Here is a 72,089-nt window from a genome sequence, read left to right as displayed (position 1 = left end):
GTGTCCACCCCCGCTGGAAAATGGATATTTGCCTAGATATCCAAATGATGAAAGAGTCAAAAAGGCCACAAATTTACAGTGGGAGTCAGAGTCGTCGGTCAATCTTCCAGAAAGTATTGATATTGTGTTTATATCGTCTGACACTGATCAACAGTCTCAATTGATGAAGAAAGTCGTGGATCATGTGTTAGAAAACGATGAGATTGAGGAGTCAAAGTCGGAGTCCGCGTCTGAGTCTAAATCTGAGACGAGCATTCCGGGTCAAACAGAAAAACAGGGCAAATTAGTTTATGATCGAAAGTTTTTGTTTTCAAAATCTAATTTGGATGACGGATTATTTAAAGTTGCTTATACTTTGAATAATTCTGACAAATTATATTCTGATGAAGAATTTCCAATAAGAGGTGTCAAAACTGAACTGATTAAAAAGGTTTTCAAACTCACAGAAATTAATATTTCTGAAATAAAAGACTTATGTCTTAATGAAAAACCTAAGTATTACACCTCAAGAGTTCAACAAAGATTAAACAAGAAAAAGAATTACTATTCTGGTTCTGGTTTCCAAAAGAAATCAAATCATAATGGTAATTTCAAAAAGAAAGGTTTAGGATTTATTCCTACAGAAAAACAGAAAACAGAAAAATATGTTCGTGATTTTAAATCTAAAATGTCATTTGTTTCAGGTACGTCATCTGAGGAAGAAGAAAAGAAAAGTTTTTGGAAAGAATCAAACAGTGAGTTTCTGACGAAGAAGATAGCTGAGCAGAAGAGAGACTCAAGAACTTGTTTCAAATGTAACAATGTTGGACATATTGCCAAAGATTGTTCTAAAGCAATACAATCAAAACAGGGAGTATCTCGTAAACTCAAAGAGAAAGTGGTTGAGTTCGAACCACCAATTGATAGAACAAAACTGTTTAAAAATTCTACATTTGAAATTGGTGAACGTTCGAACAAGTTTTACAAGAAGAGAGCAAAATCTGACAACCAGAAATGGGTTGTTAAGAAGGTTGGCTCTAGCGATGATTCTGATGTATCAAAATCAGAGGAGCTATCTTCGGGCGATGAAACTGATTCCACAAAGTCAGTTGAGCCACAGAGTGTTTCAAAATGTGAAGCTAAAGTAAAAGTTGATAACTCAGTTCCGATTGTTAATGATGAGGAGTTTCCATTACTTCGGGCTGAGAATTATAAAAAGAAAATTGGTAAAGTTGAAATTTCTAACCAATTTTATCATGATGAACAGGAATTTGATGCTGAGAAGGTCTTTAACTCCAAGGTAAGACATATCTTTGGCAAGATGATTGATCGAAAAGTCAATGGGGTTAAAGAATTTTATGAGAAGAAAACAAAGAAAGAAAAGGTTGAACCATCCCTGGTGTGTGACTAGGATGGTACTTATTATGAACAGTAAGTCTCGGGACTTGCCGGAGCTCCCAGGTTGGTAAGCGTGGAGCATGAATCGGCATCTTTCTCAAATTCTATTCGGTAACGTCAATCATACAAACGGTAAAAAGGTTTGTTTGTGTATTTTCTACAAGTGGTATTTGACGAGTTTTACAATTGGTACAGAGGTTTCTGAACTGCAATTGGTAAATTAAGTACATTAAGTTGTACTTATATTTTCCTACAACTGGTTGAAAGACAATATGATGAACCACAACCCTGAACATTTGTTTGATAAATCTACAAGTGGTAAAATCAATCAAACTTATTTTCCAGAAAAACCTTTTTGATTAAAACAAACTTAAGTGTTTTGAAATCTAAATGGGAAAATAGTTTGTTGATAGGGGGAGTTCTGATTGTTTATGCCTAGTGAATGGCGATTTGAGGTGATTTGATATCGGTTGTCATGTTTCTGTATAGTTTGTTTTCAATTTTCGTTAATGTGTTTGCATTTTAGGGGGAGTAGAAAATTTCAGAAAATCCAAAAACATTAGAAAATTTGAAAAAGCCAAAAACATGATAAAATCAAAAATGAGTTTTTGTTGCGAAAAAGAGGAAATGATAGTACATCAGTGGACTATCACAACACGCTAAAGAAATGTACAGTAAAAATGTGATAAACAATCTTACTGCGGATGTGTCAGTAGATTTTCGCACATTTAGTAAATTGAAACGAGATATAAACCTATATTCAAACTTACTTAATTCGTGGGTAACTATTCTTGAATATATGGGTAACCCCCGAAATCTTATTTAAAAGGTCCCGTATTCTGAGATACTAGGTCTTTATACTCAGTGCTATCTGGGGTATTATCCTGGGACTTCTACTGAATGGAAATTCTGACCTAGTCCCCGGATAATACTTTCTGCAAATGCTTGAAAAAGCGCCGCCCTCAGCAAATCGATGAAACAATAAAATTGATAGTCATTGCTGTTGTAAAAAAAGATCCTCTAAAGGGGACCCACCAAAAGTCGAGTCGTCATCTCTCTGCTGAACGGAAGTTCTGACCTGAGCTCTCACGGTTTCGCATCTACCCTTTTACAGATATCAGCTGTGGTATACTCATCTGTAAGACTGAATATTTGGGATCTGGATACAGGAGTATATTCGAGTGGAGTGATACACAATTAAGTTTAAGTTTTCTAAAAGATTAATATCGTATCTCGAATCGATTGAAATTTGTGTGAAAATTTAAGTGGACAATTATACTGACAATCTAGGTAAATTGTTTAGAACTGAGAATGTTTAAAACTTAACGGTGTTGGTGATATGTCTCATATACTAATATGATCCTCTTTCACGAGCTCACAAAAATATTGTCTGTAAATAGTTTATTTCTGCATTTTATTTTTCTTTCGGAAAAATCCAAAAAGATTTTTGGTGTGTTTTAGCATAAATTTTTGAAAAATCAAAAAGATTTTCGACAACTGATATTGAAAAGCTGATTTTCAAAATTCCAAGTGCTAAACATGATGAATATTTGGTTTGGGTAATTGTGTTTATTTTAAATCAGAAAATGTCACAATTCCAAGTGGTTTATCAGTATCTGATTGGTTGATTAGTTTGTGATTAATGATGATTATGTGCTTAAATGTTTGTCATAAAATTTATGTTTGTGGTAGAGTTTATGCAGGAAAATCAACATCTGAGGGAGAATATGTAACATTTGAGGGAGAGCACATGTTGGACTTGATAAACTCAAAAGATGTCAAATTTCAAAGTGAGGGAGTCTGTTGATGATAAAAGAGAAAGAGATGAAGATAGAGAAAGAGACGAAGATAGAGAGAGAGAAGCCCAAAGACTGATCAAGACTGAAGATATGAAGACACAACAGTGTGGAGACTCGATGGCACTCCGTCAACATCTGAGGAGGAGTCTGTTGGTGCATTTCATCTGTTGACTTCGTCTTGGATCGAGTCATAGTCTTAGAGTGTTAGATCAGGGCACGATTTACGAGAAAATATGATATTGTATAGGTGTTTTAAGACAGATTCGCTTATATGGCAGTAGATTGGTTCGCTTATAGTGTTAGACACTAGGTTCGCTTATGTGTCCTTTGGAGGTTCGCTTATGCGAACATGTCCTTTGGAGCGGACCTACATCTCCTATAAATAGCCTCTTGAGCGAATCATTTTGTAACGATGGACTGAAACTCGTACCGAGGTGCTGCCGGATCGAGACTTGCCTGTAATTTGTTATATCTTAATAGAAAAGGTGTTTAAAGTGAAGTACTAGCTGTTCCTACGTTGATTGCTTGTTTTCCGCACCTGTAATTGACGAAAACTCCTCTGAATGACTCAATCGGGTCGAAACACGATCCTACAGATTCCTACTTCACACTTACCAACCTGGGAGTTCCAGCAAGTCCTGCAATCGGGTCGAAATTTTCAGCCCACAATGGTGGAAAATTTGCATCATCCATTGCAGGAACTGAGTTTTCACTTTTTGAAACAACCTGTGGCTCCTCTGACTTTGTGGAATCAGATTCATCGCCAGAAGATAGCTCCTCTAATTTTGATGAATCAGAATTATTGCTTGAACTACCCTCAGATTTCTTAACAACCCATTTCTGGTTGTTAGAGTTTGCTCTTCTTTTATAAAACCTCTTAGAACATTCACCAACCTCAAACTTTGAATTTTGAAAACAACAAACGGTTTGGTTGGTGGTTCATTATCAATCATCTTTTCTTCCAATTTATGAGAGACTCCCTGTTTTGATTGTATTGCTTTGGAACAATCCTTGGCAATATGACCAACTTCTTTGCATTGAAAACAGGTTCTCATTTCTTTCTTTTGCATAGCTTCATTCTTCATTTCATCTTGCTTTTTGTTGGAAAGGAATTCTCTATTTGTTTGCCTCCAGAAAGAACTCTTCATCTCTTCTTCTGAGCTAGCACCGGGAACAAATACTGTTTTTGGTTTATAAATTTTCTCATTTTTATGATTTTCTGGTGAAATAAAACCAAGACCTTTCTTTTTGAAATTACCAGTATGGTTTGGTTTCTTTTGAAAATTAGAACCACAACCGTAACCCTTTTTCTTGTTTAATCTTTGTTGAACTCTTGAGGTGTAAGGTTTAGGTTTTTCAGAAAGATTTATATCTTTTATTTCAGAAATATTAATTTCTGTTAGCTTGAAAACCTTTTTGATCATTTCAGGTTTAACACCTCTTATTGGAAGTTCCTCATCAGAATATAATTTGTTAGAATCATTTAAAGTATATGCCACTTTAAATGTCCCATCATCCAAATTAGATTTTGATAACAGGAATTCTTTATTGTAAACTCTTTTGTCCTGTTTATCGGTTTGACTCAGAATGCCGGACTCAGACTTTGACTTTGACTTTGACATCGACTCCGACTTTGACTCCTCGGTTTCATCATTTTCTAACACATGATCCACCACTTTCTTCATCAACTGAGATTGTTGATCAGTGTCAGACGATGTAAACGTGACATCAATGTTTTCTGGCAAGTTAACTGATGACTCCGACTCCCACTGTAAGTTTGTTGCCTTTTTGACTCTTTCTGAATTTGGATTTCTCGGAGAATATCCATTTTCAAGCGGGGGTGGACACTTGTTGTAACTGACACTTTGTTTCATACCAGATGTCTTTACTTTAGTATCCTTCTTCTTTTCTGTCTTCTTTTCAGAAGTCTTTTCTTTAGAAACCTTCTGTTCTTCAGTTACTTCATCATCTTCAAATGCCTTCAAGCCTTCAACAGTTGGATAAATCCTGTCAATGACATACGAAGTACATGAGTAACTTTTTAACAAACAATTTACTCTTTCTGTGTCAATTCTTTGAGTCTCCAGTTTCTGTTCCAGAGCAACACACTTCTCGATATAATTGTTCACAACTTTTTGTTTTATCCTGAAAGCTCCTTGAAGTGTCTTCATTGTTGTTGCCTGTTCTTCACTTGTATCATTGTACATATTCATGGCTTTGTTCAGAACATCATAGGATTCCTTTAACCTGTTCATGTTGTTAATCAATTCGCTGTTTTTCTTCTTAATGATCTTACAGGTTTCACAATTTACTGGAATCTCTCTTACATCAGCTTCTTCATCAATCTTGAAAGCTGGAACTTCTTTCACTTTTCTTCTGACCACCGGAACATCTTCATCATCACCGCTGACCGGTGTTTTTACCTTCTTCTTTTTCTTTTTAGCTTTTTCGTCTTCACTATCACTTTCAGCCATCATTTTCAAATGCTTTTCCATTCTTCATGCATAATAATCGGTACCATCATCACTATCTTCTTCAATTCGAGCAACCAAAGCTTTGTGACTTGATGTTTTGTTCGGATCATAATCATCCCAGTTGAAATTCTCCCAGCTGAAGCCTTCTGGCAACTTTTCATCATCTTGATTGATCAGGCATGCTTTGCTGTCGGCTGAAATATATTTGTCCCAACTGAAATTTTCTTGATTCACCAAACATGCTCTTTTTGAAGATTCTTCAATCACTTTTCTACCATGAGCCACTTGTGGTTCTTGTTGTTGTTGAGCAACTTGATGATATATGGTCTTCCGATAGTAATCATTGTTGTTAAACAGATTTTAAGCTCCACTTGCTTCGCGATTAGTACACTCCTTCTTGAAGTGTCCTTTTTCCCTACAACGAAAACAAGTGACTTTAGATTTATCAAAGCCTAAAGTAGAAACATTAGCTTCACGTAAATCATCTCTTCCTGTGATTTGCTTAAATTTCTCAGCTCGTCTTAACACACTCGCTAAATGCCATTTTATATCCATTAATTCCATTTCCTCAGCGTCAATCTGATCGTAATCCTCTTTTGTAAGCATTGGATTCCCGATCCGACCTGCAACAAAACTACCATATGCTTCTAACACAATCCCCAACAAAGACATATGACTGTTGGCAAGTTCTTCAGAATATTCCTGATCATTTTCAAGATTCAAAACAATGTTGCATTGTAGCTTCTTGCCATTCTTTGTTTCTGAAATGTTCGGATCAAATGATAGATATGATGAAAAACTTGTGTTACTCTTTGATCATTTGGATGAACTTCCAGATGAACTCTTGACATTGAAAGTTGTCTCAACCTTCGGTGACATGTTGGTAGATTTATCATTCAAACCTGCTTTGTAATAAAGCCCAATGTCTTGTTCACCGTCAAAATCTTTCATTCTAGAAATCTTTCTTTGTTCCATCTCCTGAGCCTCAATCTTTTCAATGAATTTGCTAAGTGTCAGATTGCTAAAACCTTTCTTGTTCCTTAGCATCATGAGACACGTGCCCCAAGTTTCATGTGGCAATGCATCAACTAGTTTTTCAATCAACTCCTTATTGTCTTTATTGATGCTCACCCTCCTCATGTTTACCAACAAATTAAAGTATCTTTCGATTATCTGCTTTGTGCTCTCATTTTTCAAACCTCGAAATAGATCAAACTCTTTTTTCAGAAGCGATTTCTTTTTCTTTATCATCTCTTGACTACCAACAAACTTTGATCTTAAAGCTTTCCAAATCGAATAAGCACTTCCATTATGTTGCAATAAGACCAAGATGTCTTCTTTCACAGCTTGTTGTAGTAGACTTAACATCATCTTTTCATTTTTGTATTTCTTTTTATCATCAGCACTCATATCTTTGATTGCAATCTCCTCTTCATCATCATTCGTCGGTCTAACATATTTCGTTTCGACACATTCCCAAGCATCCAAATAATTTGCTTGAACCCAGTTTTCAAACAGTCCTTCCCAACCTTTATATTCTTCGATGTTCATGAGCTTAGGCGGTTTTTGCATCGTCCTCGTTTCATTTTCCAACATTGTCTGCTGGGTAACTGTGATCGGGGTAGCAAAGGCATTGTAAAATTCCTCTTCTATGTTTCAGGTTTTCAAAAATTTCACAAACAGTCTGTTCAAACGGAATTATTTTTTCAAATGGAGTTCCCTTTCAAACGGGATTACACAGTTCAAACGAAATTACTTCCTCTCAAACGAAATTCCCTTCAAACAGAATTAACTTTGGAACGAAATTACCCTAATTTCGCTTAAGGTTGCACTTTTTCAAAGGGAATTATAATTCCGTGCGGAATAACCAAACGGAATTACCAATCAGAAACAGAATCACTAATTTCAAGCGAGATTACCCAAACGATATTATCACCAAAAACGGAATTAGCTAGTTTCATTAGAATTTTCAAACGGAATTAACTTTTGAAGCGGAATAACCCTCTAATTCCATGCAAAATTATGCTGATGTCATCATCTCGATGTGAAATTTGTCAAATTGATCAAGTTATAGGCCGATTTTAGTTCTGAAACTTTCTAGGGTTTGTTAATACACAAATGCACACATGATATTTGAAAATCAAGACATTTTGACCGTGAAAACAAAATTTGAAAAAGAAGGTGAAGAAATCAGAATTTGCAGCTGAATTGGTATGAACTCTTCCTCCTGTGCTCTGATACCACTTGTAGGATCCTTTTTAGACCCGAACGAGTCGACCAGAAGAGTTTATGCTCAGTACGAAAGGCGGAAACAGTCGTACTGAGATCAATTCAGCAATAATATCACTTTAAATTGTCGTTTTATTGATCAGATGACAAATTACAGCGAGACGACACTTCGGCAGCACTTCGTTGCACAAACTGGAAAAATTCCAACTAATCTCGCTTCCAGGGGTATTTATAGGGCTCAGATTCCGTTTGAAAGGTGTTCCAAACGGAATTAAGATTCCAAGTGGAACTTAATTCCGTGCGGAATTACACTCATGCACTTTCAAGCGGAATTACCCCTAGAAGCGGAATTACATGAAATCTCGAACTACGTGCCCTGATTTAACATTCTATGTACAAGACTCGATACAAGACGAAGTCGACAGATGCATGCACCAACAAATGTTCAAAGAGAGCTCTATCAAAAGCTATTGTGTAAAGATCTTCTAGGTTATCTAGTGTGTCGACTTGATGAAGTTCAATCAGTTTCTTTTTAGCACAATCCTGTACAAAATGATGACGAATGTCAATATGTTTAGTTTTACTGTGCTTTACGGGATTGTCTGTGATTGATATAGTGGCATTATTGTCTATCATAATAGGAGTACGAGTGAAATCCAAACCGTAATCGCGCATCTGCTGTTGTATCCAGAGGACCTGAGAACAGCAGCTACCCGCAACAATATATTCAGTCTCACACGTAGAGGTAGACACATAAGATTGCTTCTTGCATTGCTAAGACACAATCCTGCCTCCTAAGAACTGACAACCACATGTGGTAGACTTTCTGGTAGACTTGCATCCTCCAAAGTCTGATTTAGTGTAAGAAACAAACTTCAAATCACTATCAGCTGGATATCACAACCCAAGTTTAGGTTTCCCCTTCAAGTAATGAAGAATATGCTTCACCGCCTTCAAGTGACTCCTATGGCTTCGCCTGATATCTGGCACACATACATACGAGAAACATGATGTCTGGTCTTGAAGCAGTCAAGTACATTAGAGAACTAATCATTGCCCTATACTGAGTTGGATTAAAATCTTCAGCACTTTCATGATCTCTCTTGCACTTAAACACCCACTCAGTTCCAATCTGTTTTTGACCTTTAGGAAGGTCGACTAACTCCCAAACCTTCAACTTCGCAAACTGGGCCAATTCCTCTTGCATAGCTTCAACCCATGAATTGTCTTTCCGAGCCATATGAATGTTTTTCGGCTCCTCTTGATAAATAAAGCAGCTATACAAGCACTCATTCATAACTCCACTCGTTTCAGTCGTAGCATATAGATCTGAACTTTCAGTTATGCTTCTCCTGGTCTGAACACATGCAGTAGGATCTCCAAGTATCATGTCAACTGGATGATCTCTGTTTGCTCGTGTAGTAGCAATTGTATCAACTTCTAAATTTTCACCCAGGTTTGATCCAACCTCCCCTTGAATATTGATATGCGTGAAGTGTGTTATAATTTAGATGTATATTTTAAGCCCTTTTTACACTTTTAGCCAAGTTTTAAATTTATAAAACATGATATTTACTAACACTAAACACACATATGGGCAAGTGCACCCATCGCGGACGTAGTATAGTGTTGGTAAGATACCGAGGTCGTCCAAGGACACAAGAGCTTTTAGTACCGGTTTATCCTCAACGTCTAATCAAATCAAAAAGTTAGAAAAGAGTTTTAAACTAAGAAAATGAAAACTAACTAAATGCTGAAAAATAAAATAAAAAAAATAAAAAACAGATAGAAAAGATGAATCACTTGGATCCGAGTTATTGTAGTAGGCCCCTCTTTTGAAGGCGACGTTACCCTCAACCCAGTAGTTTGAGTCAGCAAGGATACAATCCTAAAGGGTAGGATTATTGGAAGATAATGAATTAAGTTATTAATGCAAATTATGGTAGGCCCCTCTTTTGGAGGTGACGTTACCCTCGACTAAGTAGTCTGAGTCAGCAGGGATACAGTCCTAAATAGCCGGGTTATAGTATTAATAGTAGTTAACTTATGAGGGGGTCAAAGAGTTTGGATCCCCGCCATCCAATACCTATGGGTATTGAAGGAGATCCTACTAAATTTGACCAAGGTCCCTTGCAGGACCTCTAAACACTGAACAAGGGCAAGACCCTTACCAAACCATTCCCTTAACCCCCGACCAGGTTGTCACACCCTGGCTTTGCGGAAGCGTGGTTAATTTGGTGTGACTTCTTAATACCATAGCTTAATCATAACAAAGCTATATGAATTAAAACATGCAAGATCATCCATTAAATTTAAAATACCATAACATTGTCTTAACGGGATAATACCCTAACAACCATGAACTTGTTCACCAAACATTACAAACTAAAACTTAACGTAAACATGGATTTAGGACTGTGACTTGTCCAGGAAAGAGTCACATTCCCCAAACCCTGGATGACCTCGGTGACTAATGCAGCGGAAAACATGCCATACCGTGCCAGATCTTTTAATTCCCTGAAATACATGTAAGTTGAAAAATCAACAATAATGTTGAGCGAGTTCATGTGTAAGTGAGTAAGTAAACCTTTGTATTTATCAAAAATCCTGGTATGTAGCAAATAAGGAAAAAGAGATCACCAATGGTTTGCAAGGCCATTGATATGTGTGAAATGCAAGTAGGAAGGCTCAAACCTAGCAGATTTATGCGTCGGGTACAAAGTCATCCCAAGGTCCGTTATGCTGGACCTGGGACTGGGCTCGCTACACCCAAATAGATCTACCGCTCCTGCCCCTCGGTCCTACCCTGAGGATTAATGACCTCAAGTTTCCGCCTACCCATTCACATGATCTAAAAGTAACCCTCCTTACGCTAACCATACCATGTATAAAGTAATCATAATCAAAGTAACATGTATTTCACCCCCGCAGTTTGAAAACTGAAAATAGTTAAGAGAAAAGGGGGACATGAACTCACAGTCAGTGCGTCTCTACCAAGTACTCCGAATGTCAGCTGCGCGACGACCTACATGTACTAATTCTATTAGACGGATGGCCGTGCCTTAGCTTTATAGTTTAGGTTTTCGACAAATAGTTAGACAACTATTTCGTGTTTATATCTTGCATGTACTTGGTAGTTTAATCTCCTTCCCAAGGATGGGGGATTTAATACATGTGCGTTTAATTTATATCATTAAGTCCCACTTAATATATTTTTTACTTCTAATTCCAAAATATAAATGTTTTTCTCAAAAATATTATATATTCACTTCACATAATACTTCCAAAAATAATACGTTGACAAAACACGCGTTCATGAATATTTTCGTATAATGCGTAAGTTACGTTTTAACGATTAAGTGGTAATAATACTTACCATTGTAACTTATGTGTTTGTCGTGTAAGCGTTTGTATTATTTTGGATCTGTTATCGCTCGAAATATTATTTTTACTCTAAAAATAATATTTATGTATTTTCACAAAATAATCATAAACAGTGTGGTGAAAATATACTTATCGAATAAATATTTATCACGTTTAGTATTGTGAAAATACCACCTCCGATTATTTAGTAAATAAAGTAGTGGCGAAATATATTTTGAAAACATCTCAAAAATAATTCTAACACTTGTAAATAATTCTAAGTGTTAGGGTTTTAGAAAAATTTCGCCAGAGTTTCCCCTATAACTGGAGGTGGCCACGCTTTCAAGCGTATCATTTTCTTTTACAAAATCATTTCAACAACTTCTTGATTCAATCAAACAATTTCCGACACATCAAACTAGTCGACAAGTATGTAAATCGCATGTTCACATGAACTTGTAGTTTTTCCGAAAACTATAGTGTAGATCCCGTTATATTTGGTGGATCTTTATATAAAGTAGCTTAATCTCGTAAAAACCTCGTTTTTAGAATAAATCTATCTTTACAACTTCCCGTCATCTTTCACAAAGATTGTTATTTTGTCGAAACTTTTCATTTCACAAGTGTTTATACACTTGTGGTTTGTGAAAATCATACTTGTTAGTGTGTCATCCGACTTTTATAAAACATGATTTTCTCGACACTTGGTTCTACGAAAATACCACTTGTACATACGTAGGTCCGCTAGTTTTAAATACTATTTTACAAGTAAAAATACTTTTACACAAGTTCATGTTTCTCGTGTGGTAGAGTTTCACCTTTTAACCCTTGTACCGATAGAAACAAGCTTATGTCAAGATCCATGATCTTAACAAAGTCGGGTTAAACGATGATCCGAGCTACCACTACGTAGATCGGGCCTAAATTATCACATCTTTCAAGTACTACAACTTTTACACAAGTATTAAGCTTTTAACCATCAATATTCATGTTTTAGTAGACTTTAAAGCTTCAAAAGATAAGTTTCCGCATTTTAACCGTTACAAATCTTATTAACCACCTTAGAATGATTCGAGTATGAGTTTTAAGCGTTATACCTCTAGCTCGGGGCTAGGGAAGAATCTATGCGAAAATGTGGTGGATAAAAGCAAGATAGAAAGGTCCTTCGCCTTCCGTTAACTCCAAGACTCCTCGTATGCGACCCTTAAGACTTGTATGTGCTTGGAATGAGATGTTCAAGAGCCGAAAATGGTGGTGTGATCAAGAGGGTGTTCGGCCGTAGGTATTAGAGAGGGAAAGAGAGAGAGCTTTGTGGTGTTGGGAAGTGAATGATCTTGCATGTAATCTCAAGTTACTTATAGGCAATTAGTGAGAGTTTAGTCTAAAAGTCCATGTGTCTACTAGATATGGAGCAAAGTAAATAAAATAATCAAGCTTGTACCATGTGTGTTCCCCCTTAGTTGGGGCCGGTTACATGAGGGGGGGGGGTCTAGTTCGATTCCAACAAGATAGTTAGGCATTAGTTAGGATAAACTAAGTTAGTTTAGGGTTTAACTCGGTTAGTGGTGTGATGCGTTCTAATGCGGGTGTTAGGGTAATCAGGGACCCTAACTGGCTCCGAAAAAGACCAATAATATTACTGTCAGTATTTTTATGTTCCGGGTATAGTCCGGTTGTTCGGTTGGATAGTAATCCGTTAAAGTGCTTAAATAAGCTTTAAAGTGTCGTTAATAATATTTTTAGTGACACAACTTATTCTATAAAGTGTCAGGAATATTTCCTCATGTTTTGGCACTTTATCAGTTAGCCAGAAGCTGAAACGTTAATTAAAAGTGCTGTGTTTTGTGCGTAGAGTACGTTTTAGGCACATCCAGTCATTATATCTTATTCCTAGAGACGCAGTTCTACAACCCTTGAATCCCTACACTCACCATGGGTGTAGTAAAATATTTCTGGCTCATACAGGCCCTTAGAGGCAGTGTCTGCCTGATGCTGGCTTTATCAGCATGCTCAATAGGTTATCCGTTCAAATGCTACTGTGCTTTTGTGCATCATGTTTGTCACTAAAGTTCAGTAAGTAAATAATGTAGTGACGGAAATCAAAGTATGATGCAGATATGTACAAGTATCAACAGTCAAGTAGCAGTTCATTAGTAATCTCAGTTTAAGCACAGTAATTAAGCAGAAATTAATAGTTAATTTAGTCGTACGGATACCTGGTTTAGTGAGGGTTGTCACACAGGTAGCCAACATACCTCCATATAGACCGTGGAGATACGAATGGTGAAAATCTTTTATTTTATATAGACAGTAAAATAATGCCAAGACACCATGGACAAACGATAAGGAAAGATCACCTTCAACATAAGCAACTAGTTATTAAAGTCATTAATACAAAACCAAATAAAAACTGCAAAAGATTGAAAATAAAAAGTATTATACTAAACACTTGTCTTCACCAAGTATGTAAGAGACTTAGGCAAACATGGCCTTGATTGTCAAGAACTCTTACGATCAATCTTTGATCCCGAGACGACTCACACACTCTATGATGGACAATGGATGATGGTGGTGGATGATGGTGTTGTGATGGTGGTGGGTGGTGGATGAAGTGTGAGAGAGGTGGTGTGCCAAGGGATGAGTTGCAATGAAACCAAGCACTCCTATTTATAGGCTGAACAGAAGGCTGGGCACGGCCCCGTGTCCGCTGGACACGGCCCCGTGCCTGTCTGACACTCTCTCTCTTCATTAATTGTAATTTGCAATTACAATTAATGCGCCTGCTGTACTTTCGCCACGCCCCCGTGTTCACTGGGCAACAGAAGCTTCTGTAGGTTTGTCTTTTCTGCTGCTTCTTGGGCACGGCCCCGTGCTGGCTGAGCACGGGGCGTGTTCAGTCTTCTGCCTTCTCTATTTTGCTTGGGAGCATGCTGTTGAGGGGTCGGGCAATCCACTTATGTTCCTTTTCTTGTATTTATGTTAGATTTAGCCATCTTTTTGCTTCTTTTGTGAATTTGAGCTCATTTAATCCTGAAAATACAAAAGGAAGACAAAAACACTCTTTTTCCAACATTAGTACTTAAAAAGGGTTAGTTTTATGCCTCATTTGATGTAATTTATATGTTGCATTTTACACACATCAATATTCTGATTTACAAACGGATTAGTAAAATCCTCCCCTTGAATAGGTTCAGAGTCACTATCGCTTGAATCATAAACAACATCACTTGAGGAAGTTCTCGGAGTATCTATCATTGATATACTCGATCTCGGCATGAAGTCACCCTCTTCATCTCTAAAGATCACAGTTTCGATCAACTGAGATTCATCTACATTTGAAACCTCAGGAATATTAAATGATTTAAACACACTCTCAGAATCATATAATATAGCTGGACCACTCGTTGATTGTTAAGGCTTATATGTAGTTATTTCAACATTAAACACAACCTCAATTTTACTAGTTTTTAGATTAGAAACCCTTTTATTCGGTGTTTCAGGTACGTAACCTAGAAAGTAACCTTCGTCAGCTACCTCACCAAATTTTTGTTTATCTTTGTTTCGCACAATGGTGCAGGGTAATCCAAATGGTTCAAAGCCTTTCAAGTTTTGTTTTTCGTTAAACATAAGTTCATGACAAGTTTTATTAAAACGTTTAACTGTTAAAACTTTGTTTAGGACACAGCAAGCTGTATTCATAGCTTCTCCCCAGAAAAGAATTGGAAGCTTTGAATCTGAAAGCATTGTCCTAGCGGCTTCAATCAACGTCCTATTTTCCTCTCAGCGACTCCATTCTGTTGAGGTGTATGAGGAGCAGAATATTGATGTTCTATTCCCTTGCGAAGATAATAGAGATCCAGAATCCGATTCTTGAACTCTGTGCCGTTGTCGCTCCTTATCCTCTTGATCCTCGCTTTATTGACGTTTTCCAATTTTGTAGAAAGATCTATCAGCAGCTCCGCTATCTCATCTTTTGTACCTAATAGAAAACCCATGAATATCATGAGTAATCATCTGTGACGACTAAACAATAGTACTTTCCACCTATGCTCCTCACGTTCACTATATCGAATAAATCCATGTGAAGTAATTAATAAGGGGTGTCTATGGAATTTACTGTTTTGGATTTGTGAGGTTTCTTGTGTTGTTTTCCCTTCTGACATGGAAGACATTTATCTTCCACATGAAACCTCTGCAATGGCACCCCTTTCACTACCTCATCTTTAATAATATAATTCAATTTTCGATAGTGAATATGTCTGTGCCACATTGTTGACTCTGCCTCAGATGCTTTTGATAGCAAATACGCCACCACACCAGACGGATCCTTGGCACCCATGTCCAAGACATAAGTGTCATTTCTCCTCAGTGCACACATCACTATCCAATTGTTCGGAATCCCCAAACCTGGTTTCAAAACCAATGCTTCAGTCTTGGTAAAATGGACCGCGTGACCCTTATCGCAAACTTGTGACACGCTCATCAGATTTTGTTTAAGCTGCTCTACATAGTTCACTTTGTCTAGTGTGATCTTCCCGTTGGTCACTTTTCTTCGACCTGTAATTCGACCACCTTTAGCACCAGCAAAATTCACATGTCCTGCATCAAAATTTTCAAACTCTGTCAACAATCTCGCATCCCCCGTCATGTGCCTGAAGCAAGCGCAATCAACATACCATAAGTTGATAATCCTCCTTAGCAGCTCCTACACACATCAACCAAAAAATTAGTTAGAGTGGGGGACCCAAGCCTTAATGTTCTTAGGTCATCCAAATTCACCAACTATAGGAACATCCATCCAATATCCATCACTCCTAACATGAGTCTTGGATCTAGGACCTGTTGATGGAAATGGGGTTTGATTTCCACGCGGTCTCTGGTCCTGAGGTTTCCTATGCATGTTTGGACTTTGTGACCTTGGAAATTTTGATTTTGAGACCTTGAGTTTTGACTCGCATAACCAGAGTTCGATTGAGCTCTAGTTTGACTCCAAGAAGCTTGATTGTGATAATTTCTAAAGCCATTGTTGTAAAAATTTCGACCACCATTATGTTGGTATCGACTTTGATATTGACTTTGACTTCTGAAATTAGTTGAATTTCTATTAAAATTGTTCATTCTAGGTGAAATGCTTCTAGGTCTCTCATATCTGCCTGATGTAGATTCAGGCTGTAATCTTTGTTGATTTCTTTGAAAACGAGGAACTTATTTAGTTCCTTTTTCAGCCTTATCTACACCAACAACAACACCCTCTTGTTGCTTAGGAGCAGATTTATTTGGAGAGTTAGACACTCTCTCCTCCTTATCACCACGCTTCTCTGGTGATTTCCCTCTCTGTTTCTCACTAATTTGTGCTTCATTCTTTTCATTAGGACAACAGCTTGCTACATGTCCCTTTGTTTGACACTTGAAGCACGATCTTTTTGCCAAAGACTTCTTAACTGAAGTCTTTGAACTAGATCCTTCATTTGATGATGATGCCTTAGAAGGACTTTGCTCAGTTTGCTTGATTCAGATTTTTCTATGTTTTTATTTCTTGCAAACGCTACATTTGATTCGTTTCAATAACAGTGGTTTCATTTTTCATGTCACTTCCCTGAACAAAACTAACATTTTTAATAAAAGTTTGGTTTTTATTCTTAGGAGGTGAATTTTTGTTCTTCAAAGCAGGTTCCTTGTTATTTTCCTTCTTAACATCATCATACCCAGACACATCACTTTGTTCTGATGTGGAACTACTTGGTGCAGTTGACACAAAGTCTGTTAGCTCATCTTCATTAGGCAGGAAAGAATAGTCATGACAAGTAGGTGGTGGCACTTCATTGAAACCCTAGAAGCCCACACTGGTCTTGTCATTACTTTTCTTTAAGCCTCCCATCATATGTTTTATACCAAAAGTAGAGTCTCTGAATTGACTTAATTTCTTTTCAAGTTTAACAATTTTTAGTTGTGCTTCTGACAACTCTTTGCATTTTTCAGAAATCTCTTTTGTTTTCAGGTTAAAACATCAATTTCGGTTTCATAACCCTTAATTTTCTTCAAATATAACGACTCATTTCTTTTCACGAAAAAGTTTGACTCTTTTATGCTCGAACTCTCGTTAATCAGACTTTGGTTTAGAGTTGATAACCTATCAACCTCACCCTGCAATTCCCTATATCTTAAACAAACAGAATTAACAGAACTAGAACTTACCTCTCCTGTCGGTTTGTCTAAGTTGGCCATGAGAGCAGCAACTTTAGCTGCCATCTTTTTATATTTAGCCTCCTTTTCATCATTAGACTTTAGATTTTTCTTTTCAGCTTTTGTAGTCTGAACAGCATCAGGTTTTTCAGCTTCACTCTCCTTCTCTACTTCAGCGTTTAACTTAGCTTCAGCCTCAACCTTTGCTTCAGAATCATCTTGGAATATCTTTGCCATGAACGCCTGTGTGACATTTTCATCACCTTCCAAATGAACACTCCAATCATATGAACCTTCTCGTGCTGTAGAGATCAAAGCCTTTGAGCCAGTGTTATTTGTTGCATTCCTGTTATTTGAACTCTGACCCAAAGACTCTGTTTTCGGCCTTTGACATTCCCTAGCAAAATGCCCGTAACTCTGACAGTTAAAGCACCTCACTTTGGTCTTGTCAAAACAAACACTCTTGCCAACAAACTTTCTTCCTGTTCGATTTATAAACCTCTTAACTCTCCTGGAAATCATGGCTATTTCCCATTGCAAATCCATTTCTTCTAAGTCATCAGGGTCAATCTGATCATAATCTTCATCAAAACTGGCAGGATCAGATATCTTTCCCTGAATGTAGCTCTCGTAAGAGGCAACAAATGAAGAAAGTAAGGCAAGATGTTCTTCAGAAGCCTTCACACTCATAGGTATAGACTTGGTATGCTATTCTGATTGCTAGCTGATTGTCTCTTAGCTCTTGTTGAACCTCCTGAAGTGGCAACGAAACACACATCACCATCTGCATTCGTGTTAACCTGCTCATTCTCACATGAAAGGAACGCAGTTGCTGAATTGCTAGAAGCGTTGTCTGATGATGACAATGGAAATCCTTTGTAAATCCCCAGATCTTGAACCTGATCATATCCTGCTTCCTTTTTTTTTTTTCATGTTGAGCTCGTAAGCTCTCAGCTTCCCAACAACTTCTTATAGATCTTTAGTTTCATAATTAGCTTCTCCTTTAATCATGAGAGTATAAATATCCCACTTTGTAGGTAAAGCATCAAGCAACTTATCATTTATCTCTATGTCAGTGTATCCTTCTATGTCATAGTTGTCCATTTCTGACATCAACTTCCATACTTTCAACTTCTCGAACTGGTTCAATTTGTCCTGCATCGCGTCTACCCAGCTAGGTTATTATAGAGCCATAGTGATGGATATGAAGCAGAAGCTTGAAGGAAAATTTCCAAGCAGATTCTTGAGCTTTTGTCATGTCTTTTAACACTGGTTGGACAGAAAATATCCATGTGCACTAATTGAAGTGGTGCATTGATTGAGTTCACTATTCTTGACATCTATGGTTTTTATGTCGCTTTCCTTGGGGTGCATGGTATGCATCTTTTAGTGAAAGGGAATTCCTTGCTAGGAAAACCTCAAACAAGGTTTAATTTTGAAAGCCTATTTAAATTTTAAAATTTACGTGCCCTGATCGCCTATGCCATAACAATGACTCAAATTCTTGAGATTTTGAAAGTAACAATCATGGGATCGTTTGTGACAACATTTTCATACTCACAACATATGTGTTTTTTTCTTGGTGTCGCCATCATGATCATTTTAGGTGGAAATCCTTGTTTTGAGGAAAACACATTCTTTGGCACTTAACAACATTGAAATCCCTTTATCACACACTTGTGACACACCCATGAGATTATAACATAATTTTGGAACGTGGTTGAGGTCCTGAAGAGGTATAGCATTGGTTACTCCATCTCCTTTCCCCACAATCTTTCCTTCTTTTTCATTTCGATCAAAAGATACAAAATCACATCTATTTATCTGCAGTTCTTGAGGAGATTCTTCAAACCGGTCATGTGTCTCGAACATCCACTATCTACATGCCATAAGTATTGTAACACTGCATTAAGCATTAGCTGGAGTTTATTTAGTGAATAGAAATTAGAGAGACAAAAACAAAACAAAACAAAACAACTCGATCTAACTAAAAACCTAAGTCCAAACTTGTTTTACTTTTGATCTCTCATGATCTTCCCTAATGTTGGACGTACAAAAGAAGATATGATATTCAAAAGCCGAAACATGACATCATGATTAAGAAATAAACAGTAGATGAAGCATTCTCCTCCCAATGATTGTTAATCTTGAACACTAATTAGAGCATGTGTTTGAAGACATCCTGTGACAACTCGTACTTTGGGACTATAACTTCGTATCATTTCCCTTCATGTTCCACTTTTCATTGTAATTATGTGAAATTGATAAACATGATTTATTATAATTGGTTGTTTATATATATGAATGTTGTGTGATGTTGTTACTATATGAAATTATTAATAACCAGCCGCGTAGGCACCACCTCGTACACCCCCACCCAGCCGCACAACCCCATCTTAATTATTTACTCGGCCCAAGTCCACAGTAGGCCTGTTTAGGCTGCACACCCTCAAATGATGTGGACCGCACATCTGGATCGCACAGGTGTGTGCGACACCTCTCCCTTGGGTTTTTATACCCCTTAGCTACCAAACCCTAGAGAATTTCCCCAATCATTTGACAGCAACCTTTTTCAGAAACATTCTCCCGTCTTTTTTGGAAACCATAGTACTATCCTTCCCCTTTTTGAAGATTTACGGTAGATGGCAGCAGCCTTCCCTGTGAAGCTTTCTCTTTCCTCTTAAAGATCTCTCTTCTATTCTCACACACTCTTTTGTTTCACCATTTTCGGGTTAGTATGATCCTATTGTTTTAGATTAGTACTTCATCATTTGTTTGTCACTAGTTGATTTTTATAAATAGTGGTCTTTATACTTGTTTGATGACTTACTTGAATAGCATGATTAAAATGATGAACTAGGGTTGCTTAATGATAGTGTGTTTATGATTTGGTATAGCATGATGTTCATTGATTGTTCAAAAGATAAAAGAATTTTGATAAATCCTTGTGATTCTGAATCTGTTTATGAATCATGAATAAATAGTAAGGAAATGATAAAAATATGTGTTGTATGATATGTTGTTTAATTAATTCGCATGACTTAGTGTTCATAAACCTGTTGTGCTGATTAATTTGTGTGATTGATGAACTAGGATTGCATGATGATTATGATTTCTTATAATGATGAATAAGTAGATCTGTTTGTTAATGATTAAGGATTTCTGAATCTGCTTATAATGATGAATGAGTTTTGTTAGTGAAGATTGGTTCATGATTAGGGTTCATAAAAGTCAGTGTAAAATGTTGATGAATGATTTATGTAAAAAGTTGTATTTTTTTGTTTGTGTTGATCATATGAGCATGGGTGATTTACTGTTCGATTTAATTGATGTCGCACACTCTTGCATCGTACAACCTAGGATTGCATATTGTACACTCTCATGATGACCGCACGCTACTATACCGCACATTTTTGAATGTTACAATCATTAATGCACAACGTACAGTTAAATGGTGCATGGTCACACACTACTGCGTGGTACACACTATAACTGCACATTGTACAACCGGATAATGCATGACTGCACATTACCATGTGTGGCGCACACCTGAAAATGGGCCGCACATTTCTGTACACTGTGTTAGGCCACATAACTATAGAGGGGCCGCAAACTCATGCTTTGGACCGCACACCTGCATTTACATCTCTGGGCTATTGCTATGGATCTGTGTTTGACTAGTATGAAATATGTGTTACGTTATGGCTTTTATTTGCATACAACTTGTTCAATACGTGTAGAAAAATACGTGAATCACTTGTGTACAAATCTAATAAATATTGGTAACCGTAACAGGGTGTGGTTGACCAACTTAACACAAGTAATTTATCTGCCAAGCTAAGCAAAGGTGAGTTCACACTTTTACAAATAGCATTTATTCCTGGTGGTTGGGAAGGAACCTCACTTTCCCTGGTTTGGGATCGCCTAGTATTCCTGGGAGGAATACTGTTACATGCTATTGTCACACCCCAACGATGGCGTAAACATCGGAGTGAGACGAATGAGATTGCTCGAGACTTCATAACACTAATTGCGACAATAATTAAGGCAAAACTGATTTCTTTCATTGATACAAATTGTCGAATTAAATCATAGGAAATCAAATACAACATTGTTCCGAAACACAACAACAAGACAAGAAATCAAGTACAACATTGTTCAAAATTGATACAACAACATAATCTAATGATTCTAAGTGTGTATCTAGGAATTCCTACTAAGTTTCATCTACTCGACGTCATCAACCTGCAATATGTTTAAAAATACATGGTTCAATACAAAAGTATTGACGAGTATACAAGTTTACTATATGGCATAAGTATAAAAAGATTAAACGAATCCAAATGCCAAACTTTAGTTATCAAGATTAACGTATAAACTGGCATGCGATTATTCAAGTCAATCCTCTGATTACCGAAAACATTTAATTTAACATGACCTTAAGTCTACGGGTGGTGCGTTACTCCTATAGCGTTATACATTTTAAATGGAGGCTCGTACGAAGTTAATGACAAGTTTATCACACAAAAGAATCATCCAGAGTAATGAATCAAGTATAACAAATGAGTATGCATGTATTGAATTGTTTGTGCTTTTGTATAAAAGTCTAAGTGTAACTGTGTAGGTTAATAGGTAAACATATTGCATCCAAAGTGTAAAACGGAAAAAGGGTGTTCGAGTATACTCACAGTTTTGCTAAGTCCTCTTAGTTAATCCCGCCAACGAAGTGTTGAGTGTTGATGAAGCATAGGAATGCCAAGGTTACCATATAGGGGTAAACGAAGGCGTGAGTTGTTGGAGTTGAACGAAGGATCCGGATTCAGAATAAAGTACATAATATATAGTATAAAAGTATAATAAAGCAGAAAGTATATTTTATCCAGGCACTTGTAAAAAGGAATGCGGAAACAGAATAGCGGAAAAACCAAAACATAAACTGTTAGGGCGAAAGAACAGTTGGCGCGACAGCAGCCTTTCGCGCGAAAGGGTCTGTTTGGTGAACCTAACTTTGTTTGAACGTTTTAACTATTAATCAATTATGTTTGTGAGTTCAGTTAAGTTATTTAGTCATAGTTATAGTGTAATAACAGTCCAGAATGTTCAAAGAATTCATAAAAGTCATGCATAGAGGTGATAACCTCGTTATAGTTCACCAAAGCACAAATTAGTTAACTTAGTAAACTAACCAGTTAGTCACGAATACAGAAATAGAAATAACATAATTGAAATAACCAAACAACTGAATAAGAACCCGAGTGTGCCAACTCAACATGGAAATAATTAACTAAGTGTTGGAGGCTGGACGGGGTTAGCTTATTCTAGGTCTAGGAGATTGTTTGGGTGTTCATTGTTGGAATGGGGTGAACAGAGCCTTCTGTGCGAGAGGAGGCTCCTCTCGCGTGAGAGGGTTAACCTTTCGTGCTAGAGAGCCTGTTTCTCGGGCGATAAACGTTGTTTTGAGATGAAACTAGTTCGGTTTTGGTTGATCTATTCATCTTCTAGGCTGGAATTGACTCTAACCTGAATCTACAGCTATGAACATAGCTTGTGAGCTCATAGAGTGTCTGATTCGACCAAGTTTAGTATCAGAAAGTTATATTATAAAAAGGTTTGAAAGAACATCTCAAATCCTTAGCTTGGTCCTCAACAAGTAAAGAGGTAATATCGGATTGCCACTGCAGATCTGAGGAACCAAGTTTAAGTTATTGAAGAATGTATGAAAGTTTAGAAAAGTAGAAGAAATTTAGAATAAATGAGAGTGTTAGTGAGTATCAAACTCACTTAGAAAGTTGTTGGGACAAGCTTAGCTGAAATGTGTGAAAGTAGAAGTCTAGAGAGAATTTCGGAGTTGTGGAAGTGGAAAAAAAAGAAGTGGGTTGCCAAATCAGAGGGAAGTTGATGAGAAATAAAACTGGTCTAATAAACATTTGTATTGGCATCATCTGTTCTAGGGGGAGATTGTTCGACCTACAAAAGAATAGAAGATATTCAAAAGCTAAAACATGACATCTTGATCAAGAAATAAATAGTAGATGAAACATTCTCCTCCCAAAGATAGTGAATCTTGAACACTAATCAGAGCACCCATTTGAAGACATCTAAAGATTTGTGTGAAGCCATGGAACCACTATTCAATGCCAAAGCTCTGTTGAAGCAAAACACTGATCATGAAGGCCAAACATCTGTTGTGGCCAAACGGATGTTTGAGACAAACCAATAGCAGTTTAAAGAACATAAGTTTTCTCAATGTAACAGTACTTTGCTTAGAGCATACTTTTTATGTAACAAAACATATGTCAGATCTCCGCAAATGTTTGCTAACCTTTGCGGAATCTATTCTGTTAGGAATGTTAGATATTACTATCAGGGTGACGTCAGCTGATTGCAAACATACCTTTTGTACTTAGTATAAATAGATCTCACCTATTAGAGATCTATTTACCACTTTATCTCATTCTCTTTTGTACGAACAAATTTGTGAGTGATTAGGCTGAGGGGGAGATTGTATAATCATTCTACTATAATTGTAAAATTTGGATTTCAATGTGAAACAGTTTTGATATATCTTCCTGCTTGTATGTTTGCTTTATTTAAGTTACAATTTCCAAATTGTTTGTTCTTCATCTCTTAAACTCACAGATACTATAGACTCAGATCCGACACCTAATTCTGTTTTTCTTTTGTTTTCTAAAGACAAGTTGTGTTTACAATACCTTGACAGTTTGCTTAAAGTTAAAATTATTTGTAAACATGTGAATAAAGTTAAAATTATTTGTAAACATGTTAGAAAATCTGTTTCGTTTCTATGATTAACAATTTTACTACCCCGTTTAACAACATGCCCTTCCTTCCCACTAGGACTGTAATTGAACCGACTGAACATGAACAAGGCCATGTTCGTCTTTGTTTGTTAAAAAACTAACATGTTCGTGAACTGTTCATGAACTCATACCGAACATAAGTTTCTGTTCGTGTTCGTTCATTAAGGAAATTCAGTTGTTCACTAACAGTTCGTGAACACTATATGGTATGTTTTTAGACTTGTTGTGTATTGTGGATAATACACGATTATTCGTAGGGTGGTAGATTCATTAAAACGAAGTTTCATTTTTCATTAAAACCCAAAACATTTTACCAAAACATTGTCTTGAACACAAATGAACACAAACGAATAAAAACGAACGAAAACGAACATTTAACTTACAATAAATAAAAACATTATTAACCTTAAACATTCGACATAAGTAGTTAAATACAACCATAAAATAATAAATCAAAACACAAGAAGTCTACTACAATGACCAAACGATGAATCAAGTTTAAAAAAACTTAAACATAATTACCAGAACTACTTAGACATAATTGTTCAAAGTTTAACTAACTTAGACATAATTATCCCAAAAAATGTCTTGAGAGTCCAAATTTTAGGTAACTTAGAAAAAATAAGGTTTCAAGTTTTTAATATATTTAGATAAAAGGTTTATTATTTATTATTTTTCGATATAATTAAACAAACATGAACGTAACTGAACGTATTATTGAACGTTCACAAACGCAATCAAACAAACAAGACCTTTGTTCGTGTTCGTTCGTTAAGCTAATCGAACAAACATAAACGAACTTCCCGCCGTACGGTTCATGAACTATTTGCTGAACATTCGGTTTGTTTACATCCCTACTTCCCACATCTAAAGACAACGAGAATAGTGTGAATTGTTCTTTTTAGTAGGACAAGCTTTAGGTGATGTTGGTTTTGATGATGATTCTTGGTGAGATTCTAATGATCTTGATGCTTTTAGCTTTTTGTCGAGACGACCTTCATCCCGAATGCTTTCTTTATCTTCAACTAAAAGGTCTTGTGATTCTTTAGATGCTGATCCGCTTCAGCTTTTGAATGCCTTGAAATATGAGTCTTCAAAGCTAGGTGTTTCAGCGGACGAAGGAACAAATTCTTGAATTTCCCTTGTCAGGAACATTTTAAACCTATTATGTTCTAAAGAAGGCATAAACACAAGTGGAACATATACAAGTTTATCATCATAAAATGCAGAATTTAAATCATTACATTTATCCAAATAAAAAGTATGATTACGACCGTCATTCAAAGGTAATTTAGGTCTACGGTTATTACAGTCAACCATCCTAGTAAAAATAGAGTAATTTCAGTAATCCACATTTAGAACAAAATTAGTGAACTCATTGTTCCAAACACCCCAATTAATAGGATTGTAATTGGTTCCCGATCTTCCTAACCCAATGGTCTTTCCACCACATAACTCATTAACCGCATCTCCTCCACATCAATCTTCAAATCTTGGTATTTCTACCACATAACTCATCACCCACCACCGCCTCCACATCAATCTTCAAATCTGCATTACTTTTGATGGGATTACTAACAATTTCACTTTTAATAAGATCATTTTTAGGATGCGGTGTTGGTATAGGAATGTAATTAGAGCCATTTCGTGGAGGATATAACCTTCTTTTACATCCAAATTTATGTTTATAACCTATTCCATGCATCTTTAACAAAAATAGGTCTTTGACATTTTACAATGTCAATAAGAGACTTTTTGCTTTATTCAGTTTATTGAAAATTATTAGAAGTTTGCATATTAGCAATTGTTGAATTCAACCTAGTTTGATATACAACTTAATTTAATTTCTTTGTTAACTCTTATAACATCATCTTTTCATTGATAACTACTCTATTATGTGAAATGTAATGCGTAACCGCTTTGTTGCATCTAGGTGAGCAAAGTTTTGTAACAACTTCAAGGGGAATGTGATTTGCCAAATCTTTCTTCATTGTTGCTTGTTTGCTTTCTTTCGCCTTCTCCACAACCACTGGTTCTTCTTTCTTGGGCTATTCATTGGCTGAACTACTTTCAACTTACATTGATATGCACAGGCTTTCCCAATTCTAAACCTTTTTACCAATCTTTTCTCGAAACTTCTTTGCCCTAAGCGTGATCATTGACATCTACCACTAAAGATCCATCTCTTCCATGTCATCTGGATTAACCTGATTTAATATATTATTCCACTTCAGATCTCCTGCCATCAGTGCTTCATAACTTTTTACAAACATACCAAACAAAAAAAAAACACGTTCAGTAGTCATAGTGACAACTTGCTGATTAGGAATTCAATAGCTTTCTCAGATGAAGATGTTGTTTTAACTAGACTTGCTAAATAACTGACTAGAAGTCCAACATAAGTTGAAGATGAGCTTGAACTTCCATTGTTGATTGTAGCGATAAAAGCCATGTTACTTGGAGTTGTGGTGGGGGTATAACCAAGTTGATTCATTTTTCTTTTGGTAATGTCCATTTCAAAATATATCAATGTATTGATTAGATCAAATAAAGTTGTTGGGTTTATCATGTATTATTTCTTTATCATCATACAATGGAGTCTCCATTCTTTGGAAGTGAATCCAATAGCTTTTTGATTTGAGCCCGATTAGTAACAGTGATTCCCCAATTTTTTCCATCTTCGTCAACACATTCATGAACCTTGTTATGTAATCAGGCAAACTTTCTCCACAAACATTTCCAACGGTGCCATATTCCTTTTGAATTAAATCTTGCTTATTTTAAATCATTTCCTCGTTACCTCATAGAACTCACACAATGCATTCCACAGACTTTGAGCGGTAATGTATTCTTCAAACATATTGTTAACATCAATGCTAAGTGCCATTAAAGCTACATAAGCATTGCGATCCCTTTGAAGTAACAACTTGGCATTTTCGGTAAAAGTGGATGGGTCATTATTCATTTCTTGAGTTATGCGAGTTAATTGATTTAGATCCATTTTAGACAAAAACAATAGCTAAGTACGCCGATAAATATACAAGTTAAAGACATTGGAAGTTTCATTTTCTAAGTACGCTAGCTAAATACGAAGGCCACATGCGCACAAGTACACAAACACTAAACACACAAGTGACACAGTCGCCAATTCCAAAGTTTCATTTGGTATGTACGCCAAAAACAAGTACTCCAAGACTTAATACCGACTTAAAGTCACAAGATTCTCAAAATAAAACAAATTTTTTGACAAACTAACAAGTACACCGAAAAATGAGCAAGTACTTAGAACAAAAACGATCAGCACAAGTCTGAAAACCACAAAAACTCACTAAAAACCATTCTGATCAGATCCAAAAGGCTTCAAAACGATTTGGTATACTAACCAATCAATCCTCAACACTACAAACACTAATTCAAACCATTTTATATCAATCTTTGAAGAAAAGTTTTGAAACTAATAAAAACCCAAAAACTTCAGAAATTTTGAATGAAAATCAACAAGATCACGAGCACGAAGGCTCAAATACTAGATTATATGTCCAAAATGCTAGATCTACAATGCTAGTGGTCAGTTAAAAACTTAAACACCTACTGATTAGGTGTTTGAGGATGAAATAATCAAAGAAAATAAAGAACTAGATGAAAACCGAGTCAAATACATACGGATCCATAATAATAATAATAACTTCCCAAATGATGATTGCAAGTAAGAATCCTAAAATTACCGTTTAACGCGCCCGATTCACCAAAACACCGTTTAATATACACACTTTCGAACCATTTCTAAACATTCGGTTTACCTATAAATGGGTAACCCAAATATGTGCTCTGTCGACTCTATAAAGTTGTTAACACCTATTTAAGTATGTCACCACCCATTCATGGCTATCCAACTGTGACAACCCTCACTAAACCAGGTATCCGTACGAATTAATTAACTATTAATTGCTGCTTAATTACTGTGCTTAACTGAAATTACTGATGAACTGCTACTTGACTGCTGATACTTGTACATATCTGCATCATACTTTGATTTCCGTCACTACATTATTTACATACTGAACTCTAGTGACAAACATGATGCACAAAAAGCACAGTAGCACCATGAGCGGATAACCTATTGAACATGCTGATAAAGCCAGCATCAGGCAGACACTGCCTCTAAGGCCTGTAGGAGCCAGAAATATTTTACTACACCCATAGTGAGTGTAGGAATACAAGGGTTGTAGAACTGCGTCTCTAGGAATAAGTTTCAGTGACTGGATGTGCCTAAAACGTACACTAAGCACAAAACACAGCACTTTAATTAACATTTCAGCTTCTGGCTAACTAATAAAGTGCCAAAACATGAGGAAAATATTCCTGACACTTTGGGAAATAAGTTGTGTCACTAAAAGTGTTATTAACGACACTTAAAAGCTTTGTTAAGCGCTTTAACGGATTACTATCCAACCGAACAACCGGACTATACCCGGAACATAAAAATATTGACAATAATATTATTGGTCTTTTTCTGAGCCAGTTAGGGTCCCTGAATACCCTAACACCCGCTATAGAGCACATCACACCACTAACCGAGTTAATCTCTAAACTAACTTGGTTTAACCTAACTAATACTTAACCTCTAGTTGGAATCGAACTAGCTTAACCCCCCCCCCCCCCCCTTGGGCCGATTCGGTTACCATGGGACTAATCTTGTACCATTTTTGAATTTTATATTCCATAGTGTCTCATATCAAGAGAACACTAGGACCTTTGGACCATGATCTTGATTTGTGTCTATAAGAAACAACACTTACACACATGATCTTACATTCCACACTTCATCACAAACTCACTCCCTCTTGCTCCCCACAACTCTCGGCCGAACCCCCTCCCCTTCTACATCCATTTTCGAGTTCCATCCTCTCATTCCAAGGTTATACAAGCTTCAAGGGTCACGCATTAGGAGTCTTGGAGCAAACGGAAGGCGAAGGACCTCTATACTTTGCTTTTATCCACGCATTTTTCGCATAGATTCTTCCCTAGTCTTGAGCTAGAGGTATAATACTTACAACACACTCTCGAACTATTCTAAAGTGGTTAATAAGTTATGTAACGGTTAAAATGCGGAAACTTACAATTTGAAGCACAAAAGTCTACTAAAAACATGAATATTGTTGGTTAATAGCACATAAGTTGTGTAAAAGTTGTAGTAATTGAGATTTGTGGTCATCTAGGCCCGATCTATGATGTGGTAGCTCAGATCACCATTTAACCAGGTTTGGTTAAGATCATGGATCTTGACATAAGCTTGTTTTGAAGGGGACATGGGTTAAAAGGTGAAACTCTACCACACGAGAAACATGAACATGTGTAAAAGTATTTTTACTAGTAAAATAGTGTTTGAAACTAGCGGATCTACGTATGTACAAGTGGTATTTTCAAAGAACCAAGCGTCAAGAAAATCATGTTTTCTAAAAGACGGATATTACACTAACAAGTATGATTTTATAAACCACAAGTGTGTAAACACTTGTGAAAGGAAAAGTTTCGACAAAATAACAAACCTTGTAAAAGATGACGAGAAGTTGTAAAGATGGATTTACTCTGAAAACGAGGTTTTTACGAGATTAAGCTACTTTATATAAAGATCCACAAAATATAATGGGATTTACACTATAGTTTCGGAAAAACTACAAGTTCATGCGATTATGCGATTTACATACTTGTCGACTAGTTTGATGTGTCGGAAATTGTTTGATTAAATAAAGAAGTTGTTGGAATTGATTTTGTAAAAGAAAATGATACGCTTGAAAGCGTGGCCACCTCCAGTTACAGAGGAAACTCTGGCAAAATTTTTCTAAAAACCTAACACTTAGAATTATTTACACTACAAGTGTTAGAATTATTTTGACATGTTTTCGAGATATAAATTTCGCCATGACTTTATTTATTAAACAATCGGAGGTGGGATTTTCACAAAACTAAACGTGATAAATAAATACTTAGTAAATATATTTTCACCACACTGTTTATGATTATTTTGTGAAAATACATAAATATTATTTTTAGAGTAAAAATAATATTTCGAACAATAACAGATCCAAAATAATACAAACGCTCACACGACAAACACATAAGTTACACAGGTAATTATTATTACCACTTAATCGTTAAAAAGTAACTTACGCATTATACGGAAATATTCATGAACGCGTATTTTGTCAACGTATTATTTTTGGAAGTATTGTGTGAAGTGAAAATATAATATTTTGAGAAAATATTTATATTTTGGAATTAGAAGTAAAAATATATTAAGTGAGACTTAATGATATAATTCAAACGCACATGTATTAAATCCCCCATCCTTGGGAAGGAGATTAACTACCAAGTACATACGAAAAGTAAATCCGAAATAGTTGTCTAACTATTTCCCAAAAACTTAAACTATAAAGCTAAGGCACGGCCGTCCGTCTAATAGAATTAGCACATGTAGGTCGTTGCACAGCCGCCTGATTTGGAGTACTTGGTAGAGACGCACCGACTGTGAATTCATGTCCCCCTTTTCTCTTAACTTTTTCAGTTTTCTAAACTGCAGGGGTGAAATACATGTTACTATGATTATGAGTACTTTTTACATGGTATGGTTAGCGTAAGGAGGGTTACTACTTAGATCATGTGAGTTGGTAGGCGGGAACTGGAGGCCATTAATCCTCATTGTAGGACCGAGGGACGTAAGCGGTAGATCTATCTGGGTGTAGCGAGCCCAACCCCAGGTCCAGCATAACGGACCTAGGGGTGACTTTGTGCCCCGACGCAAAATCGCAAGGTTTGAGTCTTCCTACTTGCACTTCACACATATCAATGGACTTGCAAACCATTGGTGATCTCTTTTTCCTTATTTGCTACATACCAGGGTTTTGATAAATACGAAGGTTTATTTACTCACTTACACATGAACTCGCTCAACATTATTGTTGATTTTTCAACTTACATGTATTTCAGGGAACTAAAAGATCTGGCACGGTATGGCACGTTTTCCCGCTGCACTAGTTACCAAGGTTATCCGGGGTTTCGGGAATGTGACTCTTTCCTGGACAAGTCACAGTCCTTAAACCATGTTTATGTTATGTTTGAGTTTGTAATGTTTGTTGAACAAGATTATGGTTGTTAGTGTTTTCCCGTTAAACAATGTTATGGTATTTTGGTTTTAAATGGATGATCTTGCATGTTTTTAATTCATATAGCTTTGTTATGATTAAGCTATGGTATTAAGAAGTCACACCAAATTAACCACGCTTCCGCAAAGCCAGGGTGTGACATCTTGGTATCAGAGCTCTGATCATAGCGAACTAGGATTCCTTCTCGAGTCTAGACTATGATCACTAGGGCTCTCACGAAAACATTTTACTGCATACCACTTAAGTCCAGATCCAAAACGTTTTTATAAACAAATGTTGAGCACATTTTATTTATTATTTTTAGGCTCAGTCTGGGAGGCTGAGGCTCGGTCTGGGAGACCGAGGCTCGATCTAATGGGTCGAGGTAGTTGTCTAGTGGGACTAGGGAGTCAGTCTGGGAGGCTGGGAAAATTGGCTAGTGGGACTAGGGAGTCAGTCTGGGAGGCTGGGAGAATTAGCTAGTGGGACTAGGAAGAGCAGTCTGGGAGGCTAGTGGGACTAGGAGAATTATGTGATATCTTACTTGGTAACTTATGTGATTACCTGATAGTACGACTGATTATTTGTGCATATGTGTGATTATGTTACAGACACATGGACTCGCCAGGCACCGGCGACTCGGACACCACCGGACCCCTACCTACAGTATCTGACGACCTCGTATCCTCAGAGCACGAGGTGCACACTTCCGACTACACCAGCACAGATGACGACGATTTTCAGCCCTTCGCACTACCCGATGGTGCTGATGAGCCAGCAGATGGCCCTCCCGCTGAGTACCTACCTCTAGTAGTGATTCCGGCTCCTATACCTTTAGCCGTTTATCCAGCATATGACTTACTTCTGGACGCCGAGGCTGACGGCGATATTGATCTATTTGAGGATGAGCCTATCGAGGATGAGATCCCGGACGCAGCCCTTCTTCCAGCTGGCGACCTTCTGATGATCGCTGGTGCTCCTGCCGAGGACTCACCTGCACATTCACCGGTCCCAGACTCCTTTGAGACTGTGGCATCCGCACGTTCTCACGAGGTGAGCGCACAACACTTTGCACATGATTCGGATCCTGACCAGGCATCCTCTGCCGCACCTTTTCCCAGCTTTGCGTTTGACCATGATGACATAGAGGATTCTGATCCTATCTTTCCTCCGGGATTCGACCCGGATCACGATATTGAGTTTATCCCGATGGACCAGCCCATGGAGGATCCCGCGGATCCAGTTGATCCTATTGATCCCGAGTTTGACTTCGAGATGGCTTTTGATGACCTTGAGCCTGCCTTGGCCCCTGAGCAGGCAGCCGCTCTAGACCCCATGCATGAGCATGACCCCGTGCATGCTGGCATCCCTGTTGAGCCTATTATAGCTGACCCACCTGTTGGTGATCTCCCTGTGGATGTTCCTTTGTTAGAGGGTGATCAGGTCATTGCTGCCGATCATGTTGATCCACCTCTTGTTGCTGATATACCTGTTGACCATCCTGTTGATCACATTGCACCAGTTGATCCTTTTGTTGCTCCCCCACTTGATCCCGTTCCACTTAAGCCTGAGCATGCACTGTTCACAGACCACATGGATCCACCGGATGAGCATGTACAGCACGGTTGGATACCTGCTGATGAGGATGTTCCACCTTTGCCCCCTCAGATCCCTGTTACACGATATGTTGATTTTTCTTTTCAGGTTCCTCAGTTTGTACCTCCAGCGAGGCCTGGAGAGGGTTCTTCAGCCCATCCTTTTGGGCATGTACCGATGTCCGTTCCTTTCATGCCACAGTTTCCACCTGTGTTACCTTCCGCTTCACCATTTCACGTGGCACCGTTTGACCCCACCAGTGAGCCTTTGCTCTGGTCCTCACCGCCCGTCATGCCACCTACTGATCCATATCACCCGTTCCATGTGGGACACACTATTGAGGACGTATTGATGTCTTTCGTTTTTCAGCACGAGTCACACACGCAGCGTCTCCAGGAGCTTGAGAGAGCTCAGCTGCCACCATGTCAGTGCCATGGTCAGACACACTCTCCTATGCAGCCATTTCGATCATTACCCCCAGATTATGCTGCCCGACTCTTTACACTTGAGCAGCAGGTTGCTTCTATCATTCGTACTCAGCGAGCTATGGAGGAGGACTGGCTCCAGTTACGTCGCTTGTTTTACACTCACTTTCCCCCTCCTCCACCGCCATCTGTATAGAGCTCATCAGTGCTGTTTAGGTAAACGTTGGTGAGAAGACAGCGATTGTTGACTGCACAGCATTTTTGGAGACTACATGATGATACTGACTTTTGATGACATGTATTTGATGTATTTGATGTATTGACACTGACTTGATATAGCTTTTGGACAGGGGTGATGTAGCCCCTAGTTGATTGATGATTGTATGACACAGTGATGTACTGATACACTTACTATGTGGTCTCGATATATGGCAATCGCAGTATTCTCATCATATTTGATTAGCTTGATTGCTTATTTATATTTTTATGACATGGGATGTTGTGTGTATAATACTTGTGATATGGGATGTTGTGTGATTAGTATTTGTGATATATCGATAACATGAGATGTTATGTGCTATTACTATTACTATATACGTACGCTTTACTATGGCATGACCGACGTAAACACATCTTTAGAAGATGCCGCCAAGACGTCAACAACAGCAAATGCCTACCACTCAGGATGAACTACAGCAAGTCATTGCTGCTGCCATTGCTCAATATGCTGCCTCTCAAGGAGGGATGAGTGGAAGCAACTCTGGCAACACTGGCAACAACAACAATCCACCTCATGGTAACCCTAAGTCATTAAGACATACCATGACCTAAATGGATTTCCTTAGCAGAAATGCTAATGCCAATCATATGTGTAATGTATGGGCAGGGTGCACCTACAAGCAGTTCTTAGACTGCAAGCCCGTGAACTTCGATGGCACAAGAGGTGCTGTCTCCTTTGTCCGCTGGGCTGAGAAAACTGAATCTGTACTTCGCATGAGCAAATGCGCGTTGGATCAGCAAGTCACTTATATCTCTGGGCTATTTTTGGATGGAGCCCTATCCTGGTGGAATCTGCAAGTACAGACACTTGGCGAAGTTGCTGCTTACGCGCTGACCTGGACTGAACTGAAGGAACTCATGCGCAAAAAGTACTGCTCCCGCGCTGAAATCCAGAGATTGGAGACCGAGTTCTGGCATCTGAAAATGGAAGGTCCTAAGATAGCTGAGTATGTTCAAAGGTTCCACGACTTGTCGCATGTGGTACCCTACATGGTCACTCCTGAGTTCAAGAGAATTGAACGTTTCATTTGGGGATTAGCTCCTCAAATCATAAGCATGGTGACCTCCTCCAAACCTGCGACTATCACTGAAGCCATTGATTTAAGTGTGGCTCTCACCGAGGAGGCAATTCGTTTGAACAAGTTCGATGAAGCGGAGCCCAAGAAGAAAGAGACTCATGTTGAGTCATCAGGGGGAAACAAGCGGAAGTTTTCAAACTTCAAGCAGGGCACCGGGGTGGTGGTTAAGAAAGGAGAACAAAGCGCGCCAGCTCAGGATACAGCTGGTGGTAGGAGGAAAGGTAAGGGATATATGGGTGCGCATCCCAAGTGTAACTCTTGCCAACGTCATCACTCTGGCCGATGCGGGCCAAAAGTTTGTGAATCATGTGGAAAGACTGGTCATTCGAAGGATTCTTGTTGGGCTAATGCTGGCCGGGGAGGCCAAGGAGGATTTGGGAATAGAAATAATCGTGGTGGTATTGGGAATCGGCCACAAGGAAACAATGGAGGTGATGGGAATCGGGTCAATAATGCAAACCAAGGGGGCGCCATAAACCGTAACCAGAGGAACAATCCAGTTGGAAACGGTGGTGGAAATGGGCAGAGGCCCGGATGTTTCAACTGCGGCGATACTGGGCACTACAACAGGAATTGCCCGGAGTTGAACCAAGCCCGCGGAAGGGTTTTCAACATAGAAGCAAGGGAAGCGCGCCAGGATCCCAATGTTGTCACTGGTACGTTCCCTGTAAACCAACGCTATGCATCCGTTTTATTTGATACTGGCGCCGATTATAGCTTCGTATCATTAGAATTTAAGAATATGCTTGGTTTAGCCGCTAGTAAGTTAGATGTTCTGTACTCAATCGAATTGGCGAATGGAAAGTTAGTAGAAGCTAATGAGGTGATTCGAGGCTGCGTAATCGAATTGGGAGAGCGTGAGTTTGCTCTAGATCTACTACCAGTCCAGTTGGGAAGCTTTGACGTGGTAGTAGGGATGGATTGGTTATCAGGCAACAAGGCAGAGATAGTTTGTCATGAAAAGGTCGTTCGTATCCCGACCGATGATGGTGAGACCATTGTTGTTCATGGAGAGAAGCGTGAGACGCCGTTAAGGATTATTAGCTGCTTGAAAGCAAGAAAGTGTTTGCAGAAAGGATGTGTTGCTTATCTGGCACACATTGTGGATAAAATGCTGCTGAGCCGAAGCTCGAAGACATCCCTGTCGTGAGGGAATATCCAGAAGTCTTCCCAGAAGACTTGCCTGGATTGCCGCCTCCAAGGCAAGTGGAGTTCCGCATTGACTTAGTTCCAGGCGCCGCGCCTGTGGCTAAGGCACCGTACAGACTAGCTCCGTCTGAGATGCAGGAACTGTCGACACAACTTCAAGAGTTGTTAGACAAGGGATTTATCCGACCGAGCTTCTCGCCTTGGGGAGCTCCAGTTTTGTTTGTCAAGAAGAAGGACGGTAGTTTCCGTATGTGTATCGACTACCGAGAGTTGAATAAGCTGACGGTCAAGAATAGATATCCTCTGCCAAGGATTGATGATCTGTTCGACCAACTTCAAGGTTCAAGCTTTTACTCCAAGATCGATCTTCGATCTGGATACCATCAGTTAAGGATACAGGAGGAGAGTATCCCAAAGACAGCCTTCAGAACCCGTTATGGGCACTACGATTTCCTCGTTATGCCGTTTGGGTTGACAAACGCACCTGCAGTATTCATGGATCTAATGAATCGAGTTTGTAAGCCGTACTTGGATAAGTTCGTGATTGTATTCATCGATGATATCTTGATTTATTCAAAGACGAAGGCTGAGCACGAGCAACATTTAAGAGCCATTCTGGAGCTGCTAAAGAAGGAACAGTTGTATGCCAAGTTCTCTAAGTGTGAGTTTTGGCTACGAGAAGTGCAATTCCTTGGGCACGTGGTAAATGGAGATGGAATCCACGTGGATCCAACCAAGATCGAGGCGATCAAGGATTGGGAAACGCCAAAGATGCCAACCGAGATTCGGCAATTCTTGGGTTTGGCTGGCTACTACCGGAGATTCATTTAGAATTTTTCAAAGATCGCTCAACCATTGACGCTCCTCACGCATAAGGATAAGAAGTTTGATTGGGGAATCAAATAGGATGAAGCATTTCAGATATTGAAGGATAAGCTTTGTAACGCGCCAATCTTAGCTCTACCGGAAGGTACAGATGATTTCGTGGTATACTGCGACGCTTCGCGTCAAGGATTGGCTTGTGTGTTGATGCAACGCCAAAAGGTTATTGCTTACGCATCGCGACAGCTGAAAGTGCACGAAAAGAACTACACCACGCATGATTTGGAGCTTGGCGCAGTGGTTTTTGCTTTGAAGATCTGGAGACACTACCTTTATGGTACGAAGTGTACAATCTTCACAGATCACAAGAGCCTCCAGCATATATTCAACCAGAAGGAGTTAAATATGAGGCAAAGACGATGGGTCGAACTGTTGAACGACTACGACTGCGAGATAAAGTATCATCCAGGGAAGGCGAATGTGGTCGCCGATGCCCTAAGTCGAAAAGAGAGATCAAGCCCATAAGGGTTAGGGCTTTGGAAATGATTATTCAAACCAATCTTTCCTCGCGCATTCGTACAGCGCAGAAAAAAGCTCTCAAGGAAAGAAACCTTGCAGAAGAGTATCTCCGTGGGATGGAGAAGTTATTGGTACCAAACAAAGAAGGAACGTTATGTTTTGAGAAAAGGATTTGGGTTCCTATGTTTGGTGATCTAAGGAAGGTTATCTTCGATGAAGCTCACAAGTCAAGGTACTCGATCCATCCTGGAGCGGATAAGATGTACCAAGATCTTAAAGATTATTATTGGTGGCCTAGGATGAAAGGCGATGTGGCTGTTTATGTGAGCAAATGTTTAACATGCGCCAAGGTTAAGGCGGAATACCAGAAGCCTTCAGGACTTCTGCAACAACCAGAGATTCCCAAGTGGAAGTGGGAACAAATCTCCATGGATTTTGTTACAAAATTGCCCAGAACGCCAAGAGGCCATGACACTATCTGGGTGATAGTGGATCGATTAACAAAGTCAGCACACTTCTTACCTATCCGAGAAAAGGATAATACGAGCAAATTGGCTGAAATTTACATGAGAGAGATTGTTACACGCCATGGAGTACCTCTCTCGATTATCTCCGATGGAGACGGAAGGTTCGTATCAAGGATTTGGCAATCCTTCCAGGAAGCCTTTGGCTCAAAGTTGAATATGAGCACCGCGTTTCACCCGCAGACCGACGGTCAAAGCGAGCGGACGATTCAGACATTGGAGGACATGCTGAGAGCGTGTGTTATGGATTTGGGCGGTAGCTGGGATAAGCATTTGCCCTTGGTTGAATTCTCATACAACAACAGCTACCACACCAGTATTGGTGTCGCGCCATTCGAGGCTTTATATGGGCGCAAGTGCAGATCACCGCTCTGTTGGTCTGACGCCGGTGATAGACAGTTGGTTGGTCCTGAAGTAGTCCAGGAAACCACCGACAAGATTGCACAGATCCGAGATCGCATTAGTGCGGCTCGTGACCGGCAGAAAGCCTACGCGGATCGAAGCAGGAAACCTCTAGAATTTGAGGTTGGAGATATGGTTTTGTTGAAAGTATCATCCTGGAAGGGGGTGGCACGCTTTGGGAAGCGTGGGAAGTTGAATCCGCGCTACATTGGTCCTTTCAAGATTTTGGAAAGAATTGGGACCGTAGCATACAAGTTGGACCTACCTGCCGAACTGAATGGTGTTCACGATACATTTCATGTTTCCAATCTGAAGAGAAGTCCAACGCAAGATACCGTTGCCATTCCTACCGACGAAATTCATGTTGATGACACGCTCCACTTCGTTGAAGAACCTGTTGAGGTCACGGATTGGAAAGTGAACAAGACCCGCCGGAGCAGTGTCAAGCTCGTCAAAGTTCGTTGGAATGCTAGACATGGTCCTGAATTCACCTGGGAGCGTGAGGACCGAATGAAAGAGAAATACCCCCACTTATTTCCTAAGAACCCTGCTTCTACAAGCAGAACTTAAAATTTCGGGACGAAATTTTTCTAACGGGGGGAGAATGTGACAACCCTCACTAAACCAGGTATCCGTACGACTTAATTAACTATTAATTGCTGCTTAATTACTGATGAACTGCTACTTGACTGCTGATACTTGTACATATCTGCATCATACTTTGATTTCCGTCACTACATTATTTACATACTGAACTCTAGTGACAAACATGATGCACAAAAAGCACAGTAGCACCATGAGCGGATAACCTATTGAACATGCTGATAAAGCCAGCATCAGGCAGACACTGCCTCTAAGGCCTGTAGGAGCCAGAAATATTTTACTACACCCATAGTGAGTGTAGGAATACAAGGGTTGTAGAACTGCGTCTCTAGGAATAAGTTTCAGTGACTGGATGTGCCTAAAACGTACACTAAGCACAAAACACAGCACTTTAATTAACATTTCAGCTTCTGGCTAACTAATAAAGTGCCAAAACATGAGGAAAATATTCCTGACACTTTGGGAAATAAGTTGTGTCACTAAAAGTGTTATTAACGAGACTTAAAAGCTTTGTTAAGCGCTTTAACGGATTACTATCAAACCGAACAACCGGACTATACCCGGAACATAAAAATATTGACAATAATATTATTGGTCTTTTTCTGAGCCAGTTAGGGTCCCTGAATACCCTAACACCAGCTATAGAGCACATCACACCACTAACCGAGTTAATCTCTAAACTAACTTGGTTTAACCTAACTAATACTTAACCTCTAGTTGGAATCGAACTAGCTTACCCCCCCCCCTGGGCCGATTCGGTTACCATGGGACTAATCTTGTACCATTTTTGAATTTTATATCCCATAGTGTCTCATATCAAGAGAACACTAGGACCTTTGGACCATGATCTTGATTTGTGTCTATAAGAAACAACACTTACACACATGATCTTACATTCCACACTTCACCACAAACTCACTCCCTCTTGCTCCCCACAACTCTCGGCCGAACCCCCCTCCCCTTCTACATCCATTTTCGAGTTCCATCCTCTCATTCCAAGGTTATACAAGCTTCAAGGGTCACGCATTAGGAGTCTTGGAGCAAACGGAAGGCGAAGGACCTCTCTACTTTGCTTTTATCCACACATTTTTCGCATAGATTCTTCCCTAGTCTTGAGCTAGAGGTATAATACTTACAACACACTCTCGAACTATTCTAAAGTGGTTAATAAGTTATGTAACGGTTAAAATGCGGAAACTTACAATTTGAAGCACAAAAGTCTACTAAAAACATGAATATTGTTGGTTAATAGCACATAAGTTGTGTAAAAGTTGTAGTAATTGAGATTTGTGGTTATCTAGGCCCGATCTATGATGTGGTAGCTCGGATCACCATTTAACCCGGTTTGGTTAAGATCATGGATCTTGACATAAGCTTGTTTTGAAGGGGACAAGGGTTAAAAGGTGAAACTCTACCACACGAGAAACATGAACTTGTGTAAAAGTATTTTTACTAGTAAAATAGTGTTTGAAACTAGCGGATCTACGTATGTACAAGTGGTATTTTCAAAGAACCAAGCGTCAAGAAAATCATGTTTTCTAAAAGACGGATATTACACTAACAAGTATGATAGGAAAAGTTTCGACAAAATAACAAACCTTGTAAAAGATGACGAGAAGTTGTAAAGATGGATTTACTCTAAAAACGAGGTTTTTACGAGATTAAGCTACTTTATATAAAGATCCACAAAATATAATGGGATTTACACTATAGTTTCGGAAAAACTACAAGTTCATGCGATTATGCGATTTACATACTTGTCGACTAGTTTGATGTGTCGGAAATTGTTTGATTAAATAAAGAAGTTTTTGGAATTGATTTTGTAAAAGAAAATGATACGCTTGAAAGCATGGCCACCTCCAGTTACAGAGGAAACTCTGGCGAAATTTTTCTAAAAACCTAACACTTAGAATTATTTACACTACAAGTGTTAGAATTATTTTGACATGTTTTCGAGATATAAATTTCGCCATGACTTTATATATTAAACAATCGGAGGTGGGATTTTCACAAAACTAAACGTGATAAATATATACTTAGTAAATATATTTTCACCACACTGTTTATGATTATTTTGTGAAAATACATAAATATTATTTTTAGAGTAAAAATAATATTTTGAACGATAACAGATCCAAAATAATACAAAAGCTTACACGACAAACACATAAGTTACACAGGTAATTATTATTACCACTTAATCGTTAAAACGTAACTTACGCATTATACGGAAATATTCATGAACGCGTATTTTGTCAACGTATTATTTTTGGAAGTATTGTGTGAAGTGAAAATATAATATTTTGAGAAAATATTTATATTTTGGAATTAGAAGTAAAAATATATTAAGTGAGACTTAATGATATGATTCAAACGCACATGTATTAAATCCCCATCCTTGGGAAGGAGATTAACTACCAAGTACATACGAAAAGTAAATCCGAAATAGTTGTCTAACTATTTCCCAAAAACTTAAACTATAAAGCTAAGGCACGGCCGTCCGTCTAATAGAATTAGCACATGTAGGTCATTGCACAGCCGCCTGATTTGGAGTACTTGGTAGAGACGCACCGACTGTGAGTTCATGTCGCCCTTTTCTCTTAACTTTTTCAGTTTTCTAAAATGCGGGGGTGAAATACATGTTACTATGATTATGAGTACTTTTTACATGGTATGGTTAGCGTAAGGAGGGTTACTACTTAGATCATGTGAGTGGGTAGACGTGAACTGGAGGCCATTAATCCTCATTGTAGGACCGAGGGACGTAAGCGGTAGATCTATCTGGGTGTAGCGAGCCCAACCCCAGGTCCAGCATAACGGACCTAGGGGTGACTTTGTGCCCCGACGCAAAATCGCAAGGTTTGAGTCTTCCTACTTGCACTTCACACATATCAATGGACTTGCAAACCATTGGTGATCTCTTTTTCCTTATTTGCTACATACCAGGGTTTTGATAAATACAAAGGTTTATTTACTCACTTACACATGAACTCGCTCAACATTATTGTTGATTTTTCAACTTACATGTATTTCAGGGAACTAAAAGATCTGGCACGGTATGGCACGTTTTCCCGCTGCACTAGTTACCAAGGTCATCCGGGGTTTGGGGAATGTGACTCTTTCCTGGACAAGTCACAGTCCTTAAACCATGTTTATGTTATGTTTGAGTTTGTAATGTTTGTTGAACAAGATTATGGTTGTTAGTGTTTTCTCGTTAAACAATGTTATGGTATTTTGGTTTTAAATGGATGATCTTGCATGTTTTTAATTCATATAGCTTTGTTATGATTAAGCTATGGTATTAAGAAGTCACACCAAATTAACCACGCTTCCGCAAAGCCAGGGTGTGACACCAACTATCACATATTTACACAACAACTCCCCAAATATGTTGTCTGGTATATGATGGTCTCAAAAGTTTCAACAAAATCTATACATATTGATGTAGCATGTGTTACAATAACGAAGAATGAATCACGTTGATTCTGCGAATACCCGTGATGATCTTCCCCAAACCCTCAAAATTCAATCCAAAGGGCACATAATTTGAAGTGAAAATTGAGTAAATTCAAAATTGATGTCTGATCTTTCAACTTACCAGAGAAACATATAAATAATGCTAGAAATTCGAAATGCGCCACAAAAAGGCCATGGGCCATACACAAGCCCAAAAACAAAATGCCCAAAACACCGAAAAAAACATAAAAAGACAAATAACTGATAGAAATAAGCGTTTTAGTGAAGATGGGCCATACACAAGCCCAAAAACAAAATGCCCAAAACAAAATGACCTAAACCGCCGTAGGCTATTTGCAGCAAGATGGAGCTCGTTCTCACGATCGTTTCGCCTGGTCGCACGCTCAAAACGGACCCTCGTAGCCCAAGTTAGAGCCATCTTAGTGAAGCCCATTTTGTCACACGATCGTGGGCCTCCAAATACAAGAGGGCTCGCTCCTCCACCCTTAGACCCGCATCATATATGATACACTAAAGGAAAAACAAGTAAATGCTGAGGCAATTAGTGGACAAGAAAAGTTGTACCAAGAAGAATACACATCAAAGACACTATAGGTTTAGATGTGTGAGAATTTCATCATCCCTTGAAATATGGAATAAAAGGTTTGGAGATTCTGAAAAATTACTTGTAAACTCACTTGTAAAGAGTTCTTTAAATCAATACAAAATGTTCTTTGCTCATAATTATGCACCATGCTGTAAGTTGCTTGAATCAAATGTACATTAATATTATGGGCAAGAATAAACTTAATAAAAACTATGTAAAAACATGAAAGCTTGAAAAGATAACTTCGTGAGAAGACGCTTTGACTCCATAGTAGAATCTAGAGCTTAAAGGAAAAGCAAGTGAGGTGGCTGAGAGGGCATTCCAACCTGAAGTACCACAATTCTAGATTTCGAAGGTGAAGGAGATTTCGAGTTAACCTTGTTAACTTATTTAAAATATTATGCTTTTTTGGTTTATATAATACCAATTATTTTATCTTTCTCTTTGATTATGAATTATAAAATTTCTAAATTTTTATAACATTGATTCTCATCCATATATATAAAGTACTTATTTATTTTTAAAATACAATTATTAACTATTGAATTTTCGTCTTTAAATTTTTGGTTATTTCAGTCTTAATCGACAATGTAGCCTTGTTCTTTGATGACCCACACTCCTGCTTCTTGTTTTTAACATATGATGGGATATAATTAAGATATAAGATATCGAGGTTATTTACTTTATTCTATGATATGAAATAATTGTAAATCAACAAATAAAATAAAATATGTAAACAAAGAATAACATATGTACATGAATATTAAAAAAATGAAACCCTTGTCTAGGTGTTTGGCCTCAAATTGGGTGGGTTTAATTAACGGTTCTTTCTTTTTAAGGGTTGTAGAGAGTAACCAATCAATTATGGCCATCAAATCTTGCATATATCCATTCTAATTCAGGCCTAGTATTCCTCCAATCACACTTTACTCAACAGTTTTTTACACACACACACACAGAGTCACCTCTCTACTTTTCTACCTCAAGAACACCAATCTGGGGTTTTGCTTCTTTGGTAATTAGTTCTTTTCATTTTAGACATAATCTAGCAACAAAGTTTGCACTTTTTGTTTACTTTTTCAGTTATGAGAACTTTTATTTGATTCAAGAACTGAGTAAGGTTCTAGGGTTAGTGTCATTAAAGGATCTTGAAGTGGTTTATGGATTGTTTTTTCTTGATATATTAGGCATATTTCAAGAAACTTAAGAGCTAAGATGGTGAGAGGAAAGACCCAGATGAAGAGGATAGAAAATGCTACAAGTAGACAAGTGACTTTCTCCAAAAGGAGAAATGGTTTATTGAAGAAAGCTTTTGAGCTTTCTGTGCTTTGTGATGCTGAAGTTGCTTTGATTATCTTCTCACCAAGAGGCAAGCTCTGTGAATTTGCAAGCTCAAGGTTTCATCTTTTTGACTAACTTTTGTTTCTTCTTTGATTTAAATTTGTAGGTTTTTATTTTCTTCTAATTTCTTTCATGCATATATATACATATACATATACACATATGCATACATATACATACATTCATATATACATACACATATACATATAGATTGTCCATGTATGTGGTATTTAATTTCTGTGTATTATAGTTGTATGTTATGAACCTTAGGGTTTCTTTAATCCTCCTCCTCCCCCTCCTCCTACCCTCACACAAATAGAAACATACCAAGATAACACACACTCACACATTAAGATCTGAACCTTGGTTCTTTTTTCTTTGGCAACCTTGGTTCTTTTTTCTTTGGCAAAAATAATATTTCATTGAAACGATCTTGAATAGATCCAAACACCCATCGGTTAACATTCACATAGAACCTAAATTTTCTTCGGTTTCGGTTCACCTGGGGCTCAAAACGAACCAAACCACCCCTGAACACCCATAGATCCAATCGAGTTTACAATTGAAGGAAAACGAAAAGCTCTTCCATTAAAACACAAAAATTCTTTAAAATTTGAAAATATAAAAATCTCTTCCTTTTGCTATATATGCATTACTTACCCTTAAACTTGGTTTTTGTTTTGTTTTTTAAACTTTTACCCTTTTACTATTAGGAATCTATCTGTATATTTTTGTCTTCTACAGTTCCTCGTAGTTTAGTTTGCACAATTTTTAATGTACTCAGATCAACTTCGTGTGAACAAAGATTCAAGAGTACATTGCTACACAATTTTCGATGTATTAAGATCATATTCATTTTGAAGCAAACACATGTTTTTAGAGGAGTTTTGATCAGTTTGGATAGCACAAAATATACCTCTTCTAAAATATTAATTTAGATCTGAAAAACTTACTCCTTAGACATTAGTTAATAATTTATTGAAATCTTCTGACAAAATATCACATAGTGGTGTACATTTTCATGTTTTTTGCGATGACTAAAGATCTACAAACACTAACACTCTTGTCAGGAAGGTTCAGTCAGATTATAACATGGAGTATTTGTTTCATATATTCCAACTTCTTTTCTACATGATATACAGAAACTGATCAGCTTTTGCTTTTCTTCATATTTTTGCCATTGAAAGAATCAACTACTAGATACATGCATTTACGAACATAGTACAACATTATACCTTTATATATTATGTTATTTATATGTACTAGCTCAAATATATAATATTATATTACATAAATACATAATTTATGAAGATGTTTAATATTAGTTACATCTTCTGGTCTTCTAATTGTTTTGCATGAAAACCATATTTTTATTAACTATAATAGCCTAATATCTAAATTTTGCTTCAAAGTTGAAAGTAAAGAAAGATTGGATTTGATCTAGCTGTCGATATAGGAAAAAGTTACAAAAAACAGAAATAGTAGTTGTTTTCGGACCTCTTGTGATGTATATGTATTCTAAGCAATTTATTATCTGTGAATCTGCAGAGGACTTATTAACTTCATTGTTTTATTACAAGAGAAAAGTATATATGCGTACCGTTTTATTTGCAATTACTAAAATGCATATACTAATTTATAATCTTGGGGGCAGGGCCGGCCCTGAGAATCCGTGTACCCTGTTCGAGCTTGAAAAAATGTGCCCTTACACCTTAACGAAATTGGGTATTGGGCTCACTAAAGATTTAAACCTAATGCCAAAGGCGTTAATAACTAATCTAAACCTTAAGAATAGTTTTTTGAGGGGGCCTATGTTGGTGTTTGTATGGGTGTACCCAATTAAAAAAAATATTTTACATATATATATATCGGGTTTTTTATAAAAAAAAATGTGCCCCTCGAAATAGCGGGCCCTGGCCGGTGGTCCTCCCCGCCCACCCCCAGGGCCGGCCATGCTTGGGGGCTACTAAATGTGCCCCTCTTGTTACTTTTCATACCCCCTATCTATAAAATCACATGTTGTAGGTCCCTTTTCGCGGAGGATTACGAACCTAAACCTTGTTATACTAACCCACTAGCAAGTGCGGAATCCAAGCTAGTAGGCAAACCGAGATGAAGCAAGTACAAACACAAACACACAAGATTCACCGATTAACACTACTGTATTAATACGTATGAAGGTTCCGGTTACAAGCACAATGTTTACAATCAGTTTGCAAACTCTCAAAGTGTATGTGTGTGTGTTTTCAGCAGAGTATCCTCTCTATCTCTCGGATATGCTCTCTCTAGGTGTCTCCCTGTGTCTAACTGAAATACAACACACTGCATGGGTATTTATACCCATACACAGCAGGTCTGGGTCGAAGGATCCGATAGATGGTCCGAAGGATCATCTATCGATGACAACATGTTCGAATGATCAGCAATGACCTCGAAGGATAATCCTTCGAGGTCCAACAATTCGAAGCATATCTTTCGATTACCTCGAAGGATCGACAGTATCCTTCGAGGCTATCCTTCGATTCAGACTAGCATATTACAAACAGATTGACCAAGTCAAACTAGGAGGATAGTTGACTTGGTCAACTTACAGACTAACTTTGGACATCGTTTATATACAGACCGAATACAGACAAAGTACAGACACAAGTGCACCAACAAACTCCCCCTTGGCTGTAGCTTTGTCTTTATCTTCTATAGTTGTAGACTCGTCTCGAACTACGATGGTCTTTGGTCTTCGAGTTCTCAAAACTCTGATGTCCTTTCAAGTCTTCAATGTCGGAGGATCTTCAAAGTGTTCACGTCTTGAAAGCAGAGAGTGTATCAACAAACTACCCGTATCATGTAGGAAGTGTGTTGACAAACTCCCCCTTAACATAAGCTCCCCCTTGAGTTATGCTTGTGAAAAGACTTTATCTTTATGAAGTGAGATCCTTGTGGTGTTGATGATGGCCAGCGGCACTCGATCATCTTCATCTTTTGAGCGCCTTCTCGTCGTGTCTTCATTCCAAAGCTTGTCATCGACCATGTTCTCCTAGCCTTTAGAATCTGCACATGCAAGAAATCTAAACGCGTAATGAGAACAACTGCTTGGAATATAGTATAAACAAATGACACACGAATGACCATGTCACAATCAAACACCGTCCGACAGTTTGAAAGTTTAATAAATTTGTCAATTTTAGCCTTTTACTTTCAAAACATACAAACTTCGACCGTTTATGAAGATTTAGTCAGTTCGGTTTTCAGTCAGGTTTCAGGTAACGAAGACTCGAGCTCCAACATCGTACGATCGAAAATAAAGTAGAAAGAAAATCTTTTTGGCTTTTATAAAGTTTATATTAAAACACGCCTAAAATCTTTTTGGTATTTTTGAAATTTAAAAGACAACAATTTAAAATCCTTTGAGTGTTATCAAACGACATCACCGCTAATGTCGTGCTGATATGCACCAAACGACGAAACTGTTTAAAAAGAAAAACAATAAGAGCTAAGCAGTAAATAAATATATACAGACATTCTTTTTGCGAGTTTCGAGGGTAAGAGAATCATATCAGTGTACGGTCATGCCAAAACACTCTTGTTGTTCAGTTAGTTAACATTAAGGTAAGCATCCTATAACAATTATCGGTATTGTTGTCCACTTAAACTCAACTTATCAGATGTAATCATGGCGAGGGGATACGTTAAGGTATGATTTATACTTACCGACCGGTGTTCATCCACATCACGACACATTCCCGTATCAAGGTATGCACGAGAGTTCATCTTACCGGTGAGTATACCGATTATCATCTGTTTGACCGTATAAACTGTGAGATACTCACTTATTTTGATTTGAAAACAAGCCCTTTGTGATATAATCACTTATTGATGAGGAACTTGATTTTCATATGCATGAGGGCACAGGTGCAAGTCCGTGAACAGGTCAGTACTTCCGTACAGCAGAGAGACGAACTTGACACCCGGATAAATGTGATATATTATCACTTATTTGATTGGACATGTGATTGTTTATCACTTATTGAGGTCGAATGCAGTATGTAATATGTACACGTATGTATAGTATCATGGAAGATCTAGACTTGCGTCCCCGTTATTTTTCGGTAAAAGATACAACCATGATAGCCAGATGATAAGCAGCATAAAGACCGAATATCTCAGAACCTCGGCAATCTATCAAACGAAATTTCGGTACTAAGACCATATGCCAATGAATGGTTCCCACCTGGTCTTCAGTCGATTAAGATTTATATCACCCTGCACACTTTAAAATGATTGTGAGCCTACCGATACATCTTATATAGAGCTGCTTATCGTTTTACATTTAAGGTTTAAAGAGGTTTGGATAGACCACTGATGTACTATCATTTTCTCTTTTGCTCGCCAGGAAACTCATTTTTGTTTTTCTATTGTTTTTGTGTTTTTGAAATTTTTCGATGTTTTTGGATTTTCCGATTTTTGGATTTACTCCCCCTAAAATCAATAAACTAAGAGAAATTTAAAAACACACAAAGATATTTACAAAAATGATTTTCCGATGTTGGTTTACTCTTGCTTGACCTTAATGCCGTTTACCAATAATAAAAAGTCAAATCTTGATTTGTCAAATGCTTTGGTAAATAAGTCGGCACGTTGGTCATCGGTGTGGACCTTAACAACATCGATTAGCCTTTTCTCAAAGCAATCACGTATGAAGTGATATTTGATTTCGATGTGTTTGGTCTTTGAATGCTGCACAGGATTTTTAGTGATATCTAAAGCAGCAGAATTATCAACGTAAATAGGAGTAGTTAGGAATTCAAAACCGTAGTCCCGCAATTGTTGTTGGATCCAAAGAACTTGTGAGCAACAACTTGAGGCAGCAATGTATTCAGCTTCGCATGTTGATGTAGCGACACACGTCTGCTTCTTGCACTGCCATGTGACTAGGCGATTTCCTAAAAACTGACATCCAGCCGTTGTGGATTTGCCGTCGATTTTACATCCGCCAAAATCAGAATCACTGAATGCGACCAAGTCAAAGTTATTATCCCTAGGATACCACAGACCGGTGTCGGGGTAAGCCTTCAAATAACGAAAAATCCTTTTGACAGCTGCAAGATGTGAGGCCTTCGGATTAACTTGATATCTGGCAAGCAGGCACGTTGGGTACATTATATCTGGCCTTGATGCTGTGAGGTACATAAGGGATCCGATCATCGCGCGATAGTATGAAGGGCTAACAGGTTCACCCTTCAAGTCAGGAGTTATTCCGTGATTAGTTGGCAGTGGGGTACCAATGGGCGTTGCATCGGACATCTGGAACCGGCTCAAGATGTCTCCAACATATTTAGTCTGATGGATGAATATCCCAGACTCCATTTGTTGCACTTGTAGGCCCAAAAAGAAATTCATTTCCCCCATAGCACTCATCTCGAATTTATCCTGCATGATGCGCTCGAAATTCCTACACAAAACATCATTAGTAGAGCCAAAAATAATATCATCAACATATACCTGAACCAGAAGAAGATCTCCATCTTGTTCTTTGATGAAGAGAGTACAATCAATAAGACCTCTTCGAAAACCGTTCTCCAGCAGATATGTAGATAAGGTTGCATACCAAGCTCGTGGCGCTTGATGAAGACCATAGAGAGCTTTGTTGAGCAACCAAACCCGATCGGGATGGACAGGATCTTCAAAACCTGGAGGCTGTTCGACATATACCTCTTCTTCAACCACACCATGTAGAAATGCACTTTTGACGTCCATCTGGTAAACCTTGAATCCTTTGAATGAGGCATAAGCCAAAAAGATCCGAATAGCTTCCAGACGTGCAACTGGTGCATAGACTTCGTTGTAGTCGATCCCTTCTATCTGACGAAAACCTTGAACGACTAAACGAGCTTTGTTTCGAATAACCACTCCACGGTCGTCTTTCTTGCATTTGAAGACCCATCGAGTGCCAATCTTCTTGTAGTTCTCAGGCTTTTCAACAAGCTTCCAAACACCAAGCTTGTGAAATTGCTGCAATTCTTCCTGCATGGCTTCAACCCAAGCACTGTCTTTCAAAGCTTCTTTCCACGACTTTGGTTCTTCTTGTGACACGTAACATGCGAAGGACCAGTCATTTTGTTGACCAGATTCTCTGATAGCTGAATACAAACCAGCATTCCGGTTGTTTCTCAGCTGATTACGCGTCTGCACACCGCGATGGACATCTCCTATGATATTCTGCTGGGGATGGGTATCGTGAATCCGCATTTCAGGATTATCTGGCACACGAGCATTGATACCCAAATTGTTAAGATTAAGATCAACAACCAACTCCACACCAGGAATGTGGGTAGAAGTGGATGCATTCCCTTCAGCAGTATCTATATTCTGCGTATGAGGTGTATCACCAGAGGCACCTTGAACAGGAGCAGCTGGAGCTGAAGATCCTTCGGCTGCATCATGATATTCATCATCTTCAGAAGAGTCATTATAATCAGCAGCATCTTCAAAAACCTCATTTTGAACCATATTGTTGACTGACGAAGAAGCTTGAGGGTCAACAACAATAGGTCTAACCAATGGTGAGACAGCAGCGTTGTCACTTTCCAACAACATCCGAGCCGCTGCTGATTCTTCGTCAAAGGTTGGCAGATTGAAGGAGTCAAATAGCCCATCATAATCGAACATCCACGGATCACCCGGAGCCCTAACAGGACTCGTATACCTTTGAACCCTAACTTCACTCCATAGCTCAATCTTTTTGGTAGCTAGATTCCAAACACGAAAATTCGGAGTAGCATATCCAAGGAAGAAGCCCTCGATAGCTCTTGCACCAAACTTTCCATCTGGCTCAATCATAGTACAAGGAGCACCAAACAGTTCAAGGTAAGAAAGATCCGGTTTCCTTTTCTGAAGGAGTTCGAAGCAAGTCTTGCCATGTCTCTTAACTGTAAGAACTCTGTTCAACGTGTAGCAAGCAGCCGATACAGCCTCTCCCCAGAATTGAATAGGGAGTTCTGACTCTACTAACATTGTTCTTGCAGTTTCTATAATCGTCCGATTCTTCCTCTCAGCGACACCATTTTGTTGTGGAGTATAACGAGAACTGTACTCATGAAGAATGCCTTTAGAAGTACAAAACTCATCCATAACTTGATTCTTGAATTCGGTTCCATTGTCGCTTCGGATCCTCTTCACTTTCAACGTATAGAGATTCTCCAACATTGTAAGAAGATCCTTGAGGATGCCAGGAGTTTCACTCTTGTGTGCCATAAAGGATACCCAAGAAAATCTAGAGTAGTCATCAGTAACTACTAAACAATAAGCATCACCAAACGTTGTCTTGTGCTTCATAGGTCCAAAAAGGTCCATATGAAGACGTTCGAGAGGCATGCTGACAGTGTTGATTTTCTTCAAAGGGTGAGACTTCTTTGTTTGCTTCCCCTTTTGGCAAGAGACACATATATCTTGTAGATGAAAACTTCTCACAGGCACACCATTCACAAGATTATTTTTCACCAAATAGTTCATCTTTCTCAAGTGAATGTGTCCCATTCTCCTGTGCCAAGATATAGACTCCTTTTCCGTGGCTTTTGAGACAAAGCAAGTGACTTGTGCAGATGTTGTAATCGCCTGGCTCATGTCGAGAATATAAAGATCATTAACTCTCGGAGCCGATAAGAGAATCCATTCTTGTGGAATTTTGAATCCAGGTTTCAGCACATAGCAGCCAGCGTCATCAAAAATCACTGAGAACTTTTTATCGCAGATTTGCGACACACTCAGAAGATTGTGCTCAATTTGCTTCACATAATTGATCTTATCAAAGCACACGATACCATTGGAGATACTTCCTTCTCCAGTGATGTACCCACCTTTATCACCCGCAAAAGCAACATACCCTCCTCTAATATTTCTCACGTCGTATAGGAGCCGTAAGTCGCCAGTCATGTGCCTGGATGCTCCACTATCAACAATCCAATGACTATTAATAGTTCCTCCTAGAACATCCTGCACATGTCATAAAAACATCAGTTGAGAATGGGGACCCAAGCCTTAGTGGTCTTGGGTCGTCCCTTGGCATCACGAAAAGTGAGCTCGATCTCTTGATGATTTTCAAGAACAACTGCTCCCCCTGAATTGTCACCCGACTTAGGTAACCAAGTTTGATTTGGCCTGCCAGATTTATTTTTATAAACAATTTTTGAAGTTTCTGGTTTTACAGGTTGTGATACACTTGGTTTCCTTTTAACTGTTTGAACTTCAGTTTTTAAAGCCTTTTCAACAGTTTTTATGTTCTTACGTCGTTGTTTAGTTTCTTGTTCTTTCACAGTTCGTTTATCCTGTTTAGGTGAAACTGATCGACGTTGAGGGTGAACTGTTTCAGGTGGAGCTTTTTCAACCAATTTCTTCTTTGGAGCATTTGGGCAGTTTCTGATAATGTGCCCAATTTCTCCACATTTGAAACAAGTTCTCCTTTCAACAGACTTAGGAGAACTTGATCGACTACCAGATGTTGAACTTGTAGAACCTGAGGTACTTGCTCTTTCATCACACCCGTTTGTGTGTTGGGTGTAATTGTTATCACTGTTACGTTTTAAAATCTTGACTTGTTGTACAAAATCAGTGTTTGATTTGTTTTCAAAAGTCTCAATTTTATCTGTACCTTTTGACGCTACAAATTTAACATCTTTTCCTTTCTTCATGTAACGAGCTCCTTTTGATTCAACCTTAGCCTTTGGCTTTGGAGCTCGTTGTTGTTGTTTACCCTTAGAAGCAGTCGATTGTTGAGTGGTTGGAGATTTTTGATTACCAAACTGTTTTCTAATCTCAGCCTTAGGAATTGGATCACATTGTGTTACCACAATTCCCGGAAGTGTTTTTCCCAAAAATTTGTTTGTATTGTCTTCAAAGACTTTGTCAATCAAAGATTTATTTACATTTTTAATTGGAAAAACATGATCTGAATAGATTTTATTATCTCCAACCAAAGTGTACAACACATTACTGCTTTTAACAGTAGACACACTTGTCTTATCAACCTTGACAGGATCAATCACTTGCTTCTTGACAGATGGAACCTCAGGAGTATCAGGATCACAAAGGATGTGATTCTCTCGTGGAATATCTACTCCTTTCATCTTGCTAAGTGATTTATCCTGATCACTTACAGCCACTTCTGATTCATCATCCGATGTCTCATAGTCCTCGATAATTGGAGGACTTTGCTTCATGGATGGTGAAGTTTCTTGTTCCTTAGAGGCTGTGTTTGAAGAATTGTCCGGTTTGAACCCAAGGCCAGTAGCAAACTCCTCAACATCAAGAGGCACACTGGGTTCATACCGAGGCATTTCTTCCTCGTCAGGCATCTTGGTATAGTTGTTCATCAAAGGGGGTGGACATTTGTTATACCCTATGCCTTTCTGATTTCCCTTTAGTTGTTGAACATCGATGATGTGATCAAGCACAAATTGGGAGTTGGAATAACTATCCAATTTCTGTTTGATCGCATCATATTCGCATTGGGCAATGGCTAATTGTTTTTTAGTTTCTTCCACAATGTTAATATATTCATTTATACTTACTTGCTTGTGGTAAACTACTTTGTTAACCTCGGACACATTTTTCTTTAATGTTTCTATTACAGATTTAAATTCTTTTTCATTCCGAGTTAAAGCCATGTTTGCCTCTTTGCATTTCGACAGTTCAACAACCAAATTCTGGTTATGACTATGAAGCTTTTCTGATTCAAGCTTCATCTCTGCACATGATTTACAAATACTAGGAGCAGGTGGTTCAGAAGTTACCTGACTAGTAGAGGCTGAGCCGTTTGCCATAAAGGCAGTTTGAAAAGAAAAAGCTCCATCTTCAGAAAATAGCTTTTCCATTTCCGTTGATGTAGCAGCAGCCTTCCTAATCAGAATTGATTTCTGACATTTAAGCTCATCAGCTTCATTCAGAAGATCCTGAATATCTTCACCTTCTTCCTCCTCATCAGGCTCTGAGTGATTATCCCCAGAAACAGAGCCTTCTTCATCCGAACTTCCAGAATAACCAGAACTGTCATCACTCCCAGAAGATTCTTCTTTATGAACATGCTCGATGACCTTAGCATACAAAGCAGTTCCACTTCCCTGATCACCTTCACCAAACTGCACTGACCAGTCACATCCTTCATCAGCTTGAACAGCCAAAGCCCGATTGTGATTGGTAGTTCCAGGCTGTCCCTGATTGTTATTCACTGCCACCATCCTCCTTTCACGGTTTTCTTGTTGGGCATTCACATTCGTCTGGTTTCTGAAAGGGTTGTGATTGCCGTGTTTTGTTGGTCGAGTGCACTCACGTTTAAAGTGCCCTTTCTCGCCACAGTTAAAGCACGTGACGGCATTAATATCAAACCCATACTTCGTGTTTTTCTTTCCTTCCAACGAAGTTCTTCCAGTTCGTGCCATGAAATCTTTTGCCCTTCTAACCGCACTAGCAAAAGCCCATTTAATATCCATCAACTCCATTTCTTCCTTGTCGATCTGATCATAATCTTCATTGGTCATGTTGATGTTTCCAAGCTGACCTGCTACCAAACCACAGTATGCACTGACCATGGTGTTGATAATTTCCATATGTTCCTTAGCAACTTCAATGCTAAGGTGTGAAAGATTTGAGTTGTCGACTCGGATTGTGTGATGACTTTGGGGTTGAGGTTGAGGATTGCTTGTATAGTGAGCTTGCTGTTGTTGTTGTTGAGGTTGTGGTTGTGGCTGTGTTGGAACAGGAATGTAGGACCTCAGATCGAATTGAGGTTGTGGTGGAGCAGCTGTTGATTGAGGAAATGGAAAGGAACTTGAACTTGTATTGGACACAAATGCAGTCTGCAGCTTAGGTTGCTGTTGCTGAGCTGCAGCGGATCTTGCCAAAGCATCGAATCCTGGAAGATACATTTCTGTATTCTGAGGAGCTGGGGCACGCCTTGCTTTCCTAATTTCTTCATCATTTTTATGTTCCAGCTTTTGAATGAACTCGTAGATGTTGACTTGATCTAGAGTTCCAGTATGCTTCAACAGTTCAATGAAAGAACTCCACTTTGGAGGTAAGGCGTCAGCAAATCTACTCACCATCTCTTGTTGAGTAGAGACAACTCCATAAGCACACATCTCACTAATCAAATGATAGAAACGTGTGATCATATCATTCAGAGTCTCGTTTTCCAAAAACTGAAAGGATTCAAACTCTTTCTTCAACAAATCATGCCGAGATTTTCGAGCAGCTGCATTGCCTTCTCCTCTAGCAACTAAGGCATCCCACAATGCTTTCGTGGACTTGCAATATGAGAACTGATGGTAGATGTCTTTGTTGAGTGCTTGAGTAAGTGTGGCAAAGGCCTTTTTCTCCAATTCATAAGCCTTCTTGTCATTTTCAAGCATGTTGGCATAACCCTCTGAAGTTGACGCAGCAGTTTCAAGATTAGTATTGAATGCATTGATGAAACACGTCCAAAGATCAGTACTTTGCCCTTGAACATATGTGTGAAAACGGTTTTTCCATGATGGAAAATCGTTCATATGGTTCAACTTAGGTGGACGATTGTTGCTGCCAGTTTCACTCTCACTAATCAGAAGGTTCTGAAGACTTTGACTTTGATTGGATACCAAAGCCCATTGACTTGGACTGATTGATGGCTGTGGAATCATACTCTTTGCCCAATCTGCAGCAGTCACTAACTCTTGATTGGTTCGTGAGTCTAAACTCCAATCCCATGGACTTGTACAGCTCATTTTGATCAAATATTAATTGAGATCCTTCACAAACACAAACTGTTAAGTTTAAACAGACAAGAATTGAAAGATAAAAGCCTGTTCGAAAGATCAAGACTAGTTCGAATGATCAACAGTGATCGAAAGATTACTGTTGAGTTTCGAGCAAAGTCTTCGAAAGATTCACAATGAAAGATCCTTATCTTTCGACCAATTATCACGAAAGATTCACAGTTCGAAAGATCTTTATCTTTCGAATACTGATCTCGAAAGATTCACAATGAAAGATTCTTATCTTTCGAGATGAATACTTATCTTTCGGACTACTATCTTTCGAAAAGATTCCACACACGAAGGATACTTCTTAGACTTCGAAAGATTACTCGAAGGATGCTAATCTTTCGAGCTGTCTCTGATCGAAAGATGATCTTTCGAAGTCGAAGGATATCTTTCGGAACTTTCTGACACACTGACACAAAGTTGACGGGTAGGTGAGAAAGGTGATGGGTTGGTGCACAACTTTCGGCAGAAGGTATGTGCAGACCCAACTTTTCACCAAACTTTGAAAAGTTTTCCCAAAATGGACAACACCTTATCCACAACCAGTCGCCGGAATTATGAACGGAAAATGGCCGGAAAAATCAAAGTCTCTTAAAAACAAGTTTTCAAGTTACCCAACCCAACCTTGAACACTCCCGAAGGTTTAGAAACCGTTTTTCAGTTTAAACAAGCAAGAAAACCACCAAAAACGGGTGCTAAACCAAGTGTTCAAACACACCAAGAACTTGAACAACCCGGTTTTAAACAAGGTAAAGAGCCAAGCTCTGATACCACTTGTAGGTCCCTTTTCGCGGAGGATTACGAACCTAAACCTTGTTATACTAACCCACTAGCAAGTGCGGAATCCAAGCTAGTAGGCAAACCGAGATGAAGCAAGTACAAACACAAACACACAAGATTCACCGATTAACACTACTGTATTAATACGTATGAAGGTTCCGGTTACAAGCACAATGTTTACAATCAGTTTGCAAACTCTCAAAGTGTATGTGTGTGTGTTTTCAGCAGAGTATCCTCTCTATCTCTCGGATATGCTCTCTCTAGGTGTCTCCCTGTGTCTAACTGAAATACAACACACTGCATGGGTATTTATACCCATACACAGCAGGTCTGGGTCGAAGGATCCGATAGATGGTCCGAAGGATCATCTATCGATGACAACATGTTCGAATGATCAGCAATGACCTCGAAGGATAATCCTTCGAGGTCCAACAATTCGAAGCATATCTTTCGATTACCTCGAAGGATCGACAGTATCCTTCGAGGCTATCCTTCGATTCAGACTAGCATATTACAAACAGATTGACCAAGTCAAACTAGGAGGATAGTTGACTTGGTCAACTTACAGACTAACTTTGGACATCGTTTATATACAGACCGAATACAGACAAAGTACAGACACAAGTGCACCAACACATGTAAACTTACCATATTTATTCTCTATACATGTCATATTTTTTTAAAAATATTCTTTTTGTTACAAAACAAATTTAAAAGTGTAAAAAAATATTGTAGACGTTTTTGTTTTCAAAATTTTTGTTTGTGTTTTATATTAACTTAAAAAACATATTTTTTAAAGTGTTCGCTTCGATCGAAAGTTTTAAACTGGTTTTAACTTGCTTATAAAATACTCCTTACACTAATTAAATCTGAACTTATATAGATTTTTAATTTATAGTTTGATAAAATTATTTTAGTGTCAATTGTTTATTTGTTCACTTACATAAATGGTTTAAATGATTAATATGCGCTAGGGCTATAAACACTAATTTAAAAGAAAAAAAACTTATTACTTTTTAATAAATAAAAATTGTTTATTATTTTATAAACACATTTAAAGTATTAAAAATTATAAAAATAAGATCTTTAAAATACAAACTAGAAGAGGAAAAAACATAATATAGACTTTTTTTTTTTTTTAAAAAAAGAGAGTTCAAAACTTTTTTTATTGTTTTTATAAAAAATGTTAGTATTTATTTATAAACATGTTCAATAAAAAGCTAATCAAAATACTATTTGAGAAAGTGTCTTTAAAAACAATATCCGAGAACTTAAAAAAAATGTTTTTTAAATAAAAATTAAAAAAACAATTTAGAAAAAACGTCTGTAATCTTTTTTTTTTTTTTTTTACAATTTTAAATTTGGTTTGTAACAAAGAGAATACTTTTTAAAATGATAATTTGTATAGGGGGTAAATATTACAAGTTTTAATGTGATTTTATAGAAAATGGGTATAAAAAGTAATAAGAAATGGTACATTTAGCCTACTATAATGTTGTTTGTACTTATAAACCGTGTAATTACTGTCTGCACATAAAATAAGGTATAAATACTTTACACATAAGGCCACACGGGGTGGTACCCGTGATGGCAATAATTAACGCGTGGAAAGCAAAGTTCCCACCCCGCCTCCTTAGTAAAACGCGTTATACTAGCACGAAATCTGATTTTCGTTATTTTTATCACGGCGTTAGTTTTTTTGTTTGTGAGGGTAGTTGTTGGTTGGGGGGAAATTGTTGGGTGTAGTGGTGAGTGATGACCACCCCCACTAAAAAAGTTGTGAATGATGAAAAAATGGTTGATGACATGGCGGAACTTGATTGGTGCTTGTGAGTGATAAATTCTATCACTAGTGAACCACCCCCCTCCCTAATGACGGAAAAATGTTCTTAAAATTTAAAGAAATGTAAATCTATATGTCTAAAAATGAGTACAGATTAAGTTTTGCATGGATACCACATTACAGTGTGTACAACAAACTTTAATGTATCATCGGTAAAACAAAATAAACGTGATCTATCAATCTATCATGTCCAAATATGAATACCTTTTCATATTACTATTATTCGTAGTTTAACAAACGCAATTTATATTAATACAGATCCGTCTTCATAGCAACTTAAGGCCACGCATTTTAGTAGGCTGATTCATTACATCTTCAATTGATGAAATTCGAATCAACGAAATTTATGGCCACAAGTTAATGGCATGATAATTAAGTGTATATCGATGGATAAAACTGAAATACATACACTAAATAAGAGCCAATTTCAAGAATCATTAGGTGGTTTACAATTGTCCCTAAGGACATGTATGGTGGTAAGGTGTCTCTCCTCTATTCTAGAAGTGGTTTACCGTTGAAAAAAGGTGGTTCACACTTGAGCGGAAAAGCATAATTAATAGCTGTGCATTATAAATTATGTTAACTGCCTAAGTGTTATTGCAAAAACCTAAGGCAACGAAAAAAGAATAAGGTCAGTTCATTAGATTCAAGATAATAAGTTTTGAACCTATTTCAACAAGTAATAAGACATGGATTATGATGTATGAGATTAATTCGATATATGAATAAACCAATTGCCATCTTTCTACCAAGATCTGTTAAGCAATTTTTTTTTTTCTTTGTACTTTTACAGCTCTTGGCTAGATCTGCACTACAAGAACGGGGCACCTTTAGCGGCGACAGCTGTCGCCGGTATTGACTACTTTTGTCGCCGCTATTGACAATTAGCGGCGATATGTCGCCGGTAAAGGGTCGCCGGTATTGCTCGGACGCTATTGCCAGTTTGGCGCCGCTATTGATTGTGTCGCCGCAAATGCCTCTACCGGAGATTTTGCCTGAAAGTTTGTCGGGGACGGATTTCCAGGTTACAAAATGATTTTGCTTGAAAGTTTGCCTCTGCCGGAGATTTTGCCTAATAAATTGGTTATTTTTTTGAATGATTTATTATTGAAGACAAAGAAGTTACAAAAAATAGACAAATTATACATTATAAACAAGAAAAAATCTATACATTATAAACAACACAAAATCTACATACAATGTCAAGACTGGAGTTGACTTGAGCTTTTCGCCGGACTTGAGCTATTCGCCGGACTTGAGCTTTTCGCCGGAGTTGAGCTTTTCGCCGGAGTTGAGCTTGTCGTCGGAGCTTGAGCTTTTCGCCGGAGTTGACTGGTACGGCCGGAGCTTTTGTCACCGGAGTTTGACCTGTCACCGGAGCTTCTCTCCGAAGCAGCATTTTTTGAGGAAGAAAGGTGAAAAGGTTTGTGTGTTTTTTGAGAAAGAGGATGAAAAGGTTAAGTGTGTTTGTTTGAGGAGGAGAAAGGTGAAAATGTTAAGTGTGTTTGTTTGAGAAGGAGAAAATGACTGCCATTGGATCATGTTTGCATCAAGGGCCAGGATCAATCAGCTTTTGCAGCACACGGATCACACTTTTAGTGGAGACAGATGTCGCCGCTAATGCTATCATCTAGTCGCCGCTAATGCCCTTTAAATCCCCAACCGTTAGATCAGGATAAGGATCAACGGCTGGGGTTTGGTTTCAGACTCCGGGACGCGGATCGACCAATAGCGGCGACATTTTGCCTGTCACCGCTAATGGTATCGCCGCTAAAAGTGGTCATTTCTTGTAGTGCTGGCCATCAATATAATCTCTTTGTTGGGTAAAAAGTAGATCAGTTACTAGGTGTGTCTCTTAATGTCACTAGTTGTTATCGACATTATAGGATTGGAAAATAGTGAAAAATGGAAAATCAGAAAGTTGCGACCAACTCGATGATGTGGGCCCAAGTGTGGAGGAACGGGCTATTTTGTACTTGGAGGCCCAAGACCGCGTAAGAAAAGGGCCTTCACTAAAATGGCCCTAACTTGGGCTACGGAGGTCCGTTTGGGGCGGTTTGGGTCATCGTCCGGGCCGAAAAAACGCTTATTTCTATTAGTTTTTTCCATTTTTATGTTTTTTCAAGTATTTTGGGCATTTCGTTTTTGGGCTTGTGTTTGGCCCGTTGTCTTTTTTAGGCCCGTTTCGAATTTCTGTCATTATTTATATGTCCCTTTAGTGAATGAAACAATCAGACTTGAATTTTGAGAAAAGTTATTTTTCACTTCAAATTCCGTGGCCTTTGGGTTGCAATTTGGGGGTTGGGGAAGAGACACACGGGTATTCGTAGAATCAACGTGTTGATCTTCGTTTATCGTATCACACGCTGCATCACTCGAAGATATGGTTTTTTGGTAAGTTTGTATACAAGTAACTGAATGTGATATTATTTAATGGGTTTGTGTTCTACGTAATAAGAGCTTCGCAACGAATCAAAACATGTCTAATATGGTTCTAAGATTAATGAGATATTTGATGCTCAAATTTGTGTCTATGAAATGGAAAACCTGTAGAAATATAGGTGTGAATTTATCAATCATAAAAGGCGGGTAAAACTTCACAAGGGCTTATAAGTGGGAGCCTTCTGTGATATTGTTTTCTTTGTGACAAGGAATAAGAGAGGACCTTTGAGGATGCAAAGCACCTTCATACACGCACCACCATAGGCGGTAGGCATAATTTGAAATTTTGATAGCGCACGTTGCACTTAACAGCCAAAAGTTGCCGCTGCTTGCAAGTTACTAAGAGTTACTACAAATAGGCATCAACATGAAGTTTAAAAAGTACTAAACAACTAAAACTTAAACTTAAACTGATGAAACTGCAATCCATATATATAATACGTTTGACACGTAAGTTTAACGTTGAGCGGTTTCTTCTCTGATTCAACCTGTCAACTAAGATACTACCTTAGAGGACCCGGGGCACTCCCGTGATAATATCACGGAATAAAGTTCGACGCGTTATATCCCACCGCCGGTCCTATCTTCAACGCGTTAATCTTCCATGGAAACCGATTTTCGTGATGTATTCAACGCGTTATGGTTTATTTTTGTGAGGGTATTTGTTGGTTTGGGGGAAATTGTTGGGTGTGGTGGTGAGTGATGACCACCCCCACTAAAAATGGTTGTGAGTGATGGAAAAATGGTCAATGACATGGCGAAACTTGATTGGTGCTTGTGAGTGATAAATTCTATCACTAGTGAACCACCCCTAGTCCCCTTAGTTGACATCAAATTCTTCAATAAAACTTTGAGGGGTTGTTTGGCAACTTCTGACTGGTTAAGTGCTGAATCAGTAAGAGGTCCGAACCATTAAGTGCTGAACCAGTAAAAAGGTCTGAACCATTAAGAGTCAGTAGGATGCTTAACCGTTTAGAGGCAAACGCCTGACTCATTTAGATTAGAGGTCTTAACCATTCAGATTTTGTATAAGGCTTAACCATTCAGAGGCAAATGTCTTAACCATTCAAACATCTGCTTGCGAAACAAACAATCTGAACCATTAAGTGCTGAACCAGTAAGAGAGGTCTGAACCATTAAAAGGCCCATTAAGAGGTAAACAAACAGCCCCTGAGACACTTTGTATCCTTTGGAATATACCCGAACACATTGATTTAATACACACTAATCTCTTGTAAAAACAAGACATGCTCTTTTTTGGTATAATCTAGGCTTGGTGGTCATCTTTGAGCATACAAAAAATAACTTATGGTATTGTACCCTAGGAGATCGACATATATGGTATTAGATGAGACCAAATTTTCATTTTTAAGAAAATTGTTTCAAACACGAGGGCTCAAAATTTTGTTTCTGCTCTTTCATCACATTTTCTTTGTACCCGTTGTAATCCTTATAGTTAAACCGCCCAATATATCCGGTTGAACAGTCCGATACACCCAGTTAAACTGGTTTCGAGCCAAATCCGGTACGGTATAAGAACCGGATTTTAAAATATTGCCTGCAATAATGACCAATAGCTACATGTTTTATGGCTAAAATCCTCTGATCAAATGGTTTAATTTTACAAGAAACCTTGGTTGCAAGAAGTATGAATATTGAATCCTTTGATAGTTGTTTGGGAGATGGATGGTAGGGTGCGAAATTCTTTTCGTACTTATTAGATGGATAAGCTTATTTCAATTAGAGCACCTCCAACAAGAGATCCCATGACTTGGTCTGCGCAACAACCTAGCACTCAAGCAAACCTACTTGTTGGAGGAGGTGGTCCGGTGGGAGGGAATCCGGTGGAGTGGACCGGTTTGGTTTGGAAGGAGTGGGGACCACCCACTCACAATAGTTTTATTTTTTTAGTGTAAAAAACGGAGTGTGAGTTAGATGTTTTGAATGGTTTATTGTTGGAGGAAAAAGTAGAGTTTAGATTGATAGTGATTTTGAATGATATGACATGCTAACTAGGCAGTTTGTTTATGAACAAGGTTTAACCATTGTAGATGCTCTTAGATATTCTTACTAAAAGCAAAATTACTTGCATATCCATCAAGGTGAGATATGAAACCTATTTCCATGATCTTTTCAATGGTACTAGGAATTAACAAGAAAAAAATGATACCTCACAAAACAACGACCACAATAAAATATTACTACTATCATAATATTACCACAGAAGATGTGAGTATAGCTTCTAGTAAGATGGAAAGAGCTAAGTGTTGGGTTAATCGATTATTCGCGGTTTAGTTCACGGGTCATGCCGGTTCACGTATACGGGTTTGCGAAGGTTGCGGGTCAATAGTGCAAATGAATCAGGGGTAAAAGAGTCAAAGTTTGCACTATAAGGTTAAAGTATTAAAGTGTCATGTGTGATTAATTCTGAGCACATGCAAAATACAAAGTTGAGAAGAGTCAAAGATGACCGAGTAAATGGGAGCTAAAGAGCTAGTTTGTTGGTAATGCATGGGAACGTGAACTTAGTTTTATTAGCATGTGTTCGTTTATTCTTATAAATAGGATAGTATTTCTTCTTTTGCAATATACACATATTTTTAGTCGAATTCAGTAGCAAGTTTTGCATATTTCTTTCTGCCATTTATCTTCACATATACTACAAACTTACATACATAATTGTGAGTGTTTCTTGAGTGAGTGTGGGACCTGAAACCAACATTTGGTATCAGAGCCTAGGGCTTAGGAAGCGGGTTTGAAGATCGGAGGAAGCCTCCACCACCGGCGGGTGTGTCGGTCGGTGGAGGGCAGGCGTAAAAGGAGTGTTCAAGACAGTAGGTGGCTGTTTTCAGATTGTTTTGAATCGTTAAACGAAAAACAGAAAGGTGTTTCGGATCTACTGTTGTTACGGGTAGTACCGGTTTAAAAAAGGGAGACCGGTAATTTAAACATCAGTTTTTCAGTGTTGTTTTTGGGACTGTTATACAATGAAAGATGGAGATCGAGAGGTGTTTTTGGTTCGGTCGTTGTCGGGTTAAGACGACGGGGGTGCCCGGTGATAAACACTTGTTTTTCGGGGCGGTTAATAGTGATCAAAAGAAGGTTTAAGGCTGTTCGGATGTTAGTTGCGGGTTTGCGGAAGCCTTGATCGGATTGTTCGTGATAAGAGGAGACCGACGTAGTGCGTGAAAAGCGGGCATAATGGATCCGTCAATGCAGGTGGCTTTGGATTCGTCTCTTTGGCAAGGTGAGAAAACGGAAGAAGCGGGTGGCTTGTTTTCTTTGTCGGTGGAGAGTCTCTTGAACAAGGGTGATCGGAAAAAGGTTGTTGAAAAAAAAGGAGGAACATGGTGGTGACATTATAGCGTTGGAGTTCAATCGAGTGGCTTTGGATGTGACCGGGGAGAGGTTGTTGATCCGTGATAAGTCGTGATGTTAGTGAACGGTTCCAACGGGATGTCATGTGACATGTTACAAGCGTGGTCGATATGATTCGGGTTGAACCTAGTTGACTTTGGGCGTGACCGATGGTGGTTGGGGTGTCCGGTAAAAGACGTGATGGTTTGAAACCAAGGTGGTTCGGTGCTACAGTGAACAGTGAACAGGGCGAACAGACACCGATTAAGGGGGTGATTGTTGGGTTAATCGGTTGTTCGCGGGTTAGATCACTGGTCATGCCGGTTCACAGATACGGGTTCGCGAAGGTTGCGGGTCAATAGTGCAAATGAATCAGGGGTAAAAGAGTCAAAGTTTGCACTATAAGGTTAAAGTATTAAAGTGTCATGTGTGTGATTAATTCTGAGCACGTGCAAAATACAAAGTTGAGAACAGTCAAAGGACCAAGTAAATGGGAGCTAAAGAGCTAGTTTGTTGGTAATGCATGGGAGCGTGGACTTAGTTTTATTAGCATGTATTCGTTTATTTGTTCTTATAAATAGGATAGTATTACTTCTTTTGCAATGTACCCATATTTTTAGTCGAATACAGTAGCAAGTTTTGCATATTTCTTTCTGCCATTTATCTTCACATATACTACAAACTTGCATACATAATTGTGAGTGTTTCTTCAGTGAATGTGGGACCTGAAACCAACACTAAGGCGGTTGGCCTGGATAATATCCCCGTTGAGTTAAGTTATGGAAGTGTTTTACGACGAATGGAGTTTAGTGGCAATATATTTGTTCAATATTATCTTGAAGATCCTTAAGATGTTGGGTTAGTTGAAGAGCAGTGTCTTAGTCCGTCTCTACAAGATTAAAGGAGGACCCGATATTGTGGTAACTACATGTGCATTAAGCTCTTAAAGCATACTATTAAATTGTGGTAAAGGGTTATCAAGACAAGAATTTGACGACAAACTCCGGGTACCAGTGAACCAATATGGATGATAGAAAAGGATAGTCTGATGAAGCATGAATTGTATATGGTGTTGATCAACCTTTGAAAGGCTTATAGTAATGTACCTCATCAAGTGATTTGGGATAGTCTCGAGGGAAAAGGGATTCGTTGGGGGATATGTTAAGATAAACACACATATTATGATTGTGCCAATGGGAGCCATAGACTTATTGCCTGTGGAAGCAGGCCCCCAAGGATTTGCGTTATAAATTAAAATTTTTTTCCTGAATGGTAAAGATCCCCCCCTTCCCTAAATATACATCTCTCAAAGATTGAATCTTAGTCTCCTTATAAAAGTTAATTTCTCATGATCACTAGTCCAACGCCTCACAAGGATTGAACCAAACTATAGTTCTTATTATTACTCTTTTTAAGCTATTCGAGGATTGAAAACGATTTAAATATTACATAATACTCATTTAGAAAAATATTATTAAAATACATAGTGCCTCAATACGTGAAACTCTAATCTCACGCCTAGCGCCCGTGTCTCGACTTTTGGGAGTTAGGACCCAAGCGCCTTGGGGTGCCTTGCACTTTTTTGAAACCAACATTAAAAGTGATGCAATTTACCTCATTTAACAAGGCTGGTGTTAGTGGAAAGCACACATAACACTCTTTTGTCACAAGAGGTTCCAAATAGGATTAAATGGAAAATTGTATTATGTTGTAGTTTCCCCGACTATATTATATGAGACCGATTATTGGGCTACCAGGAAGACACAAACACCAAAGTTTGAGGTATCGTACATGATAATGCTATGTGTGGCCATACGAGGTCAAATAGGATAAAAATGAAGTTTTGGTGGTAAATCAGGGGTGGCACACACTTCATATAAGATAAAGGATGGGAGATTGAGATGAGTTGAGCATATATAAAGGAGACAGATGATGACACTTGTAAGAAGCATAGAAACCCTCATAGTGGGGGGATGAGCAAAGACAGGCCCAAACTTACATGATATGGGCAGAAAAAATTAAGTTGGTTAGAATTGCACATTCATAAATACAAGATCGATTATATAATTTCCTGAAAACGCCGTTGATAAAGGTTAGGATTTTTGTGTAAGATTTGTCTTAACTTAGTCTTAATGTCTTGGATTTTCTAACTTGTTCGTCTGCCTTTCTTTTTAGACGTCAGCGCTAATTACTTTATTGAGGTTTTATGATTTATTTTTACTCTTCTTTCTTTTCTTTCCTAGTATTGTTACAATTTTTACTAGTTTTATCACTCCATTTGTTATTGTTTATTACAATTTTTGGTTCTTTTGTTTTTTTTCTTATATATCCTTTAAGTTATTCATGATTTTATTTTGTTTGATAAAAAGTGCTTTTAGTCGAGGGTGTCTTATTGTGGTGAACATGCTCGATCTCTACCTCCTGTGATATGATAGAGAAGATGTTTGCTTTTTATTCATCCTTCTTAGACCCTACTTTATGAGTTACATATTGCTAGGTAAGTTTATTTGTTGGCCTAATTGCATGTGCAGTTGCTAAACTTTATACGGATAATCTTTTTAGCAACTAATAGACCAACAAAAATATTATTTTTGTTAAATAAAGATGTATGATTAATGAGCAGAAAAATTGTCAAATCAACAATAGTTAAATTCATCATAGCAGTCCATTAGTCCTATCAAAAAATTAGGTTCGTGGAGAATAGGAAGATTTCGTTAATTGATTAAAGAACTAAGCAAGAAGGGTTTCGATTGTATCTTAGACTAAGCGGTATGGGGGCCGGCTTAGGCCGGGCGAGGCCCGACGCCGGTCCCCCACACCGCCCCCTGTCCCGTCCTGTCCTTTCCGGCTCCCACCAGCCGATCTCGCCAGGCCTCCTTCTCCTCCCTTCTCTCACATATACCTATACATACACACATATATACACATAAAGGGGTTCATCCCCCACCCTCCTAGGTTCATCACCTCCAAGCCACTCCTACGTGGCGCCGACATGACGACCCATCCCCTTAGGGATGAGGCTCTCCATACCCACTGGTCTTAGAAGTTTAGAACACTTTTTATGACAGGATACAACATCCTTGAGTTGATTTTTCCTGTTAGAGTTTCAATAAATTATGTCATTTCTGAACTAAATTATTAGCTTATTTTAATTAGGGCATACAACACACATTTGATATAAGAATATATTTAACTTTTTGAAACATTTCTCACTTTTTTCTTAGAGATAAATGAGGTCATTATTAGCATATGAATTTTGTATTTTGAATTTGTTCAGCATGGAGGAGGTTATTAATCGTTATAGGAATCACGTAAAAGATGTTCAAACCGAAAATTCTGTGACTGAAGAAGATGTTCAGGTTTGTATTCCTTCTTAAATGATCACAGTCGTTGTTGTTCTGTAGTTTAAACCCTAATCTTTTCTTCAATTCAAAAATGAATTCCGTCAAAAAAAAAAAAAAAAAAATGATTCGATTATAAATTGTTAAAAAAACTATAGATGGTTTTTAATCCTGTTCTTTCAACCCTTCTGAAGGTGTTCTTAAATTTAGGGTTCTCCTTTGCAGATCCTGGGTTTAAATAAAATATATTTGAGTTTTGAAACGCTATTGGTTTGTATGATCAACTTGAATTAACAAAACCTATACAAAGCATGACAAAGTTATTTTAAGATTTTAGAGTTACATTTTTATTTGGCAATATGGGAGTTAGCATGGTAAATATTATATCATTATAAATAATAATAATAAATGTGTTACAATCAAATAAGCTTCTCTTAGGACATACTCAAAGTGGCCCGTCATAGAGACGCTATTGACAATCTAATTCTACAATGTTTGAAACAATCGTTTGAGGTTGTACCAAACCGCCATTTCAAGGTTAGGGCTGCCCCCTACTTTTAAACGGCCGTTTGAGGATTCATCGAATGACTATTTGAAGGTTAGAGCTTGCGTGATAGCTCCCTTGCCTTTAAATGACGGTTAGAGTTTTTCGTACATACTTGAGCATACCCATCATCCTCGGAGGCTATTCCCTCCTCATCATACACGCTTTATGGATCCACTTGTAACTTTTTATAAAGTGCTACAAAGAAAACTTGTTGTTGGCTTGTCCATCTCGTGGAAACCCTCTACTTTTATTCAACACTTTGCATTTTGCAACATGTTACTTACAGTATTTTAGTGGCAGCATTTGAGGCAGGAAACGGAAAGCATGGGAAACAAGATAAAGGTCCTAGAGCTTGCAAAGAGGTTCAATTCATATTTTGGGTTCTTATTCCGTAATTATAATTACAACACATGCGCTTGTAAAAGCTAAGTTCAACAGTAGGATCGATATATGCAAAATCGACATAACATCTATAACTTGACAGAAAACTTTTGGGACAAGGACTAGGGTCAAGCACCATCGAGGAACTGCAAGAGATTGAACATCAATTGGAGAAGAGTATATGCACCATTCGAGCTCGAAAGGTTGAGTTTTTACATAGAAGAAAAAAAGAAATTGACTCTCAACAACTAGTTCTTTATCTTTTGATTTAATTTTTATTTCTATGTTTCAGATGCAAGTCTATAATGAACAGGTTGAAGAGCTACGAGCAAAGGTAGTTTCAGAACACTTTAAATTGTTCTATTTGGAAAAAAAACAATTAAAAAAATAGTGTTTTGTGGTCGTTCACATTGAGTTTATCAAAGTAGGCTTATAAAACTTTATAGGATTAGTTCTATAATGGTATAACATGAACTTGCTTTCAATGCTTTCAAGGTTTACGAATATAAGAATCCAGTTAGTTCATCATATTGTAAAAAAAATTGTTTATCCAGCTAGTTCATATTGTAAAAAAAGCCTGTTTACATATATTGTGAAACAAAAATCACGGAGAGAGTATATATATGTAAACAGAAACCATATAATATAACAAATTAGATGGTACCTGTTAATTCATTTTCAGTATTTTCTCTGCATAACTCTAATCTAATTACTTTCAGTCACATACCCTAATAACCTAATAACTGAACTTTTCATGTATAAATAAGAAAATTTAGATATTAATAATCCAAACTATTACTGGCCATCTAACCAATTGCACTTTTAACTTCACTTTCGCTACAAGGGCAATCTCAATCAAACGTACAATTCTCCCTAACTTTCATTTATGTTTTAATAAAAAACAGTTACAACATTCTAGTTGAAATAAAATGTATCCCTTGTTCATCTGGAGCAACTGGAAATACTTCTCTGTTAGATTGAGATTTTCCTTGTCATTGAAAATGAAAGATGGAAATGTCATCAGTCAAATTGCTAGCATTGATGATTATTGGCCAGTGATACAAGATTTGGATTATAAATTTGCATTAAGCAAATTTGCTACTCATGAAAAATGCATCATTTAATTTCTTTCGGAAAATTACAGGAGAAATTGCTAGCTTCTCAAAATGCAATGCTTAGTGGAAAGGTAAGCATTGTCATTTATATTAGTTCATTTTAAATTACAGCTGACTTAACTAATTTTGACATTAAAAGTTGTTACATTTGTTCTTGATACTAAAATAGAATTATACAGTCTTGTAAACTGTAGACTGAAAATGAGAATTAACGACACCCGGATTGGATCTTTATTTCAGTGTCTCGCTCGAACCAAAGAAATGATAGAAGAACGACGAGCAAATTTTCAAACCATGAACAACGGAGAGAGTTCGGATGTGGAAACAGGATTATTCATTGGATTACATGAAAACCGAACCAGGCAAGAAAGACCAAAATGAATACAAATTATAGGTAAGACACATATTATGCTACTGGTGTTCCATTTTATGTGTTACCTATAATTTGCGGCAATATATATTGTTCATGTGAAACTAAATTGAAACAAATTTCCATTCTTCAGTTCTTGTACATATGAATATCTGACAATGATTTTACTTATTTTCATTGTTGATGGCATCTTTTGTGGATTTCCAGAATAAAATCGTTTTGGTGTCACATTTTCATATTACTCTTTTCATATAATTCTCTTCAGTTTTATTCAAGTGTACTTTGTTGCCATTATATTCATATCAGGATGATGAATAAACTTTTCGGTTTCAGAAAACATACGAGAACCTAGCAAAACATAGGGAAATGGAAATACGACCTTTAATGTATAACATAAACATGATATTCACAGAACTCCTAGGGAAATAAAACTTCTAGGGGCTCCATTGCATACCATAAAGTTTTGTGACACAATAAAACGTCTAGAGGCTCCACACATGGCGTTATGTGGCCCAACAAAACTTTTAGCGCTCCATTCCATACCATCCAATCAGAAAAATAAATTGATCTAATTTTATTTTCATACTTCAAATAAACTTCTTATATTTACATAATATAAATTAGCAACAAGATGGTGCTTTGAGGTGTTGTACCTCATGTTTGGGGGGTTTTTCATTTTTTTTTTGATATTTTATTTTAAACCCAAACTACTTGATTTTGTAGCTTTAAACCAAAAGTTTTTAGTTTTTTCAATTTAACCTAACAACTTTTTTACTTTAAACTTTGATCCCCTATATTTTTTATATTTTGCAAATTTTTTTCGTTTTACGTTTAGTTCTAAATTTTACGAGTTAAAACGGCACAATGTGTGTGTCTGGTTCAACGATTTTACGTTCTGTTATATGCTTCGTTCTAAATTTTGCGAGTTAACATGGCGCAACGTACGTGTGTGGTTCAGTGTATTTACGTCGTCTATTTTTTCCCCTTTAACAAGTTCGTCACAACGCGCGAGTCCTAAATCGAGTTTGTTATTATTTTCTCTGTTTTATATGTCGATTTAATTTCTCAACATTAAGACGCCGCAACTTCAATGTTGGTAGTCGTTGGCTGTAGTATGACATTGATGCTATTTATCACGGTTTTACGCTCCCGCCACAACACGAATTTTATCCTACATAGATTTCGTAAACAGAGGAGTTATTCAATGTGAAAGTGATTTATAGATGATTTATGAAACCATACAAGTCACAAACGAAATCCTAAATCCTACACAAGTATAAAGACAAATAAAAAGTTAGGTGTCTTACTGGTTTGAGTTAATTTATGTATAATTTACAAGATAAATTTATTTTTTTTTAAAAGAAGAATAATTCTTTTACAAGAAATATATAAAATGGTATTTAGATACTCAATCGAAGAAACAAATTTTTATATATAACTAGGATTATTCCCAACGTGCGTTGTGCGAGAGAGTCGGGTTAATTTCTCAGAACCATAGCCATGTTTAATTTACAAAGTAAAACCGAACTATACAGATGGGTTCTATAAAAATACAAAGTAAAACTGAACTATACAGATTGGTGCGTTTAGTTATGCTCCTTACTTGCTGGGCTAGCTTGTGTTATTAATAAAGTCCAGGTGTTAGGCCTTCGTCGGATAAAGAATCGCATCAAGATGTTTTCCTTGGATGAGACAGCACAGAAGTCCTTTAGTTTAGTTTCTCTGATGTGTAGTTCTGGTGTTGTTTGGCTGTTTAGCTGTCTGGTTTTCCTGTTTTCCTTTCTAGCGCTTTGCTAGTTTTGTGTTCTTAAAAAATTCGCCTTCCTAAAAATAAAAAGAAACATAGTAAACTATTAAATCTCGTGTTGCTAATTTGTTAGCAATAAAATTATGGATCTAGTCCATAAGCTTTTATTTTTTTTTTCATTGGCAAT

The 72,089-nt window shown here is 37.9% G+C and overlaps 1 protein-coding gene across 3 annotated transcripts; it reads left to right on the top strand.

Moving 5' to 3' along the window:
• Positions 1-43,707: 43,707 nt before the first annotated feature.
• On the top strand, positions 43,708-70,391 carry LOC110921715 (MADS-box protein SOC1). Of its 3 annotated transcripts, none has more exons than XM_022166056.2 (8): positions 43,708-43,864; positions 44,037-44,246; positions 67,679-67,760; positions 68,590-68,651; positions 68,774-68,873; positions 68,963-69,004; positions 69,815-69,856; positions 70,026-70,391. In XM_022166056.2, exons 2-8 carry the CDS (start codon positions 44,065-44,067, stop codon positions 70,164-70,166), a joined length of 651 nt encoding a protein of 216 aa, XP_022021748.1. In that variant the 5' UTR covers positions 43,708-43,864; positions 44,037-44,064; the 3' UTR covers positions 70,167-70,391. The 3 variants fall into 3 exon arrangements, with proteins under 3 accessions (XP_022021748.1, XP_022021747.1, XP_022021749.1); XM_022166055.2 differs by having other exon boundaries at positions 68,584-68,651; XM_022166057.2 differs by lacking the exon at positions 69,815-69,856 and having other exon boundaries at positions 68,584-68,651.
• The last annotated feature ends 1,698 nt before the right edge of the window (positions 70,392-72,089 follow it).

Source organism: Helianthus annuus, chromosome 17, assembly GCF_002127325.2.
Source record: "Helianthus annuus cultivar XRQ/B chromosome 17, HanXRQr2.0-SUNRISE, whole genome shotgun sequence".
Lineage (NCBI taxonomy): Eukaryota > Viridiplantae > Streptophyta > Magnoliopsida > Asterales > Asteraceae > Helianthus > Helianthus annuus.
Note: the sequence above shows the minus strand (reverse complement) of the source record. Positions and strands in the feature narration are given on the sequence as shown.

Bases quoted from the DNA above. Each gene is read 5' to 3' on its own strand.
- LOC110921715 (XM_022166055.2), top strand. From the start codon at position 44,065: ATGGTGAGAGGAAAGACCCAGATGAAGAGGATAGAAAATGCTACAAGT. The intron at 44,247-67,678 runs GTTTCATCTTTT...GAATTTGTTCAG, and splicing joins TGTGAATTTGCAAGCTCAAG to CATGGAGGAGGTTATTAATC. The intron at 69,857-70,025 runs GTAAGCATTGTC...TCTTTATTTCAG, and splicing joins ATGCAATGCTTAGTGGAAAG to TGTCTCGCTCGAACCAAAGA.